Source organism: Chiloscyllium plagiosum, chromosome 22, assembly GCF_004010195.1.
Source record: "Chiloscyllium plagiosum isolate BGI_BamShark_2017 chromosome 22, ASM401019v2, whole genome shotgun sequence".
Classification (NCBI taxonomy): Eukaryota; Metazoa; Chordata; class Chondrichthyes; order Orectolobiformes; family Hemiscylliidae; genus Chiloscyllium; species Chiloscyllium plagiosum.
This window is the reverse complement of record NC_057731.1, coordinates 50,276,525-50,348,613: the sequence shown is the minus strand read 5'-3', so window position 1 is coordinate 50,348,613 and position 72,089 is coordinate 50,276,525. Positions and strand designations below refer to the sequence as shown.

The 72,089-nt window shown below is 41.2% G+C and overlaps 1 protein-coding gene across 6 annotated transcripts; it reads left to right on the top strand.

The window, feature by feature from the left end:
• The first annotated feature begins 32,249 nt into the window (after positions 1-32,249).
• Positions 32,250-44,051, top strand: nkx2.3 (NK2 homeobox 3). Of its 6 annotated transcripts, XM_043713027.1 has the most exons (5): positions 32,250-32,551; positions 34,606-34,761; positions 35,545-35,650; positions 38,465-41,142; positions 42,365-44,051. In XM_043713027.1, the coding sequence occupies exons 4-5, from the start codon at positions 40,809-40,811 to the stop codon at positions 42,997-42,999; spliced, it is 969 nt and encodes a 322-aa protein (XP_043568962.1). In that variant the 5' UTR covers positions 32,250-32,551; positions 34,606-34,761; positions 35,545-35,650; positions 38,465-40,808; the 3' UTR covers positions 43,000-44,051. The 6 variants fall into 6 exon arrangements, with proteins under 6 accessions (XP_043568962.1, XP_043568961.1, XP_043568963.1 ...); XM_043713026.1 differs by lacking the exon at positions 34,606-34,761; XM_043713028.1 differs by lacking the exon at positions 34,606-34,761 and having other exon boundaries at positions 35,545-37,551.
• The last annotated feature ends 28,038 nt before the right edge of the window (positions 44,052-72,089 follow it).

Genomic DNA, 72,089 nt, shown 5'->3' with positions numbered 1-72,089 from the left:
ACTCTGAAAATTACCTATCTATTCCTATTCTCTGTATCATGTCTGTAAACCAATTTTCAGACCAGTATATACCAGACCAGTATATTACCACTAGTCCCACATTCTTCAATTTTGTATTACCTTATTTGGGAATTTGTCAAAATGTTTTCTGAAAATTCAAATACATCACATCTGGTGGTTCTCCTCCATCTATTCTACTAGTTATGCCCTCAAACACTCCAGTAGTTTTATCAAATATGATTTTATCAAAGATTGATTCGAGTAGACTCCAGCATTTTTCCTACAACTGATGTTGACCTAACTAGTCTGTAATTCCTGGTGCTCTCTCTCCCTCTTTTCTTTAAACAGTGGGGTTATATTTAATACCATCCAATCTGCGAGAGCTGGTCCAGATTCTACAGAGTTTTGGAAGATGAAAAGCAATGGAACAGAATCATTCTCTGATTCTGTGAATGAAACTTTAATCTTCAGTTGGTTCCAGTCTATACTCTATTTAATAATGCAGGAATAAGCCCAGACATAATGAAGACAGTCTCCATGGCAGCATGTAATTGAACCTCCTTAAACAGATGATAATGTAAATAGGCTATTTCAGAGTAGAGTGTAGTCAACAAGAGGACAGTGAACAATATTGTTCATAAGGCACTGCAGCAGCTCAAATGCCACACAACAGAGCAAATACTTGATTTTCTAACAGTGATATGAAAAGAGAACCTCGTGCTTAAAGTACAGAAACTCATTATGATTAAAAAGATCAAATTGGAATATGTGATTAGGTGATGTCAGGTTTGGATTTAAAAACTGGAATTTCAACACAGTAACGATGAGCAAGACTGAAGGTTAGAAGTTCTCAAAATATTAAGGGGAATTGAGAAGTAGACAGAGCTGAATTATCTCCAATGGTTAGGGAATCCAACATAACATTTACTGCCAAACCTTTCAAGAGCAAAATTAGGAGATGCATTCTACCAAAAAGCGTAGCAGAAGTTTGGAACTCTCTTTTGCAAATGGCACTTGCTGCTAGATCAGTTCCTTGGTTTAAGCCTGAGAATTTTTTTTGTAGACAGAATGCCAAAGGTCTACTCTGGTTCCTATAACCCTAATAAGTAGAAGGGAAAGTTCATAGAGCATTCAAATTTGTTACATTAATGAAAAAGAGAACAAGAAAGGTTGTGTGAGGAAACAAACCTTAAAGTGGGAATGAAAAGTGGCACCTATCAGTTAAAAATGTTTTCTTGTCTCAGGTTCTGGAGGATTACTTCAGATGCAGGATTAGTGATTGAGTGTTTGATATGTCTGTTCTTTTCACAGCTTCAAGAGTAGCAAAAGTGAAAGAAAGTAGACATGGATAAGGTAATTAAAATATTTGGAGGAGACATGAGAAAAGATAGTTTAAGATTTTCAGCAGATGAAAAAGGACCAAGGCCATGACTACTGAAGTTAAGAGCTGGTGGAAATTTGTTAGACAAAAGACACAGAGAGCCACTTATTTGAAGAAATAAGGTCAAAGAGTGTGAAGCAGCTTAATATATAGTGGTACTTAACTGCTATCATTAACCTACCTAACACATCACATCTTTGGAGCTGAAAATCCACACAAGTTCAACTGGTCTATCAATCACTCTGCAGAGCTTCTAGGAAAAAATATTACTTTTTTCATTTTGTTTCATTCTTCCCAGACTTCTGCTGGAGTTTTAAGAGGATAGTATAGAATGTCAGCCTCTGCATAGATTAACAACCATTTGAATTTCCACAGAGACTGTAGCATAGTAAAATTTCCCAAAGAGCTCCACAGTGTCAGAAAACAGGAGGGTCATAAAGCAAACTTTGGCATTGTATTACATAAGGAGATATAATAGAAAGCGATCAAGAGATTCATCGGAGATGTGAATTTTGAGAAGCACTTTAAGTGAAGAAAGAGAAAAATAGAGGCATGGAGATTTAAAGAGGGGATTCTGGAATGTGAGGTCTAGATAATTCAAAGATAACAAGAATATGATTGTTAAGGATATCAACACCCACAGAATAAAGGAAAACACAAGGGGTGTGTGTGTGTGTGTGGCTCAGTGGTTAACACTGCTGCCTCACAGCGCCAGGGACTCAGGTTCAATTCTAGTCCTCGGGCAACTGTCTGTGTGGAGTTTGCACGTTCTCCCCGTGTCTGTATGGGTTTCCTCCAGGTGCTCCAGTTTCCTTCCACAATCCAAAAATGTGCAGGTCAGGTGAAGTGGCCATACTAAATTGCCCATAGTGTTTGGTGTATTAGTCAGGGTAAATGTGGGGAATGGGTCTGGGTGGATTACTCTTCGGAGGGTTGGCGTGGATTTGTTGGGCCAAAGGGCCTGTTTTCACACTGTAGGGAATCTAATAAAATCTAATCTAATATTTCCAAAACTTCTATAACTGTACCCAGTGAAATTGACAGCCAAAATTAAATCCACAAAATAAAACTTATGGACCAAGTTACATTTTAAAAACTGAGATGCAGAAGTAGCCACTGCAGCTGCAGGGGAGGTAATTAATAAAGTGCAAATGTTTGTGTTAAAGTAAAATAGGAAAGAATTGTTTCCTCTGGCAGGAGGGTTGGCAATCAGAGGATTGAAATTTTGGATAATTGGCAAAACAAAGAGAGGAAATATGAGAAAACTTTTTACATAGCATGTCATGATCAAGAAAGGGCAGCCTGACAGGATGGTGGAGGTAGATTAATTCAATAAGGAATTGGATTTCCACATGGAGAGGAAAATGTTGCAGTGTTATGATGTAGGAGTAGGGGAGAGAAGTCATGAGTCAACTACCTTCATTCTTTCTTCGTCCTGCAGAATTCTATGAACTTAACGTAGTTCACACACAGCAGGAATACATGCCGATTGGACTTTTTCTTGTGGATTCCACCTGATATGACATTTGGAAACACATTTGGAATGAAAGAAGGTGCAACCAGTGACAGACCTTTTAATTGTATTTTCCTGTTTATTTCCAAATAATATATTAACTTTAGTGAAAGTTATTACACTTACACCAAAATAAAAATGAATATGTATAGTTCCAAATCATTAAAGTAAACTGTATTTTTATTGCACTCTGTCTCCAATGACTACTTCTGCATCTCAGTTTTTAAAATGTAATTTGGTCCATAAGTTTTATTTTGTGGATTTAATTTTGGGTGTCAATTACAAACACATTTGGAAGGATGTTATGAACAGTATTTTCATTGATCTGTCTGTGAGAAAAATTACATTAAAAATTTATTTCACTCATTCTTATTTCACTCACCCACTCATCCAACTCGTGGAAGAGGTGGTGGTCTGTTAATCTCGAGGCCTAGATATTATTCTGAGGTCCTGGGTTCAAATCCCACCACAGCAGATGGTGGAATTTGAATTCAAGGGAAAGCAATGTAATGATGACCATGAGCCACTGTCAGGAAAAGCCCATCTGGTTCACTAATGTCCTTTAGGGAAAGAAACTGCCATCTTACCTGGTCTGGCATACATGTGACTCCAGACCCACAGCAATGTGGTTGAATCTCAGCAGATCTCTGGGCAATTCGGGCTAGGCAATAAATGCTGACCTAGCCAGCAGTGCTCTCACAAGTGAATTGTTAAAATTCCTAAAGCACTTCAGAACTATTAAATTGCTTTTGAAGTCATGAAAGATGCTATATAAATGCAAGATTTACTTTCTATGAGACTTATCCTTAATATCAGTGAGAAAATATCTGGGAAACAAATTTGATGTGAGTTGACTGAAAGAGACTTAATATATACCTATGGAAAACAGTACTACTGGAGGAAAGCTAAATAAGAATATTATTTGAAATTAAAGTATACCTTATGATCCTGTAGAAAATCTTAAAGCAGTATGCTAATTTTAACACATTTATATTAAACACTCTACTGGTGTTCTATTCTAACAAACCAGTTGGAAATCAATGAGATGGGTGGAGGGCAACACTAATTTTGCACCCTCTCAATATTATTCCCCTTTGAAGTCAGTGGGATCCAATTTTGAACAGTTTGTAAACTAGCATTAGAACCAATCCCATCGGTTTCCCATCACGCAAGTTAGATTAAAACTATTTCCATTACGTGTTGCTGTCTGACTTACAGTAATACTTGGAACTTGCAAGCTAAAGATGTTTTTCCATGCCCTTTTGAGAACAAAAGATATTACCTGCAGATTTGACATGTTTGTGTTTTCCAGAGCTGGGTTAACTGTGTTTTTCTCATGCACTCTGGGCTGGGTGAAGGTATTACTGGGTTTTGTAAAAGGCCTGAATGTATCAGCATAAAATAAATTTCTCACTGCCTTCCTCTCCTGTCAGTGCTGCTAGGACTCAGGGGCGACAGAAAGGTTATTAATGGTCTTTAACTCTAAGCAAAAGAGAAAAAAAATGAACAGTGTGCCCTCCGTTCAGCAGGAAAGGGACATTTGTTTATGTGATTAAAAGCTGATAAATTCTTACTGTACCAATGCTGTCAGGCTGAGCACACTTTGGATAAAATAGCAAAAGAGTGGGATTATACATAAGGCTTACACACTGCAGGCAAGAATAATATTTGGCTAAAAAATATATTTTAAGTACTGTAACTTGAAAATAATATTATGACAATTTATTTTAATTTTCTGAACACTTGAGAAATAAATTTGCAGCAATAAATGATTCTTGATTGATATAACATAGGATAAGGAACTCATTATTTGCTACAATTTGTGTTAACGTTGCAAATGCATGCTTATATCCTGTAAAAGAGCAAGCCATAAAATATTTCACATATCTGTGCATAATATAATAAAAATACACATTCCTTTCCTTAAGGCTTCAAGCTTAGTGATGAATTCATTATATCGTACTTTTAGACAAGCTAATGACATGTAAAAATTGAGTCTTTTGACCATACAGGGAAATTTCTGGTAACACAAATCATCAAAGTCGGAGTATGTCAAGGCTCTTAATTTGACTTCATAGGAACCTATTTAAATGCTTACTTAGCAACAGGAATATGGCATTGTGATCTTAACATCCCTTGACATGCAAAAATTTGTTCCTATTACTTAAACCCCCACTATCACCATCCTGGGGGTTTCAATTGATCAGAAACTGAACTAGATTAACCATTTCAATACTGTGGCTACCAGAGCAGTTTAGGGGCTAGGAATTGTGAGGCGTGTAACTCAGCTCTTGTCTCCCCAAAATTTGTCTGAAACTTTGGGTAGGTGCAGTTTCAACAACGCTCAAGAACCTTGACACCATCCAGGACAAAGCAACTCACTTGCTTAGTAACCCATCTATAAACTTCAATGTTCACTCACTCACTCCACCACTGACTCACAGTTGCACCAGGATGCAATGCAGCAACTCACCAAGGATTTTTCACTCACCTGGGACTTTGATCACCGAAAAGGTCAAGGACAGTAGAGGCAAGCCACACACCAGCCTGACTCGGAACTATATCGCTGTTGGACTCCCTCATCCGAGGAAAAAAACCTTTGCTATTCACCCTATACACATCCTTCATGATTTGATAAACACTTCAAAGGCCACCCCTCAGCTTTTGAGGCTCTGGGGGAAAAGTCCCAACAGATTAAGCCTCTCCCGAAAGCTACAAGAGTAGTTTAGATTTTATTGCAATGAAAGCTTGTTGTTAATAGCAGAATAATTAAATGCATAAAATTCAGCTAATTTCAATTGTTAAGAAAGTTATATCATAAATATTGATTTAGTTTTGATTGAAGAATGAAGTTCAAAAGCATTAAGACACAAACATGTCTAAAGAAGATGATCTTTGTTTATATCATTGAATAAATTCTCATAATATGGTTATGTCTGCTATGTTACTCAATTTTGACTTTTTTGATCTTGCTAACTTCTTTGTAATTCATTCATAATATGTGAGCGTCCCTGGTTATGTAGGCATTTATTGACCATCTCTAATTGTCCTTAACTAGCTGGTCGTGAGCTGACTTCTTGAACTAGTGAAGTCCATGGGAATATAGGAGTAGGTGAGATTCAAACTCCTCAAAATTGTTCCATCATTTAATCGTGGTTGGTGTGTAACTCAACCCTATTTTCCTGCCATTGCAACGTATCACTTAATAATCTTACTTAACGAAAATCTATGGATTTCACTTGTGAAAAACTTAATAAACCCAAATCATGCATAGCTTTCGCAGCAAGAAAATGAAATTACCCTTCCATCAAGATAATGGACAGAGGAATTCATCTGTGAATAATGACACTGGTGATTTTTAGGCTATAATATTTAAAATATTCAACTGGATGTTGGAGAAATAATTAGAATAAATCACTGGCTGTGAAGGTTGAGGGTGGTGAATTTTTTGCTGTTTTTATTGCTATTTTTAAAAGAAAGGAAATGTCACATTGTTAATGCATGGCAGGACAGCAATTGTAGAATAATGGTGTTTATATTAGCATCATTTGTTTTAATGACGAGCCGCTCTGTAGCATCTATAAGAGTGTCTGCAGCCAGTCGAAGATATACATTATAAGTCAAACAGACCTGGTGCCTCTTTTCCCATAACCTGCATTTACAAACCTACTTACTAAGATAAGTAACCAGAATTATATTAATAAATATTTTTCCACTTTATCCATCACTATCCATAATAACAGTTACTAGAGCTGCCAACTGGGGTGAATTGGTTTGACATTATCATTCTCATTCAGTTTTACAGTTGTATTTTGTATGAAGTTGTTTCATATTCAATTTGTTCCACTCATTTTTGAACATTAAGTCTTGTGTGAATTTATTGGCCCCTGCAGAATAATTTGAAACTTTCTTTTGATTGTGATTATTTTTCAATCTTGACTTTTTAATCTTTTGAAATTTCCATTTCTCATGCAAATAGGAAAACTCTGATGAACATCAAAATGGAACTAAAGGGAAGAATTGCAAATGCTGAAAATCTGAGACATAACAAACAGGAATTACTAGAAATATGCATCACATTGTCTGTAAAAAGTAAAGACATACTAACATTTAGAGCATTCTTCATTAGACCCAGACACTAAATGATGAATGAAATGCTTTTATATCAGAGGCTTTTATATCACTTTTAGTAGACTTTGGTTAAAGAAATGTCGAAAACGTCTTCCTATGTGTCAAGTAGTTGATAAGGTTTCTATCATCAGATTGCCTTGAGTTAACTTATAATCCTATTATTAATATGATGGTACGTGTATGGAATGAGCTGGCAGAGGAAGTGGTGGAATTGCAACATTTAAGAGGCATTTGGATGGGTATATGAATAGGAAATGGTTGGAGGGATATGGGCCAGGTGCTGGCAGGTGAGACTAGATTGGGTTGGGATATCTGGTCGGCATGGACAGGTTGGACTGAAGGGTCTGTTTCCATGCTATACATCTCTATGACTCCATGACTCTATGATGATATACAAATAAACTAAAAATGTTTTTTGGGTAGTTGACACTAACTTTTTGAAAAGTAGGAGGAGAATTTATAAGAGTCTGCCAATACCCACAAAGACTATCAGGAATGTGGTGAAATATTTAGAGGAGACCTAGGAGAGATAATATTTGCTGGGGCTCTCATCAGTATATTTATATGGACAGGGATTCCTGGAGTATGTGTCATTTATTGCAGGTAGTGTTTCAATATTTGTACGAGTCCCTTGGAGTGTTCCAACAATTGCAAAGGGTTCCAGGGGCATGTCAACGTCTACAGTGGAACCGCAAGAATTTGTTAATATTAATAGGGATTCCCCGAAGTTATGTCAATATTCACAGGGGTCATTGGATTTGTGTCAGCATTCACTGGGATTCCTCGAGATGTGACTTTGTTCCCCAGGGAGTCTCTGAGAATGTGGCAATATTTTACTCACTTTGAGAGTGAGTCAATAGTCACATAGATACCCCACGAGTATGGTAACCCTGGAAGGGAGTCTCCAGGTGTGTGTCAATTTAAACAGAGGGCCCCTGAGAGTGTGTTAGTATTTACACAGGATCCCAAGAGTGTGTCAGTATTTGCAGAACATCCCTGAGGCAGAAACAAATTGAAAATTGTTACTTGGTGGGAGGAAACACAACAAGAGTTGAGGGATTGAAGACAGAGACTCGCAAACTCAGCTGATTGCGAAAAGTGAACATGTATTACAAATCCGTAACACTCTTTATAATGATATGTCACCCCTGTCACCAATGTACCTCAAAAGGACTTCTTTCCTGACCTCTCATTATGTCTAGTTGCAGTCCATGTACCCAGAACTGGGGTGGGGGAGGCCTGCCCCACATAGGAGTCCATTTGCCCTGGAGGTCTAGTTGGATAACTTCAGGGATGTTTTTCTCCAGAAGATACAGGAATGATGAGCATGCCCTTGCCAGTTGCAAGTGTATTGCCCTCAGCTTACCACAGAGGAGAGGACATCAAAAAGTGTGGTGCTGGAAAAGCACAGCTGGTCAGGCAGCACCTGAAGAGCAGGACTGATGACGTTTCGAGCATAAGTCTTCATCGGGAGTGTGGGGTGGCCCAAGGGGCCTGAGAGATAAATGTGAGTGGGGTGGGGCTAGGGGTAAGGTAGCTGGAAATTCAATAGGTGGATGAATGTGAGGGGTGATCAGGATAGGTCGGAGCAGGGGGTGGACGGGATAGGTGGGAAGCAAGGTAGGACAGTTCAAGAGGGCAGTGCCAAGTTGGAGGGTTGGATCAGGGATAAGGTGGGGGGAGGGGAGATCAGGAAACTGGTGAAATTAACATTGATCCCGTGTGGTTGGAAGTTCCCAAGGCAGAAGATAAGGCATTCTTCCTCCAGGAGTCGGGTAGCTAGAATTTGGCAGTGCAGGTGGTCCAGGACTTACATGTCTTTGGTGGAGTGGGAGGGGGAGTTGAAGTGTTCAGCAACAATGCAGTGGGGTTGTTTAGTGTTTGTGTCCCAGAGATGTTCTCTAAAACGTTCCACAAATTGGCGTCCTGTCTTGACAATTTAGAGGAACCATGTCGAGAGCAATGGAAACAGTGGATGACATGTGTGGAGGCGCAGGAAAATCTCTGTAAGATTTGGAAGAATCCTTTGAGGCCTTGGATGGAGGTGAGGGAGGAGGTGTGGGTGCAGATTTTATGTCTCTTGCGGTGCCAAGGGAAGATGGTGGGAGTGCAGGGTGGGTTGGTGGGGGGTTTGGACCTAACAAGGGAGTTGTGGATGGAACGGTCTCTGCGAAATGCAGATAGGAGTGGGGAGAGAAATATATCTCTGGTGGTGGGGTCTGTTTGCAGGTGACGGAAATGGTGGAGGATGATGTGTTGTATAATCAGAGGAGAGGGTGGTAAGCAGAATGGAGGCCCACCACCTCTGGAGTGTCCTGAGAAAAGATTCCTAGGAGAACTGTCTGTGGGTCATCCTCTGGCCATTAGTATTGAGGTCCAATAGATAGAGTAGTGCAGCCCCATGTGCGTATCCAAAAGACCCTGTGGCATTAAAGTAACAGGCAGCCTGTCCTTGGAGGCAGCTAGACACTTCCATGATAGAGGCATCACGGCGCAAATGGCATTATTACTGTTACACATCCTTTGCATCAGCAGTGATCCCAGCAAACCTGCCTGCTGCTCCTGTGTCTGTTTATGTCTGTCCCTGACTGCAACACCTGCGGAGTCTTCTCCTGCCTGGGGATGAGCAGGTGCCTAGTTTTCAACAGTCCTCCAAGTGCCAGCGAACTGGGCTTTTCCCTTCTCAACTAGCTGGAGAGACAGAGCAGTGAAGTGCTCACCAGAAGATCCTCCCCCAGTAATCAAGGGAAATAAAACCCACTGAGGTGTCGATATCAGAGCTAATGGAAACGCAGGAGGCAGCCTTGCCAGTGTTTCCTCTGAGGCATCTTTTTCAGGGTTGAAGGAGATGATCTCTCATGGTTTGGACTTCTTTATCTCAGCCCTCATGGAGATTATGCTGGTAACCGCAAAACATAAAAGGGGCAGAAGTTGTGGTATGTTAAGAATAGCTGGGTACTAAGGATAATGGACACTTAGTTGGCAGCAGGAACATAGATGAAGGGCTTTTGCCCAAAATGTCAACTCTCCTGCTCCTCGGATGCGACCTGACCTGCTGTGCTTTCCTAGCACCACACTCTCGACTCTAATCTCCAGCATCTACAGTCCTCACTTTCATTAAGCAGGAACATAGATGTTTCAGCACCTCCACAGGAGTGACCCCCGCCTTCTCCAGCAAGGACCAAGATTCCCTCCTTGTAGAGGATCAGCAGCTTTATAGTGAGCAGCCTCACCACATTTCTGGGCTGTTTTCTCCTGAAACAAGAGAAGGGAGGCCTGGAGTGAGATGCATGGTCCTTGATCAGCCAGGAGGTGGGCGGAGAAATGGCAAATGGAGTTTAATATAGATAAGTGTGAGGTGTTGCATTTTGGAAAGTCAAATCAAGGTAGGAGTTTCATGGTGAATGGTAGGACTTAAGGAGTGTAGTGGAACAGAGGGACCTTGGAGTTCAGGTGCATAGTGGAGTCACAGGTAGACAAGGCAGTGAAGAAGGCTTTGGGCACACTGGCCTTCATCAGTCAGGACATTGAGTATGGAAGTTGGGAAGTTGTGTTGCAGTTGTACAGGACATTGGTGAGGCTGCACTTGGAGTATTGTGTTCAGTTTTGGTCATCTTGCTATAGGAAGGATGTTAATAAACTGGAAAGAGTGCAGAAGAAATTTACAAGGATGTTGCCAGGATTCTAGGATCTGAGTTATATGGACAGGTTGGACAAGCCAGGACTTTTTTCTTTAGAGCATAGGAGTCTGAGGGGTGATCTTATAGAAGTATATAAGATCATGAGAGGCATGGATAGGGGAAATCTACTCAATCTTTTTTCAATCATTGGGGAATCCAGGACTAGAGGGCATCAATTTAAGGTTAGAGGGGAAAGAATAAAAGGGGAGCTGAAGGGCAACTTTATTACACAGAGGGTGGTACGCATATGGAATGAGCTGCCAGTAGAAGTTGTTGAGGCGGGTACTATAGCAATATTTAAAAGGCATTGGGAAAATACATGGATAGGAAAGGTTTAGATGGATATGGGCCAAGTGTAGGGAAATGGGGTTAGCGTGGATGGACATTTTTGTCAGCATGGAGTCTAGTGTGTGATTTAGCTGTTAGTGCTGTGCAGGTGAGGGAAAGGTCACAAGATATCAAGATTGAGTAAGAGAGTGACAAGTAAACTGTGCAGAGGACATTCAGGATTAGCAGTGTGCAGATTGGCCTGGGTGAGATTGAGTGAATGAGGTGAAATGTTGTATATATCAGTGAGAAATACAGCATGACCTTTGGTGGGGGTTCAATGCAGCAGCAGAATTAGAGTGGTGATGAGGTTGCAGAAAGAAGATGGTGGCTCTTGCCTTAGCAGACTAGAGACGATCATTGAGCTTCCTGCTGCACAGCTGGCCATTTCTCTGGACTGTCCATACTGCATTTACCTGAGTGGTGACCTCCATCTAAGCTAGCAGGATCTGGTGTTGTGGTCTCCTATATCAACCCTAGGGGACAAAGTTAAAAAAAATCACACAACACCAAGTTACAGTCTAACAAGTTTATTTAGAAGTACAAGCTTTTGGAACATTGCACCTTCACTAGACAGCTAGTAGGGCACGACTATAGGACACAGAATTTATAATAAAAGTTCAAAATGTCATACAACTGATGCAATGTATTGAACAAACCTAGATTGCTCCGAGGAGAAACGGACTCTACCTCCTCTACACTAATCCATCCAACAGCTTTCTAATCCCTATCCATAAAACAAGGCACCAATTTTCCTTTATCTACCTTGTCCAGGAGAAATAAAATCAATCACATGGGAAAGCTCCAGACTGTCAATACTTGACTGAGTACACACTGCATTTTAAATAGGTAAACTGTTTCATTAAAAAAATCTTAGGTAGCAATAAATGAGACCCTGAAGCTCTGAGAATAGTTGTATTTTTAGAACAACACTGCAGAAAAATGTGACTGTGGGTTTTTCTTTTAAACTACAAATCCACTAGCAAAACGTCAATCTTAATTTAACCACATAGCTATAGCTGCTTCCATATGGATGATCTGCTTTGTTAGTGCTCTGTCTCTACTTTTTGTCATTTACATAAATGATTTGGATGCGAGCATAAGACGTACAGTTAGTAAGTTTGCAGATTACACCAAAATTGGAGATGTCATGGACAGCGAAGAGGGTTACCTCAGATTACAACAGGATCTGGAACAGATGGGCCAATGGGCTGAGAAGTGGCAGATGGAGTTTAATTCAGATAAATGCGAGGTGCTGCATTTTGGGAAAGCAAATCTTAGCAGGACTTATACACTTAATAGTAAGGTCCTAGGGAGTGTTGCTGAACAAAGAGACCTTGGAGTGCAGGTTCATAGCTCCTTGAAAGTGGAGTCGCAGATAGATAGGATAGTGAAGAAGGCATTTGGTATGCTTTCCTTTATTGGTCAGAGTATTGAGTACAGGAGTTGAGAGGTCATGTTGCGGCTGTACAGGACATTGATTAGGCCACTTTTGGAATATTGCGTGCAATTCTGATCTCCTTCCTAACGGAAAGATGTTGTGAAACTTGAAAGGGTTCAGAAAAGATTTACATGGATGTTGCCAGGGTTGGAGGATTTGAGCTGCAGGGAGAGGTTGAACAGGCGGGGGCTGTTTTCCCTGGAGCGTCAGAGGCTGAGGGGTGACCTAATAGAGGTTTACAAAATTATGAGGGGCATGGATAGGGTAAATAGACAAAGTCTTTTCCCTGGGGTCGGGGAGTCCAGAACTAGAGGACATAGGTTTAGCGTGAGAGGGGCTAATGGTAAAGTTCTTGGCAGGGTAGATGAACAGAGAGATCTCGTTGTCCAGGTGCATAAATTCCTGAAAGTTGCCACCCATGTTGATAGGATTGTTAAGAAGGCATATGGTGTGTTGGCATTTATTGTAGGGGGATTGGGTTTCAGAGACACAAGGTCGTGCTTCAGGTGCGCAAGACACTGGTAAGGCCGCACCTGGAGTATTTTGTACAGTTCTGGTCACTGCATTATAGGAAGGATGTGGAAGCTTTGGAAAGTGTGCAGAGGAGATTTACTAGGATGTTGCCTAGTATGGAACAAAGGTCTTATAAGGAAAGGCTGAGGAAACTGAGACTGTTTTTGTTGGAGAGAAGAAGGTTGAAAGGTGACTTAATCGAGATGTATAAGATAATCAGAGGGTTAGATAGGGTGGACAGTGAGAATCTTTTTCCTTGGATGGTGAAGGCTAACACGAGGGGACATAGCTTTAAATTGAGGGCTGAAAGATTTAGAACAGGTATCAAGGGTAGTTTCTTTACTCAGGGAGAAATAGGGGCATGGAACGGCCTGCCTGCAACAGTAGCAGACTCACCAACGTTAAGGGCATTTAAGTGGGCATTAAACATATATATGGATAATAATGGAATGGTGCAGGTTAGATGGGCATCAGATTAATTTCACAGTTCGGTACAACATTGAGGGCTGAAGGGCCTGTACTGCGCTGTAACATTCTAGTTTCTATGTTCTATGTTCTAGAAGATATTCGCACACACTGTCTGACATTCTCCCTACTGCTTGAATAAGGGAATAAGGCAGCATTTTAGATACAACCCACAATGTGTTCCAGTAATTTGTTTTAAAAACTGCAAAATCTTCTCTCACACTTTCTTTACTTTAGTGAGCACATTTCCTCAATTTTTAATCCACAGTCTAAGAAGTAACAGTGTTCATTATGCCTTTCATTGCATTGTACAAAATCTAGGTTTAGTACATGTTAGGACAACAGCAGCAAGATTTTGGATGACGTCAAGTTTATGCAAAGTAGAAGGTGCAATGTTGACTGAAATGTATTGGAATAGTCGAGTCTCGGAATAAGAAGGGCACAGTTAGGGTTACAGCAGATCAGCTGAGGAGCAGAATGATGCTGTCGAGATGAACGCTGGTGGTGATAAGTATGACATGGATTGATGATGGCTGAAGCTCACCAAGGGGTCAAGAAAGACACAATATTCTTAAGCAATCTGGATCAGCCTCAAACACTTGCCAGGGAGATGATGGAGATGATACTTTGGGAAGAATTTATGGCAGGTTCCAAAGACAAAGCTTCAGACTTCCCAATATTTAATTAGTGCAAATTTATGCTCGTACAGCATTGCAGGCAATGTAACAATTTAGAGAATTTTTTTATGATATGGAGATGCCGGTTTTGGACGGGGGTGTAGAAAGTTAAAAATCACACAACGCCACCTGATGAAGGAGCGGCCCTCCGAAAGCTAGTGCTTCCAATTAAACCTGGTGTTGTATGATTTTTAACTTTCTTTTTTTTAAAGTGTTTTGTCTTTTCATGAGATTTTTTTTACATCTTGGAACAACCTTTTTCAGAGATACTATTACGCACCTCCAGTGCAGGTAAGACTTGAACCCCGACCTGCTTGGCTCAGAGGTATTACTATGCCCCAGGAGCTGTTTTACATCAAATTGCAATACCAGAAATTCCCTCCCCCACCGTCCCCCAGTAATTATGAGAGTAAGAGTCTCACACAACCTGCAGCGGTCTTGACAAAATGCAGACATACTGGGTGCAATTCCTTTAATGCATCAGAGAAGCTTGGAGATAATGCAAAGTGCTATCAGATAGTTAATCTGTTTGTTTGTTTTACCTATAATTATCATGTGTCAGTTGCAGAGGCCACTGTTTGTTGTGGTGTCAAATGGAAGCCGTAACTTGGCGACCAATATAGCAATCCCTTCATTTGTTGAGCTCAGCTTTGAGGTCATGGATTTCCTTATGTAAAATATTATTGTTTTAAAATCGAGAAGGATGAGAAAGGAGAGAGAGAAAAGTTGAAGCATTTATTGTGTAAACTCCAAGTAGGATTTCTGAATTTCTTGACTTATCTTTATTGTAGTTATGATTTGGAGATGCTGGTGTTGGGCTGGGGTGTACAAAGTTAAAAATCACACAACACCAGGTTATAGTCCTACAGGTTTAATTGGAAGCACTAGCTTTCGAAGCGCCGCTTCTTCATCAGATCATCCACAACCATCTAATGAAGGAGCGGCACTCCGAAAGCTAGTGCTTCCAATTAAACCTGTTGGACTATAACCTGGTGTTGTGTGATTTTTAACTTTATTGTAGTTAGTCTCTGTAAATATTCCCAGACCAGTTGGATGAATTGCCTAATCAGACAGGTGAGTGGTAGAACATTGGTAATGTTACCCAGTTGACTGTTTTCAGCCAATTTCTCCACAGATTTGTTTTCTGAAGATGGATTCTTTGTTTTCCATCATATGTTATTACGTGTCTGTGTGAAGGCTGGTGGAGGTATGGGGGTGAGAGGGTGCGTGGGGTGAAGAAAGAAAGTTAGCAACCAAACGAAATCATTCTGGGGAATTACCGGGGAAATTATACAGTGCATTTCCACTAGTTTTTCTGACTTAAAACTCATTGGACTGAGTCAAGGTTTTCTTTTTAAAAAAGCAGGTGAAATGTCACACTCCACTACATAAGATTCTCAACAAGGTTGAAAGAAAAACAATCATATGTGAATAAACAGAGAAGTAATGAGCAAGTTAGTTAGAAATATAAAATGGATAACAAGAGTTTCTACAGGCATTTAAAAAGAAAGGAGTAAGTGAAGTGAATGTTGGTTCCCTAGAGCGTGCAAGTGGGGAATTTATGGTAGATAATAATAGACAATGAAAATAAACAATCATTTTTCTACTGTCTTCATGATAGATGATTCAAAATATGTTTCATTAATAGCTGTAAACCAGAAGTCTGATGGGAGAGATGAACTTAGTGAAATTACAAACACCAGGGAAGTGGTACCAAGGAATCTGGTGGAGCTGTGGCCTGACAAGTCTCTAGATCCAAGTGAACTTGTTCCTAGGCTCTTAAAAGAAGTTGCTAATGAGGTAGTAGTTTAGTATTAATTTTCCAAATATCCCCAGATTCAACAAAGGCCCCATTGGACACAAAAGTTGTAAAATATAATCCCCCTACTTAAGGAGAGAAAGTAGAAACCAGGAAACTGCAGAGCAATTGCTTTGTAGAGAAGGTACGAAAATTGATCTTTAAAGAGACTGTAACTGCACATTTAGAAAGCTCAAGGTCATCAAGAAGAGTCAGCATAGTTTTGTCAGAGAAATCATGTTTATCCAATTTATTGGAGTTTTTTGAAGAAATAACATTTGCTGTGGGTAATGGGGAGCCTGTAGACTTGCTTTACTTAAATCAGAGATAACAATAAAGATAGGTAAAAACAATAAAGATGTTATGCCTCAGTGATACAGGACATTGATGAGACCACATCTCAACTGCTGTGTCCAGGATAAATATTGATCTCCAGTTTTTAGGAAGGGTGTACATGCATTCATTGGTTCAGAGTAGATTTAGTAAATTGCTACCTGGACTGGGTATCTGATAAGGATTGATTGACAATCTGGGCTTGTATCCTTTGAAGTTTAGAAAACAGAGGACAACTTGATTAAAGTGTCTAAGTTCCTGAATGGTCTTGACAAGGTGGACATAGAAATGATACTTTATCTTGTGGGTCAGCCCAAAACGAAGGGGCATGTTTGTAAAATTAAGGACCAACCTTTCATGACAAAGATGAAGAGATTTTTTTCTCTTAGAGTATTATGTAACTTTGGAATTTTCAGTCTCAACAGGTAATGGATATGGAGTCATTGTATATTTTTAAGAAATAGGTGGACAGATTCTTAGGCAGGGGAATCAAGCGTCGGCAGGGGAGACGGGAATGTGGAATTTGGAATATACACAGAACATACACCATTATTGTGTAATGGAGTGGACGAGATGGGCTGAATGACCTACTTCGATTTCATATGTTTGTAACGATTTGGATAATTGCTGAGTCTAGGATTTGGCTTCAATGTCTGTAGATGATAGAGGGATAGAAAGTGGGAAATTATGAGTCCCACAGTTATCGTGGGAGACAGTGTACTGAGTGTTTACTTCAACAATGTAGGGAGAAGGAAGGGCAAAAGGTTATTTGAAACACAAACAGCAGAATTAATAGAAAACGGAAGCTATTGTAAAACAACAAAGAGCGCGAAAGATAAAGAAAGAACTGCCGTTACTATAGCGCCTCTCAGGACTTCCGGCGGGCCCAAATCATTTTGCACATGATGCAGTGACCGGCGGTTGTAATGCAGGGAAATTCGGACAGAGCGAGATCTCACAAATAGCAACGAGGGAAATGATTAGATTATCTGTTTCGGCGATGTTGGTTAAGGGATATATTGTGAAGGGACAGCTGGGAGAATTCTCCGCTCAGCTCCATTTTATTTCGACAGAAGCATTCCTCATTGACCTTTGACATTATTAAAGGGAGAAAAAAACACTCGTACAAACGCCTCTCCGTATTATTCTAAAATGTGTGAGAATGTAGAACCGAGTCTGATAATTGCCCTTCCGGCGAGTTCTCGCTGAGACATGCTCCAATGTTGAGCGCTCTGCCTTGGTCTCTGTTGCGGCATTTTAGCATCATCCTGACCTTTTTATCTTAGGAGAGAGGACCGTATGAGCTTCCAAATAACGCATTTGTCAATGTTTCCTGTGCATGCACCCACTCCCACCCCCAGTCGAGCATGGAAAGTTTACGGGCTTTGCCAGACAAACTCCAGACGAGGAACAATTTTATTTGGAATACATCTAGACAACAAGCCAAATTTCCACAGGCGATCAGAATAACATACAGACGCTTTCCCAATATATTCCACCCGTTGCCGAGTTTTAACGCAAGCACTTACCTGAATGGCAGATGTCAGCTCTTCAGTTGTAAGTTCTTGAACTTGAATCGAAAATCTGAGTTCGAGTTCCATTTCATATGCTGCCAGACCTGTTGAACTTTTTCAGCAATTTCTCTTCGTGTTCCCATTTCATGTGTGTCTAACTAAGCGTAATCTGTGTCGTACCACGTGGTTGCTACAAAGCACTGGAACCTGGTGACATTGATTTACAAGAAGCATGATTCCTTCAGTAAGGTAATAGTCATAGTTCACGCACACACATCACCCACAAACAGACTGGGATACATCTGTCCATTTCCATAGAGGTGCATTCACCGAGACATGTAGTCACACGGGTGCACATACACATTCAGTCACGTAAGTCCGTCTGCACAAAATAAAATGTTCACACGTAGACGGGGAGTCACCCAGACAAAATAACGGATATTCCCACACACAGACACAAAAGGATGTCCCCGCACAATATAAAGAAAGAAACACGACCTCAAAGTTCCTGGCTACATCTTGCAGGTATTTCCTAATCGCATAAATAAAGGACTACTGATGCTGGAGCTCTGAAGCAGACAAAACACGGAGATTGCTGGAGAAACTCAACAGGTCTGGCAACATCTGTGCTGAGAAAACAGAGTTGTAGTTTCGACTCTTCTTCACCATTTTCGAACCAACCTCTTCAAAGACGTTGCTACATGCTTCAGGAGATTTGAACTCGGGCCTCCTACCTGACAGGTAGGGACGTTGCATCTAATGTGGACAGCAAGATCGCACAACGAGGCCCAGGAGCATCTGCGTTTATGAAGTTGTGTGGGTCGTAGTGAAGTTTTGTTCGTGAATTGAGGGCAGCAATGGCAACAATACACTACGTCAGAGGGCAAGACTGAAGACACATACAACCTGACCTGACAAGGATAATAACATCTATTTCCCTAAAGCGAAGTAGCTGTACTTGACCACAAACTAACAACCGTGTGGTTATTCTAACTGATAGGGACGTGCTGGTATTGGATTGGGATGGACAAAGTTAATGATCACACAGCACCAGGTTATAGTCCAATACGTTTATTTGGACGCACTAGCTTTCCGAGCGCTTCTCCTTCATCAGGTAGTTGTGGATGTGTTATGGCCCTATTCCCCAGCTACCTGATGAAGGAGCAGAGCTCTGAAAGTTGGTACTTCCAAACAAATCTGTTGAACTATAACCTGGTGTTGTGTGATTTTTAGTTTTAACTAATATCAGACTTGTTGGTGGATTTTAAACCGATTGGAAGCGACATTGCTAGAATCTGAATTCAGATCATTGGGATTATTAATCGAGTATTAGAAATGTAAACTCGCCATTGTCCCACAGGACTCTCTTCTCATGCGTGAGAGGTGACTGGTGGTGGTTTAACCTGAGGATCACCGTGCCTCAGGTGAGGGAGAGGTTGAGAAGGAGAGTCCCATATGGTAATCTCGGGCAATGCGGGAGTAAAATATCCAACATCACCACTACGTCTTAAGGGCCTTGGCAGAAGTTCAGTGAGGAGCTGGTGGCTAATGCAATAAAACAAAAGTCCCGATTAAAACTCTTGAACCATGCATTTCACCAGAATTCCGTATCCACTTCCAGCGTCCCCTGCTGGGATTCCCCAGATATCTCTGACAAACGCGAATGGACATCTGAAAATGCTTTAGAAACCAATCCTGATGCATGTGGTCATTTGATAGCGAATATAAAGTTAAGGCTATCTCAGGTTACCTGGTAGCGGTACAAGGCGTTTGTGGGACAGTGGTAGTGCCCTTACCTCTCCGGTAGGAGGCTCAGTTCGAATCTCTTGAAGTTTGTAATAACCCCTCTCAACACCCTGGTTTGAAAATGACCTGAAGTAGAGTCTCTGGACTTCCAGAAGACGTTCAACATGGCGCCTCACCAAAGATTAGGTGATAAGAGCCCATGGTGTTGGAGGCAGTATGGTGGTATAGAGAGAGAATTGTCTCATGGACAGGAAAATCAATGTGGGAATAAGGGTTTTTTCAGGTTTGCGAACTGTGACCAGTGGGGTTCCACATGGATCAGTGTTGGGACCACAACTCTTTACAGTATATATTAATGGCTTTGAACAAAGAAGCGAATGTGCTGTAGTCACGTGAAACGCAGAAAGCTAGCACACAGGTACAGCAGGTAATCAGGAAGGTTAAGAGAATCTTGGCCCTTTTTTCAAGGGTGTTGGAATATAAGAGCAGGGAAGTATTACAGTAACTGTACAAGGTGATGGCAAGCCCCTATCTGGAGTATTGTGAAACGTTTTGGCTCCCAAAGTGATGAAAAGATGTTATAGTCATAGAGTCATCGTAAAGATGTACAGGTCGGAAATAGACACTTCGGTCCGACTCGTCCATGCTGACCAGATATCCTAAATTAATCTAGTCTCATTTGCCAGCACTTGGTCCATATCACTCGAAACCCTTCTTATCCATATACCCATCCAGATGCCTTTTAAATGTTGTAATTGTACCAGTCTCCACTACTTCCTCTGGCAGCTCATTCCATACACGCACCACCCTCTGTGTGAAGACATTGATCCTTAGTTCCCTTTTAAATCATTTCCTTCTCAGCCTAAACCTATGCCCTCTAGTTCCGGACTCCCCCATCCCAGGGATAAGATCTTGTCTATTTACCCTATCCATACCCCTCGTGATGTCATAAACCTCTATAAGGTCACCCCCTCAGCGTCTGACGCTCCAGGGAAAACAGCCCCAGCCTAATCAGTCTCTCCCTGTACCTCAAACCCTTAACCCTGGCAACATCCTTATGAATCTTTTCTGAACCCTTTCAAGTTTCACAACATCCTTTCTATAGTTCAGAAAAGTTTCACAAAGATGATCTCTGATATGGAGGATTTATCTTATGATGAAAGGTTAATTAGGTTGGGACTCTACTCCCTGCTGTGAGGCACTATGTAGCTTACATAGCATGTTGTAAACAAAATCGCAGTATGCGCTGCAGCAAGAATATGCTGCGAGTTTTTTTATGCAGTAGTACCCAATAGCATAACATTCTGTGAAACAGATATAATAACAGAAACATCGATACTTAACGCATTTCTGCTGAGAAGATTTTTTTTAATATGGCCTTTTTGTAGACGGTTAATAACATCAAAGTCATAGAAGTCCACAGCACGTGAAAACGCCGTTTGGCCCACAGTGTCTAAGCTAGTCAAAAATATTTAACTATTCCAAAGCCTTTTCCAGCACTTGGCCCATAGCCTTGTATACCTTGCTATCACAAGTGTACATCTAAATACCGCCCTCACTCACATTCTTCTACCCTCTGCGTGTAAAAATCTTTGCTCACGTCACCTCCAAACCTTCATCCTCTACCTTAATCATCGATCTATCCAATAAGGGGTAAAGTTTCTTCCTGTCTATCCTGCTTACGCCTCTCATCATTTTATAAGTCTAAATCAATTAGAAGTTGGTCAAGAAATAGAAAGATGCATATATCAGGTATAGACAGCGAGGGTCGAGTGAATTCCAAGAAGAGTATGATGTCAGTAAAAGTATACTTAAGATGGAAAGCAGGAGGGCAAAAGGGGGACATGAAATAGCTTGGCAAATAGCATTAGGGAGAATCCAAAGAGACTCTAATAAGGGCAAAAAAATAAGTAGGGAGAGAATAGGATCCCTTAAAGATTTACTTAGTCATATATGTGTGAATCGACAATAGTTAGCTGAGATAGTAAACGAATATTTTGTGTCAGTTTCTACAACGGAAAGGACTTGAAAGAAATGGAACTTGGGGAAATAAACATTGATGTCTTGAAAATAGTTCAAGTTATCGAAGAGGAGCTGCTGGAGGTCTTAAAAACATATAAAGGTAAATGAATCCCCAGGATCTGATAAGGTGTTTCCCAGACCTTTGCAAGAAGCTAGGGAAGAGATTACTGGGACGCCTGCTGAGATATTTGTATGATTGATAGCCATGGGTGAGGTGCCAGAAGGCTGATGGATAGCTAATATGGTGCCATTATTTCAGAAAGGCTGTAAGGAAAAATCAGGCAACTGTACACCAATAAGCCTTCTGTCAATGGTACGTCGTTGGAGGGGATTCTGAGCAACAAGATTTACACGCATGTGATCAGGGATAGTCAGTAAGACTCTGTGTGTGGGAAATCATGTCTCACTAACTTGACTGAGTTTTTTTTAAAGATGTGACAATGAAGATTGACGACCGTAGAGTAATAGAAGTTGTCTATTTTGACTTCAGCGAAGTGTTAGACAAGGCTCCACGTGGTAGGCTGGTTAGTAAGGTTAAATCACATGGAATCCAGAGAGAGCTAGCCAATTAGATACAAAATTGGCTTGAAGGTAGGAGACAGAGGGTGGAGGTGGAGGGTTGTTTTTTGGACTGGAAGCCTGTGACCAATGGTATAGCTCTAGGATAGGTGCTGGGTCCACTGCTTTTTCTCATTTATGTAAATGATTTGGATGTGAATAGAGGAGGTATGGATTGTAAGTTTGCTAAATGAAATGTGTAGTGGACAGTGAAGATAATCTCAGACTGTAATGGGACCATGATCACATGGACCAATGGGTCGAGGAGTGGCAAATGGAGTTTAATTTAGATAATGTGAAGTGTTGCATTTTGATAAGACAAACCATGGCAGGCTTTAAACAATTAATGGTAGGGCCCTGGGGAGTGTTGCCAAACAAAGAGACCGAGAGGGGCAGGCGCATAGTTCTTTGAAAATGGGGTTGCAGGTAGTCAGGTTGGTAAAGAAGGCATTTAGCACGCTTGCCTTCATTTGCCATGACATCAAGTATAGGTATTGGAATTTCATGTTGCACCAGTATAGGACACCGGTGAGACCATTTTTGGAATAAAGCATACAATTCTCGTCGGCCTTCTATACGAAGGATGTTGCTAAACTTGGGAGAGTGTATAAAAGATTTACAAGGATGTTGCCGCTTCCAGAGGGTTTGAGTTATTGGGAGAGGCTGGAAAGGCTGACGTTTTGTCCGTGGAGCGTCAAAGACTGAGGGGTGACCTTATAGATGTTTTAAATTCATGAAAGGCATAGATAAGGAGAATAGCCATGGTCTTTTTCTTAGGGAGTCCAAAACCATAGAACATAAACTTAAGGTGAGAGGGGATAGATTTAAAAAGGACCTGCAGGGTAACTTTTTCCTCGCAAAGGGTGATGTGTGTATGGAATGAGCTGCCAGAGGAAGTGATGGACACTGGTGCAATTACAACATTTAAAATGCATCTGGATGGGTGCATGAATAGGAAGGGTATAGAGGGCCAAATGGGACTAGGTCAGATTGGGATGACTGTTCGGCGCGGATGAGTTGAACCGAAGGGTCTGTTTCCGTGCTGTCTGAACTCTATGACTGTAACTCTAAGTTAAATGCAATTGGTAAGGGAAGATTGCTATTTGAAGATTGTTTATAAATTTCAGGCTTCAGTCAGTAAAATTCAACTAAAAGACTGTTTTTACATTCATTTTATATTTGATCTGGAATATCATAGAATTGGAACTAATTGCTGAAAATATGTTTCCATTCGCAGGCCTGGTAAATTCTGATCGCTACTTTACTGTAGGGAGCATTCCGAACAAAGAAGGACAATCAGTGACATCGTCAAACAATCTCCTATTGCCCAACCTGACCACATCCTGGCAGCGGTTTAGAATCTAAATGTCAACTGCAAGTAAGTAAGCCTACGATCCATTTAGGGATGAGACAAGTTTTCAAGAAAAGCAGGAGATAGAAACAAAGAGTATTAACATGTTAACTGTCAAGACGCCTATGCTAAGAAGTGCCAAGTGTCCGGGCTGTGCGTGTGAGTTTACAAATAATCATAGCGATAAGAATATGGGTACTGATCAGTAGTTAAGTTTGACGAACATTGAGATTATACAAGGATGCGATGAAAGTTGCATTATGTACGGTAGCAATTTTAGAAATGCTTTTAAGATAGCAATTACATTCATTCATAATAGAAGGTCCGCATTTATCACAGCTGTACGAAATACCTTCACACAAAAAAACAAGGTAGTATGGGAGATCATTTTGTCCATTGAACCTGGTGTATATCTTAAATTTCCAATGTCTTTATTCCTCTCAGCACACATCTGAACTTTCCTTCTACCAAATAAATTTTAAATCTGTTCTGGATTCTACTTCCGCTGTTGTTGCTAACCGAGACATCCCATAACCTTAAAACCTCCTGTGGAGAGAATATTCATTCTCTTCCGGACCGTGGTAACGATGTTAATACTTTATCCTTACGTTGTCTACTCGCAGACCAATGCTGAAACCCGTCTCCTCACTTTAAATATTCAGCTTCCTGTTGGTCGTTTCAAAATGGACTGGACAGATACTAATCTCTTTGCATTGAGTGAGCAGTCAGCTATGTATCCCGTTTGTCCAGATTTGCATTTCACCAAGATTACCGTCTTTTTAATGTGTGTCTGCGGGTTTCACTGAGCTCTAGTCACTGCTTTGTCTGGTCTCTGACATGTGCTACTACCGTATTACTCCAAAGCCCCAGGCTCTTGAATTCCATTAAATGTAATTTATTCCAAGAGAGTTTTTTGGCTCTGGATTGTTGGAACCATGTCTGCGACAATGATATTCTAACCACGGTTCGGGAGGGAACTGAACATAAGCAAATTTCCCTTTTAGATCCAAATCGGATTAAATATTAACTTGATCCTCTTGAATTTAAGCTTTTATTTCGATCATTCCCTCAATGCATCCCGAAACACTTTAATTCGTTTAGTTTTCCACTTCCAGACTTTTAATCTATCGCATCCACCGTTGTTCTTCGCCCTCAACCTCCCCTCCCTAAAATGTCCAATTATTTGAACGTCAAACAAGACGTGTACAAAGATCAGAACGGATCAGTAGAATTTATCCAAACCCAGCTTCCACAGTCTGCAGTTTTGGTGTAAGGCTTCCATGTTAACTCTTGTTTCACATTCCACGATTTGGAAGAGCGGTGTTGGACTGCGGTGAACAAAGTTAAAAATCACACAACACCAGGTTAGAGTCTTAACAGGTTTATTTGGAGGCACTAGCTTTCGAATCGCTGCATCTTCATGACTTTTAACTTCACTTTCCACGATTGCTACCTGACTTGTTCAGTTTTTCTAACACTTCTTGTTCCAAAAATTAGCCCTCAGCAACATCTTCTGTCTGAAACAACGTGTACGGTTTCTGATTTAAATGTCTAAGATTTATAAGAGTCTACAAGTTTCTAAATAAACTCATCGTTATTTCCATCACTAATTTCTGAACTCTAAAAATAAGTACATCTATTCGTCACCATTACTTTTAAGTCTTTCCAAATTCGCTTTGAAACTTTCTTATTAGATGTTGTGTTCTCATTACACTATGGAAACAAATAATATATTAAGTGACTTTGACAAAGTTAACTAACCCTTGAAATTCTTCTCAACCCGTCTGCAGCCTTTGCCGTGGTTGACCCCACCATCGTCCTCCAACCCTTGTTTTCTGCTGTCCAGCTTAGTGGGATTTGTCTGTTTGCAGCTGAATTGACACCTGCAATGAATCTCTTCCCAATGCATACCATAATGGTTAGTATGGTTGGGCTTTTGTGGTGCAGTGGCAGTATCTCCACCCCTGAGCCAGGTGACCTAGATTCAAGTCCCACCTTCTCCAGAGGTGTGTCATAAGGTCCCTGAACAGCTTAATTAGAAAACATATCCCATAATGGTTAATGTACTAGAGTTCTTGTGGTGCAATGGTACTGTCCCTACCTCTGGTGTGGGAAGTCTGGATTTAGGTCTCACGTTCTCTCGAGGTGTGTTATAATCAGGTTGGTTAGTAAATATCTGTCAGGGTAGTCAATGTCCTCAAGGGTGAACCCTTAGTCTTGCCCAATTTCTTAACTACATGCTGTACCTAGTTGACCTGATCCAGAGTAACAGTTGCCACGTGTTTTCTGCAGACACCCAATCCGATTTCACTATGATCCCTCTCAACCCTCCGCTGTCTCAGGGTTGCCTGACTGCTTTCTCAACATTCAATACTGATGAGCAGAAGCTTCCTCCAATTAAACACTGGGACAAGCGACTGATCCCAGGGCTGAAGCTCCATTCTTGAGTTTCCACCTTCGTTTTTCTCCTTGCCACGGCCTATGGTGCAACCAGATTGCTCACAATCTTAGTTTCATATTTGCCCTTTGGATGAGCCTCTGGAACATCACCTGACCCTCCCGTTACCCAAGCCCTTTTGCTGCTAAAACACTCATTTATGTCTTTGTTACATTTAGACAATGACGATTCCAATGCATTTTTGGTCAGTTTTGTGTTCAACTTTCCAATACCTTGAGATCACCGGAGACTCAGCAGTCTATGCCCTGTTGACTCATCACCCCTGTGCTCACTGGCTTATAATGGCTGATATTTAAGGGAACTCGGATTTTAAAAATCGCGTGCTCCATGATAGCCTCCCTTCCTATTTCTATGACGCTCACAGCCCGTCAACACATGGAGGCATCTACACTCCTGTAAGTCTGGTCTCTTGATATATTTCCTAGTCAAGCTGTTCAGTGATGTTATTAGACATCTCTGGAACAGGTGGGAATTAAATCCAGGCCTCCAGGCTCAGAGATAGGGACACTATGACTGCACCACCAAAAACCCTGATGTCTGGCCTCTTGTGCATCTCCGGTTTAATAATTGTGCTATTGGTGGCCATGCTTTCAGTTGGTTGGTTTATGTTCTGGAATTCCTTCCCTAAACCTCTCCACTGCTCTACCTCGTGTTCATCCATGAAGGCTATCCTGGAAACTAACATTTTGACCACCTGCCTTCATATCATCAGATCTAACTGGGTGTTAATGTTGTGCTTGCTAATGTTCTTGAGAAGCTGCTTGAAAATTTAAAAAATACCGTTAAAGGCACCATATAAATAAAAGCTGGTGTTGTTTTATGATATGTCAATCGGTCGTATCCAGGACCATGCAAATGTAAGCCCATAATGTGCTTTATGTAAATAATGAACGCACTTAATATAGCCACCTATCACAGAGAAAATCCAGTAAGGCCTTCACATAACCAATGAGAGTGGTAACTGGTCTCCAAACAAATCATATCGTGAAATGTGCTGTCATCATATAGATTTGCAAGTATGTTGCCAGGGTTGGAGGGGTGGAGCTACAGGGAGAGGCTAAATAGGCTGGGGCTGTTTTCCCTGGAGTGTTGGGGGTTGACCTTATAGAGGTTTATAAAATCACATGAATAGGGTAAATGGGCAAGGTGGGGTGGGGGAGTACATAACTAGAGGGCATAGTTTAGGGTGAGAGGGGAAAGTTATAAAAGAGACCTAAGGGACAACATTTTCACGCAAAGGGTGGTGAGTGTATGGAATGAATTGCCAGAGGAAGTGGTGGAGGCTGGTACAATTGCAACACTTAAAAGGCATCTGGATGGGTATATGAATAGAAATTGTTTAGAGGGATATGGGTCAAGTGCTGGCAAATGGGATTAGATTAATTTAGGATACCTGGTTGGCATGGACGAGTTGGAACGAAGGGTCTGTTTTCGTGCTGCACATCACAATGACTCGATATATTTCGCTATGAGATAGTCTTACAATGTCCGGGATAAAGTAAGTAAGTTTAAAGTTTTCTTTTAAAAAATCTAAGGTGTAAAATACTGTGGCAGGCGAGTTGGGAGCAGCTTGCAAATATCCCACGAACATGCGCAAAAAGGCCATCCGCTCCCCTTCTCCGAGGGTCTTCCAGAAGCGAATGGAGTACAAAATCCAGAAGCAAACGACTCTTCGCACTCGGTCCTGGAAAGTGTTTGTTACTCAGGTTATTCACTGGTCCCTATCACCTTGCATACGTTTATGTATCCCACACAGCTCATGATAAAAACTTAGATACAAAATTAGAAATTGCTGGAATAACTCAGCATGTGTGGAGAGAAAGCAAGAGTTAAGGTTTCAGGTCCAGTGACCCATCTTCAGAACAGCTAGAATCAATTACATCGAAACACACGAGGATGAACAATGTAGTAGCCAATATGACTTGCTTCGCGGGGAATCTTATCGTCTTGCTCCTGAACATCGCGACATTCTAATACGGACGAGACGCTGGAACGTTCCCATTAAAGGATCCTTTTAAGATTTCTCTGGCAATATCAACTCCCCCCACCGCACCCCCACCCCCATACCGAAAACGTACTGTTGCTACTTCAAGCGAATGATTGCTACACAGCAATTGGGTAAAGAAAAGTGATTGGGAGAGTAAAATGATGAACAAGCATTGGCTACGAATGCAGTGGAGCAAGATTACCAAGTCGGACTTTGGGGGGTTTCTGGTTTCTCTCGGGCGAGCTTACAGGCGCAAGTCCCTCTATGCACAATACGGTGATTTCCTGAAAACGTTTTTGTTTGTGGTTTGTGCGCTCGGGAATCATCGGCCATCCCATAGCTGCACTAGAGAAGAGAGCATTGGCCCTCCCACTAGTTACTATCTCCTTTCCGTGACGCTGCCCTGGCATTTTTTCAAGTACAACTGACTGAATATCTGTTCACATTATTGACAGCACAGCCATCCCATTATATGATGCTTTGATTGAATTAATTGACCTCAGAAAGGAAGAAGGAGGACATGCCCCCATCTCAATCTATAGAACTGAGGTTAAGAGGGTGGAGGGCGTCGCATTCCTCAGACTGAGGATAACCGACAACCTGTGCTGGACTTCCCAGGTAGATGCGATGGTGAAGAAGGTACAACAACTCTTCCTCGGATGGCTCACGAAATTTGGCATGTCCATAAGGACCCTCGCCAACTTCTACAGATGCATCATTGAGAGCATACTATCCGGGTGCATAATGGCCTGTACTGCAACTGCTCTGCCCAGGACTGTAAGGAACTACAGAAGGTGGTGTGCACAGCCCAGACCATCACAGAAGCCAACATTCCATTCATGGGCTCCATTTACACGGCTCGCTGCGTGGAAAAGCTGCCAACATCATCAAAGACTCAACGCAACCCGGTAATAATCTCCTACAACCTCTTGCGTAAGGCAAAAGATACAGAAGCTTGAACAATTTCTTCCCCACTGTTAATAGACTGATGAATGGACTCTTTAGCCTCAAATAATGTTGATTTTACTATTGTTGATCTCGCCGGGCACACTCCCTGTTGCAATGTAAACTGTATGCCTTTGCCTAAGTCTTTTTGATCTGTACATCCTTGCTTGCTATGATCTGCCTGTACTGCTGGTAAACGAAGCTTTTCACTGTACTTCGGTACAGGTGACAATAAATAATTCGATCAATCATTTAAACACGATTTTTAATGGCGCTTCAAAAAATTCCACATTGACTTTACAAGTGAAAGTTAAAATAGGCCCCTATAGTAACCAAATATTTGAGTGTTGTATATATTTTTTTAAAAACTGTGCATATTCCAGCTGTTAATAGATCTTCAAACGTAATTTGATGAATGTTGTCACAGAGTTGTTACCATGAGTTCACCTTGACAGAGGCGAGTTAAACCATCAGAGATTTGGATAGTTCCTGTCTATCCACTTCTTCAGATCAGTCTCTATGTGACCCTTGCAATCATATATACTCCTCTTTTAGGTTCAAACAGAACACGCAGCAGAAATTTAACATTCGCTGAAATTAGAGCAAAGTTATCAAGTCCAATTGCTCATTTGTAACATCTCATCGCGATTTTACCCCCCAGAATATACGCCCCAATCGTTACCTTGTTCTAAACATTGTTAAGATTATAGTGGTGCTGGATAAACACAGCAGGTCAGGCAGCATCCGAGGAGCAGGAAAATCGACGTTTCGGGCAAAAGCCCTTCATTCCCGATGAAGAGCTTTTGCCCGAAACGTCGATTTTCCTGCTCCTCGGATGCTGCCTGATATGCTGTGCATTTCCAGCATCTCTCTAATCTTGACTCTGATCTCCAGCATCTGCAGTCCTCACTTTCGCCTAATCATTGTCATACAAACTGGACCTGAACTGTATTGCTCTCCGTTTTGTTTTTTTTTTAACAAGCATTTGAGTTCCTTCGTAATTTGCCAGTCCACTTTATATTTACATTTTATTGGCCCACTTTAATTGAAAAAGAGAAAAAAAAGATATACTTTAAAGGTGGAGCGGCTCCGGGCGTTTGATTTGAAAGAGAGTAGGGCTGTGTAAAGGAGCACCGTAAGGTAGAGGGCGAAAACTGACAGTTGTGTCCCCTACATTGTCAGTAAGCACGGCGCACAGACAATAAAACTTTCGGTTTGTTAAGATTTCGAAGCTGAAGAGTATCCTTTGTCCCTGCGAAGCTAAGTTTTAGCTGTTGACTCCTTGAGCTTTAAATCACCATCTCTAGTTTCCAGAAGACTTCGAAATCCAGGGACTTTCTCCAGAATAATACCGAAAAGAACCAGAATACTGAGGAAAAAAAAGAAACAATGTATTTAATCGAAAGAGTAAAAGGTAAATATGGACACAAATTCAGCATGCGATTCCTCAGACTCAGTAAACTGGGTTTTATTACTTTTCATTGCTACATGGACTAAACATGCGAAGTCCCACCATAAATTCTCTGGACTAACTATTGTCTTCGACAGCATGAATGCTTCGAGTTGTGTATCAAGATAATACGTATGTTTTTCTTTTAAAATGACATATTTATGTTAACCTTGTTCAGGGCTCAGCAATAGGGTGAATGATACTGTTGCTGTCTGATTTACAGCACTGCGCCACATAGAAATACCAACTATGGATCTTTGTTAATATGTATTAATGAGTTCCAAAGATACCTCCCGCCGGGCTGCACCCTTCCTAAAGATGCATCTGAGTGTAGATGCGCTGATCTGGGATGACAGAAAACCAGCGCCTGTTTTTGAAATTTGATTTATTCATTTTAAAATGCTGCTTCTCTCGAAATTTTGAAGCTGGACAAAGAAAATGTGAACTGCTGAGGGAACATCCAGTATTTGAATAAATGATTTCTCTGGTTAACCTGGAGTGTGGCATGTAGTGAGTTTGAGAGGTGTATCATATTGGGACACTTTATAGTCAGTGAAACATGAACAATTATATGTTTCTGTGTTTAATAAGGTTTCTTTAAAGAAAAGACATTTCCTTTGTTAGGAAGTAGCTGCCCATTTGGATCTGAACGTCTTATTTGTTCAGCGCCATAAATACAACTTGCTTGTAACGTCTCTTGTTATATAGCTCGGACAGATCCTGGTAGAGTAACTTCATATCCGACTGGTTTTTGTTTTGGTTGTTGTAATGGTGGGCGAATAAAAGAAAAGATTAATGGACGTGAGTCCACTTAAAAACAATCGTCTCGTGAACAAATAGTGTCTCTCTAAACCATCCCCTCGGTTTGATTTATAGCGATCCTGCAGGTTACATGCCATCGGTTTTGTTTTGGCACATATTTCCAAAACCAAATTTCGGAGCCCATATGCCCAATCTTAAATCCATCGCGACAAGTGCTTCCGGCGTTTTTTTTTAAAGCAGCTGGTATTCGATTGTTTAAACCAATGTAGGCACTAATCACAATGCCGCTGTCCTCCTGCATACAAAACGCTCCATACATAAAAAAGCGCGACATGTTTACTGCGTGCAATCTGCTTAAATCTCGATAAACACCGTGATATAAATACAAGATATTGTTCTATTATACCGTTTAAATGCCGTTTGAACTTGCACAAACTTCTTCAAAATGAATGTGAGTCTCTTTGTTGTTGTTTAAAAAAATACAAAGTTAAAAATCACACAACACCAGGTTATAGTCCAACAGGTTAAATTGGAAGCACACTAGCTTTCGGAGCGTCGCTCCTTCATCTGATTTAACTTTGTACACCCCAGTCCAACACTGGCACCTCCAAATCACAAAAACATACAGTCACTGTCAGACGGTTGTTGTGAAACGCTGTACTATTCGGAATGGATGCGGGAAAATTCGGCGGTTAATCATATTTTCATCCTCCTGTCATTTTACTTTAGTTCATGGTCGTTAGCCTTCGGGAAAAAAAAACTCGCGTATAGAAGTAGAAAATCGGGTGAAATGTTTTAAGAATAAGCGTGACACCACAGTAGAGAGACTGAACGTTCCGACACACTCTATTAATAAATAATATATTATCCGTGTACGTATTATAACAGATAGCTGTTTTAAATGTGTCCTTACCTGCTGATACATTTGCGTGTATCGCTGCACTCCCCACCATTCTAAATCGGAACATTGTCTTATTGGTGTGTGTGTGGGGGGGGGGGGGGGTCTGGTGTTGGGAGTGGGGGTCGGAGGGGGGGATTTCTTTAGTTTCCCTTCCCTGTTTATCTTAGGATGTATTAAGTTGTGGTCCGCCAGCGGGGTATTGCATCATGGAAAAAAAATGGCTTGAGTCTCGATTTCTCCATTTAAAGACAAAAGCTGGGTGTCTGTACTAACAGTCTGGAGTGGGAGTGCTGGAAAGAGAGTGGAAGCTTTAATCTAAACAAGATATTGTTGATGGCGAGCGGATGGGGATTATCAAGCTGTCTTCTGCCGGAGTCTCAGTAGCATCCAAGCATTTGGCACTGGCGCCGGGCTGTGTGACAGGTGTAGCGTTTCTCTTTGTTTTGCTGCTCTCCTCTCTGAGCCAGGTAAAGCATGCATACATGTAAATGCCGTAGGGATGGCTGAAAAGACGAGGAATCTACCTTGTTCTGATGAAGAGACGATTTGCCACAACCCTCAGCATTGGAAGAGAAATCAAATAGAAACGCAGTTAACGGTATCTTGAGCCTTACTATTTTATTCACATTTTTTAAGATAACGCGTCTATTGTTTAGCTGCTGGATTATATACACACAAAAAAGTATATTGTAAAATTGGGAAATAGCATCCGTTAGCATTCAGAATGAACGTTTTATTTAACAAGTGTGGGTGCCTAGAATGAGTCAAGGCGAAATGCAGTTAATTTATCTGAATATATTCCCCTATATTATAAGATTCTTGTGCGAATACTGATACTGAGTGGGCATGAGGCAACTAGATTAAAGGTAAAAAATAATGGAATTACGAACTACTTGAAATTGTATAGTTTCTCGTCACTTCTTTTTAGAAATGTTTCACATCTGAAAGTGACTTTCCTTGTGTCAGATCATCATAAAATGTAATTCTGACTAACTTTAGTACATCGGACTCTGCGAGACGAGTGCACATCTACAAGTATATACAATAAATATAACCTTAAAAACGAGATTCTTTCTCCATGTATGAACCCTGACGCCCTTAAGGTGGACACATGGAGCTAGGTCCAGAGAAACATTGCTATAGCGAGGGTTACTTGGTGAGCTTGCTATTTACAAACACGCAGAGATGAAGGTTAATGACTTTTTTTTTGAAAGAGAGGGAGTGAGAATCGCCGTCTCGATTTGGGGAGAGGTTGTGAGGAGTGGGGGAAGGGGAGGAGGCTGCAGACGAACAGGGAGCGACCTAAGTGCCTTGAGTTGCTACACATCCAAACAAAAGGCGCACGGGCAGAATTCGGAAGTTTACGAAAACGGAATAAGAGCCTTTCCCTCGCGGTTTAGAACTTGACAGCCAGTTATATTCGCGTGACAACGAGAAACGCAGTCATTTTCTCAGCAAAAACCGCCCTGTGATTTATGACTCTTTGACGATTACGAGGCAAGGCCAACACTTGTTTATACAGCCAGAAAAGAGGATGGGGTGGGGGGTGGGGGTGGGGGATGGGGAGAAAAAGTAAAATCTATTAAAGGCCCCGGATGCTCAAGTATCCGTAGGATAAACAACCAGTATTTTAAACATCTTCAGTCATGCTGTTTGGACAGATGAGTTGAAGGGGAATAGGGCTGGCAAGTTTATGGAAAGGGATTGCCTTCCATGGGCTTTCAGAGAGAGAGAGAGATCCCTTTAACGCCGCAAAGATTGAATCAGCCAATTTGCTATTTACTGTCCCGCTGTTCCTTACACACCTGGGCGCAAATTGCAAAGACGATACTTAGTACGTCCTGCCAGTTTTAGTCGCCGTGGGACCTTTCTCTACTGTACAAATGGTTGCATTTTCTGCATCCTTCCTCGCTTAGCATCCTACCAGGGAGTCTGATAATAGAAAGACAGGAAAAGAATGAAACTATTTAGCGCTTAAATTTAATCGTGGTTGATCTGTAAGTAGACTCCATAGCCTCCTGATCCTTAACGCTTTGGTCAATGCAAATGATCAATCACATTTATTTGAATTAACAATGTGTTGGGGGTGGTTTAAGCCTCTACCACACTGTGCCGGTAGCATTTTTAAAACATTTTTCTCCTCAAAGGCCAGGCACCAATTTCAGACAACGCCCGTTAATCATGAGCTTCTAACAAACATCGGAGATTCAAATGGAAGTTATTAGTCACTGTGTTTGAAGATCTGGAGTCAAAGCCCAGATGGAAATGTTTCAACCTGAACCCATCAGTCCATATCGTTGCCCTTGAATCTTCGGGTGGACAAATGTATATCACTGTAGCATTTAAATGCACCAGAAACAGAGCGCGCGTTGCTATTAAGTCTGCAGGAAGCTGGAGAATTTGTGCAAAGTGCAGTAGAATTAAAGTAGGCCTCCGGAAGCCCATTACCGTGGTTCCAGTAAACACACCAAAGTTGCCTTTTCTCTGACGGCTATTCCTCCACTAACCTATTAAGGACGGGTATAAATTTAGCAGGCTGCCTGGGCGCACTTGGCGATTGTGTTATCTGCAGCTCTCGCTATCTTTTAGTTTTGAAAGGGATGTTTAAAGGTCGCTTAACTGCTTCTCTCTTTAACTCCCGTCCCTCTCCAGTATCTGGAGGGTCTCGGTAATCTCCGACCATTCGACAGTTGCTGCAGAGCGGAAAGTCAGCGCCCCGATAGTGTCAGATCATATCGGCCGACACCGCCGGCGCTGTTTGCTGTCGGAATTTTAATTGGGAAAGATGGGTGCCTTTCACTTGATAAGGTATTAATAAACCAGAGATGATAGACCTTTAAAGACAAGTACAGACAATAGAGATTGTACAATAATGATACACTCTTAGCAGTTTGCTCTCCTGTTTGGTGAATTGCAAAACAGCAATAATTTATTTTGGGGAAAGGGTTATATACATGGCACATTATAATAATAATTTTGAATGAACTCAAATATCACATTCAAATATTGGATAATTTTTGTTTCGAACTTTGCGTTAAAATTTGACGTCCATTTTGGCAGCAACCTGATTAATTGTTAATTCTAACGGAGAAACAGAGACAGAACGATACAAGTTATTGCGTGTGAACATTGCTACTACACACGAAGAATTATATCGGACAAATTTTGTTTGCATCAGTAGAACGAATGGATGCAAAATATTTGGTATGCTTAAATTTGAAATGCGTGGTTAAATTAGTTAATCTGATAACAACATGTCAGCAAATTAACATACTAGTTTCAAATTAATGCCGGAATTTTATATTTAAAATGCTTCGGAAATGGAAATAATCATCAGGTGAGTTCGTGCAGTCAAAAAAGCGGTGTTGTAAAAATATAGTTGTGTGTTGCAAAGGAGCGTTAACCTCCTGTATATGTAAATACGGATGAGTTGCAGGCTTCATTGAGAAATAATAGAAGTTCACTGAAACAGCACACAGCGATGGGCTGAATGGTCGATTGCTTCTTCATCTGTAACGATTGGTTCTCTCTATTTCATCCTCTGTTTACATCTCTGACAAAATTTGAAATGATATTAATTTCTTCTTGTAGCTCTGGAGCAGATTCCAACGTACTCAGAATCAAAACTCGCCTTTATTTCCAAAACAGTGGATGTTCGATAGACGTCGGGAAATGACTCCTGTACCAAATTACAAAAGTAATGTTTTAAATGTGTTTATAACTTGCACGTCTGACAGCGAAACTGCCAACCGTCATTTTAATAATTCAATTACCTGCCAATTTAAAGGGAGATCTGCGAAAGAGATATAGGTTGTTGAAATATAATTTTCCCTCTGAAATTAATAGGAAACTGCAGCCATCCCTCTTCAGAAAGTCATGATTAAATCATATTTCTTGTTTGTTATGAGAGTTTAACTAGGTTCGCTTCGTTCAAATGATTGCTTTCAATTCTCTCCTTTGTAAGTAAGTGATCGAAGAACCATGTAACAACATAAATTTCCCTCTGATGTCCTGCCACGTGCTCTGTTATGGTTTTACAAGTAGGCGATGCAAAATTGTATGACGAATGAAACATTTTTTCATCACTTCTTTAAACGATATGCCTAAAAATGCAGCGATGAACATCCGCTAGATATCCTTTCCTCTTCAATTTCAAGCCCATCAGTTTAATTTCACTTTGTTGAGTATTAACTAAAGCTTTAGGAGGTAAATTGAGTGAACAAAACTTCACTCGTGCGTTATCGATATTCAACTGGGAGGGACCGCGAGGCAAGTTCACTCTTGCTTTTCTGGGAATGTGCCCAAAACATGAAGTTCTAAGCTCCTGGTTCTGTTTAAGCGCCGGGAGCTGGGGAAGCAGAGGCACAACGTGAGACCATGTCCGTTCACTGTCACTTCTGAAGAATTCTGGATTGGAAACGTTAATTTCGTTTCTCTCTACGCAAATGCTGCCAGACCTGCTGAGCTTACCCTGTAAATTATGTTTTTGTTTCACTCTCTGTGCCTGGCGAGTTTGCAGTCGGCGCAAGGCAGACGATGCAATTCACATCTCATTTTAAAAACAAATCACAAGTGAAAGCAGTTAGAGCAAAAACCGACAATGCGGAGGCGATGAATAACGGAATTGGCCTAAAAAGAATTCATGATGTGGATTTAATTATTGGCGAAATGAAAATTAATGAGTGAATTATTGATTCAATCATATCTTTAATCAAATTTCCCCATTTTTTGTTCCTTGAAATATCCAGTTCTATAATCTCTCGTTTCTCCCGATTGCAAAAAAATTCCAATTGCGTTGTCTGAGATCCGCAAGACTTTTAAGAATCGCTAATAGCAGGAATGCATCAATTCTCAGATTTTCCCTCCAGATTTAACACAGTATTGCAGGTTTCAGTTGAGAAGTAATTAGTTACGTTGTGTTAATTGGCCTAAAGAGAAACCCCTTGACCAAATTAATTTCACTGAGCGCCAGTTTAGTGAAATCATTCATTTCGGAGGTAACAACGTAACGCGTTCGTTTTCGCACCAAAGGTATGAATCAGATTTCATACATCTCGTTTCGGCCATGAAGCGAACAGATAATTTGTTTTAAAACAGCAGTTCAATAAATTCGCATTTAAATATTATTTACAAAATCGAAAAACCAGGAATTGGGTAATGAGCCCTCGAATCGCCAGCTACATCTGATTTCAACTCACTTGAAACTTAAAGGAAAGTGAGATGCGGAGGCCCCAAATGTAAACTGAAGAGAGAAAAATATAGGGGCGCTTGGAGATTTGCTTCGGAGTTTAGGTGAGGCGTGGACAATTCAACAATTTAAATTTAGATGAGTTTATTTGCTCAACAGACCAGCATGATCCCCCTCCCCCAGAATAAATTCAGCTTCTGTTTTATTTTAATTTAGATATTCATGTCGTTTCTTGCGTCTTCATAGATGAAAGTTAAATGTAATGAGAGGGAGAGCAATGCAATTGTAACCAGCCCGTAACACAATTACTTCGTGATTGATATTTCGTATGTTTACGCGACCGGCACTGTTCAAAACTAGAAGTTCCTGCAGAGATAACGCTAATCTCGAGTTTTCAAGAGCTGTAGAATGTAAGCAGTTCTATGAAGCTTGATGGTGGTTGTTATGAATGAAGTGGAAAGAGCGTGTTATATAATTGGTGTTTTAAGTGACACTTCCTTTCTTTTATTTGATAAACAAGACTTTTACTGATCTGTGATATCGCTGTAACTGCACTTACCTAATGACGAAGTTCCCCAAATATTTGTTTTTTTTGTAAATCTTTACCAATCTCAGTTAAACCACCTTTGTCAGTGTTAAATCCCCTCCCGCCCCAGAACTGAAGATAGAAAATGCCTGTAACTCACAGGTGGGGCAATAAAAGACTTCTCGCCAGCATACCTCCGATATCAGTGGACTCTCTCCCAATGTTATACAATCGTATAACAAAACTGCAATTTCCAACGTACTCTTCATGTATCCATTTCCCTACAGCATCTAGAAAGTGTTGTGAGCACCCTGTACAGCTGCATTCGACATTTCATCGATACCTCCTACATTCCAATAAATTAAACGGCAGATTGGATTCCTTTCGTGGTGCAGCAAGCAGGAGGAAATACCGAGAGGAGGAAAATTAAAATTGAAGGGGACTAATTTTCCCAAGTTAATTGCGCAAGTTCTTTTATTCTGACAAAGTGCGCGTGTCACTTTTCACAGAGTGAAGCGTTTTGCTAAATTGCCCATTTTGCCGGGGGAGGATTTAATTGCACATAAAATTCTATATACAGGATCCTTGTATTACTGTCTCTTGTATCAATGACCAATTTATCGCCGTCCATTGTATCGCTGTCGATGTATTGCTGTCCATTTTATTACTGCCCACTCGCACTCTATAACGTTCTGAACTACTTAACTCACAAGAGGCCTAATGATCAAGACTAGGCCTATAGGGCGTAAGTGTGTTTACAGAAATGATCAACTCATATACTTCTTGCTTATTTCTAGATTCGATGAAGGATTTTTAAATTTACAAAAAGATCTACACTGACCAACAATGAGGAAAATAACATTGCCTCTGTTCAATTCTATTGCATGGTTTTTGATATAGTACAATGTTGATATGTGTAGATTCAGAGCAAAATGGGGGTTCTATATTGTTATAGTGTCATCTGCAAGCACTTGCTACATTATTATGCTTCATAATGATAGTTTTTATTATTATAATGCATTCTGAAGATACATTATCATTGAAGAAACCATAATCTCTTAACTGGAGGAGTGGAGTAATATGTGACCTCAAGAGAATAAACGGTAGAAAACCAAACAGATTTTTTTACATCTTCGATCTTTTCTCTATATAAAAAATAATCACACACGTCTCTGAGATTATCTTACTGTATTCACAGCTAACAATTATTTCGCACTACACTCAATTGCTGGCCTGTAAATTTTAGCTGGTATATGTGCAGTTAGTACACCAGATAATTGTAGGAATAAGGATGAATTAAAGGATTTCAAAAATGCAATTGCGACTATCGCCAAGTATAGGGACACATCTATGCCGACATTGGGTGTGCTAAAGTATATAAGTTGGATTTCTTTTAAAATTTAAGTTCCTTTTTTTTAAAAAAAAACTGCAGCCAACATCACATAACGTCAATCGTATTCAAAGACGAAAAACATTTCTGCGTTATGAAGGACTCGAAACGTTGTGTCTTTCTCCACAGATGCTGCTAGATCTACTGAGTTTCTCCAGCGATTGCCGTTGTTATGTAGAAACGAGGTGTGCTCCAAATTTATTATGATTTATATTCCCTTTTCTTTAAAAAGAAACATGGCCAACATCTCGCAATACTAATCAAACAAAGCAATGGATTAAAAAAAAGGTATCGAAGCAAATACTTAAAAAATTGGAATGCTATCTGCATTGATTTATCCTTCATGTCAATCATATTAAAGCAAAACTGAAAAACAATATTATTTGGAATTTCTTTATACATCAATTCAACCCTCGCAACAATCTAGAGCCTTAAAAAACCTTTTTTCTGCATTAAGAAACAGGAGTAGGTCATTCAGCCGCTCAATCCTGTTCTGCTCTTCGATGAGATTTTGGCTGCTCTCTGGCCTAACTCCATATACCTGCCTTTGGCTCGTATCCGGTTAACAAAATAATGTCTATCTCAGATCCGTATACATCACATTGATCATATCAAAGCAAAGACTAAAAGTTAATAAATTGGAATTCGTTTTTGCATTAATTCATCCCTCACACTAATCGTATCAAAGCAACGACTAAAAGTTCTGAAGGGTTACTGGACTCGAAACGTTAACTCTGCTTTCTCTCCACAGATGCTGCCAGATCTGCTGATTTTCTTCAGCAATTTATTTTTTTTATTCAGACCTTCAGCACCCACAGTTCTTTGTTTTGGAATTGCTTTCTTTTTTTATAAATTGGAATATTATCTGCATTAATCCATCTTTCATATCAATCGTTTTAAAGCAAAGACTGAAAAACAATATCTCACCCCTCACATCATTCGTAACAACGCAGATCTAAAACAGAGTTTCTTTCTGCATTAATTTACCGCTCATATTGATCGTATCACCTCAAGGTCTAAAGAAAATACATAATTTGGAATTACTTTCTTTATTAATTCACCCTTCGAAACAGTCATACCAAAGGAAAGGCTAAAGATTTGGTTTTGGGTGGCCTTATGCGTTAGTTCACCTCTCACATCAATCGTATCAAAACAAAGTCTACAAATATCTATAATTCTGAATTTCTTTCTGCCCTAATTGCGCCTCTGACTCAGACACAGAGCAGCTTCAGTTTCGGGCGGACACGCGCCCACCTCCTGTGGCCAAGGGCACGCGCCCACCTCCAATGGCCAGGGGCTCGCGACCGCGCGCCGGCGGCGGCACGTGACACGCGGCCAGCCAATGGATGCTTTCCCCATTCCTGCTCCGCCCATCTCACCGGCCTTATTTGAATCTCGGGTGCCTGGGAGCCAATGACGCGTGTGGGGCCCGCCCCGAGCTCCTCCGTTGTGACGTCACCCGCATCCCCCTGGGGTGGCCGAGCAGCAACAAAACTGCACTCGGAGTCTCGGCAGTTTGCAAGCTATTGGTTGCAGCAAAAAGAAATCCCACCTAATCCACTTTAGTTGCATGTCAGTTTTACAAGAGAGGGAGGGAAAAATAATCGTGCAATTAAAGGGAGCTTGAATTCTTTTTTTCGGTTGCAATTTAGGTGGGGGAAGGAAAGCCTGCTGGATTTTCTCTTTCTTTTCTTGGCAAAAGAGAGATTAAACTGGCGGGTTTATAACTAATTCCCCACGCATCTTGCTCGATGATGCTTCCAAGCCCGGTCACGTCGACGCCATTCTCGGTCAAAGATATTCTGAATCTGGAGCAACAATCGCGCCAGCAAGTGGCCCATCACTTGCAGCAGGATTTATCGTCTCAGTTCCAGCCGCCGCCGCCGCCGCCTTCGTGCATGCACGCCGCCGGGGAGGCCTCCAGCTTTTCGGATGGGGAGGAGAAAATTCCCTTTTTGAACTCTCTGTCAGTACAAGACAGTCAGGGGGACCCGAGCCTTTCCCCAGAGCTTTACGTTCACGCAGGACTGAGAAGCCCGTGTGAAACCAAATTAGATGAGGAGATCCTACGAGATGAGGTCAAGAGTAAGTACCTAATAGTCTAGATTTTATTAAGAGATGAGCCGGAGGTAAAATATCGCAAAAATCTGCTGCGTTGAAATGTAACTATGTTAAATTCTTAAAATGTTTTGCAAAGCCGGCGTTGTTCGTTGTTTCGGTCATATTTTTGAAATTGAAACAAAAACAGAAATTCCTGGAGAATCTTTTGTATTGATTTCGCGAACGTCTTATTCAGGTCTTATTCAGCTCCTTAACATTGCACCCTCGGATAATTCCTATAAAGCGAAAGGAACGCTACAGCATTGAAAAATACCTTTAAAATTAATTTTCGACGGATCCGGGGATAAAGTGAGTTCTCCAGGTCCCGAAAGATTTGTTTTCAATGTGCAATTTAATACTGTAGAATGAAGGGTTCTTCTACCAAAAACACGGGAACCACATTTTAATTCACAAACCTAAGTATAGTTACCCAGTCCCTGAACATTTTGAACAATTATCCCCGGGTCTCTAAATCAATTATTCCGCTGTAAATTGTTCTCATTCCCTTTACTGTAATCCCAATGTTTAGGTTGTTTTGCAGTCTGCAGTGTGTTCGTACTTCTTTGTTAATATGATTGAACTGTTCTAAAGAACTCCACAACCATGTATCCTATTTAAGGCCTCCGGATAAGGTGAGTACTGACAACCTGAGCAAAAGAGTTGCTAATCAAGGTGGATAAAGAAATATTTAAATCATATTGTGCTTGGTCTGTGCTTCCCTGGTTTCATGCATCTCAAACAAGTCCTGTTAAAAATTATTTTGCCGAATTCGTTCGTAAAACCGGGGCATTTTAATAGGATTATTTTAAAAATTGACAAATTTTTAAGACAAGACAGATCTTGAAACCAGGTACTGATTGGTGCAAATGTTGAAAGTCTCTGTGAATTTACACACATAGCGCTTCTATTTATTTTTTCAGTAAATCAGCGCCTCATATTATTGTGGGATTAAACAGCACGATAAAATACATGATATTTCTCCTTTAATTTAAATATAATTTAATAGAAGAATTGGGCTGCAAGAGGCTAAATTTGCAAATATTGTTACAATTGCCTCTGCCCGGTTTACTATCAACTCGAAAGAAGCATTCACACCAATGCACCGGATATCATTAATTGCTCAGAGTTATTCACATTTCGGTTATGGCTGGAAATTGCCCGCCTTGTTGCAAACTGTGTCACTAATGGATCGGCATTGTTTCTGCAGAAAGCTATTCCCTAAAGAAGTGCTCAGAGAGCGAGAACGTTAAAGCAGAGGATGGTGAACGGCCGAAACAAAAGCAGAGAAGGAAACCCCGTGTGCTTTTCTCACAGGCCCAGGTGTTTGAACTGGAGAGGAGGTTTAAGCAGCAGAGATACCTGTCTGCTCCTGAGAGAGAGCACCTGGCCAACACTCTTAAACTGACCTCCACCCAGGTCAAGATCTGGTTCCAGAACAGGCGCTACAAGTGCAAACGACAACGCCAGGACAAATCTTTGGAGATCGCGGGCCACCATCACCCACCCCCGCCCAGACGGGTGGCGGTGCCCGTGCTGGTGCGGGACGGCAAGCCGTGCATAGCAGGATCCCAGAGTTACACCAGCCCTTACAGCGTCGGCGCAAACGCTTACGCCTACAACGGCTACCCTGGCTCTTACGGCAGCTACGGCGGCGCCCCGGCCTACAACGCTAACTATAGCTGCACCTACACAAGCATCCCGTCGCTGCCGCCTTCCACGGCGTCCAACGCCTTCATGAACGTGGACCTCAGTAACGTGAACGGCGCTGTACAGACGCAGTCTCACCCAGGATCCTCTGTGCCCGCATGCCAAGGGACTCTGCAGGGCATCCGCGCCTGGTAAAGTACCATGAGAGACCAGAACTGTTGGCTGCCTTCACTTGCTCTGAACTATTTTTTAACTGTAGGTCATTTGAAAAATCAAGGAAAGCTTATTTTGAAGGAAAAAAAACACTATTATGATTCCCTTCCAAGACAATCCCGATTCATTTCAGATCCCTTTGAATGCTCTCCGACAAATATTGCCCTATGTTTTGTACATTCTCTGTTAAGCCATGTGATTTCACACCCTGTCGTTCGATTTATAGTGTCCGACTGGGAATGGAGCACAGATCACCCTCCGGATTCTGCTGTTCAGAATTGTGTAGTTCGACAGTAATCCCTCAAAAGAGCCATTATGAAGAGCAGCAGAGAGAGAGAGAGAAAAGGGAGAAAAGAGACACCGTCATATTTCGAATGTAGGTATGGGATTTTTTTAACAGAAGCGGAAAGGAGTGTTTCACATATTTCAGGAATCCTCATAATTCTAAGAGAAAGACGGTTGGAGAAAAGACTATACATAATTAATACAATACAAGCTCAGAAAAACGTCGGAGATACCAGCGGATTAGACTGCTTCTGATAGTAGTCACTTTCTCTCTCTCTGCCCCTCTCTCCTCCCAGACCCGTTGACTAACTTTCTCTGTATTCTATAGCCGATTTCCAGCATCCACAGCATGTTGCATTTTCGTTCTGCTACAAACGTTCTTTTGACTCATTCTGGGAGACGGGGCTCATGTTTCTAAGGGTAGCAATTCCTCCCCCTCCCGAGCTGCCTTGAGAAGGCGGTGGCCTAGTCTTTATGAACTGAAGCCGTTTGACTAAAATAAGCCACTTCAGAGGGCAGCTAAGAGTCAATGCTGCTATGGGAGTTGAGTCAACTTGTGACCAGGTAAAGTGCAACACAAAACTATATAAATATATTTTAACGAATCTTCATGGGTCAGTTTTGCTGAAACCAGTCCCTTTTTTTTAAGGAATGCTATTATTTCTACATGCTGTAAACTAAGTTCAAATTTTCAAACCACAGTGAGGTGGGGTGGCGGTATTATTAATGTAACTGCCAAGCTACCCCTCCCCAATATTAGTATTAGTTCGAACTGACCCTTCCACCGTGGAATTCCGTTTTTGAAATCCCACTTGGAAAATCAGGGATTTGCCTCAAACATCTTCCATCTGAAATCTACGTTTAATTTAAATATTTGACAGCACTGCTAAAGCAAAGATTCCACTAGCTGTGAGCTAGAACTCTTTTTTTAGGCGGGGCAGGAAATAAACAAACATAAATAGAACTTTGGCCAAAAAAATCTCTCATGTACATACCGAGTAATCCTCAGAAGCTCTTACTCTAATTTGTACCATAATGGCGAGTGTTAACATTTCAGTGGCGTGTATAAAGTTATGTATATAGCAAAGCTTATTGTTCGTGAAGGATTCCCCCTCCCCCGTCCCCAGCTTGTATAATACTCTGCTATTCAAAAAAAACTGCTGAAATACACTAAGTGGAGCTAACAAAAAAAAAGAATAAATGTTGAGGTGCAATATGTTCATAATTGAGTCCCTCGTGTACTTGTCCCTGGTTTACTTGTTTGGAATACTCTGCTATTAAAAAAAAACTGCTGAAATACACTAAGTGGAGCTAACAAAAAAAAGAATAAATGTTGAGGTGCAATATGTTCATAATTGAGTCCCTCGTGTACTTGTCCCTGGTTTACTTGTTTGGAATGTATTATTTTCGATGGGTACCTGTATTAGCATAATTACATTTCAGTGATTGCTGAGATATTAGCAAAATACTATCACTCTTTAAAGAAAATGCGTTTTGATTAATAATGCATTTTTGAATATAGGTGTATTAGATAACTATTAGAACATCAAACTTTCCCAGTCAAAACGTAACTCAACTTGAAACATTTGTGTCTAAAATACTGGGGGTGGAGAAAAAAAAGTAACTGTCAAGTTATTCCGAATTACAATGCATGGAGTTGCAGGTTATTAGAGGCCATGCTGTTCGGATGTGTTGAATTTTAATCGTTTTGAAGCCCTCATGAAATGAGACGTCAGGTTAGGAATAAAATGTGTTTCTCCAGGCCAAAAGCCGTTGCCTCAAATTTCTGAACAAATAGCAGCAAATAGCAGTAACATCAAACATGTTCCAGTGACGTTAAGTGTCAGTTTTGATTGGAAGGTGAGAATGAACGTTTGGAGTAATAAAAAGAGTAATTTTGTTTCAGAAAGCGAGAGAGAGAGAGAGAGAGAAATCACCCCACGAAACGTAATTCTATCTATATATATAACACAGTAATGAAATTATTCAAACGCTGTGTTAAACCGCCCAAAAAGCTGCTTTTGTGAGACCGTGTCCTTTGCTCAATTGCCTCGTACAGAGAGGTGGAAAGGCCAGCGCCTGCCACACTCGACATGAATTGTTCATGTGCCAAGCGCCGTGAAAGAGAAAGTTATTATATAGAAAAAACCTTTTGAGAGGTGTGATTAGAAGCACTAAGTACATTGAAAGAATGTCCGAGTTAGGCTCCGTGGTACCTACAATGGCTTTCATAAGTTTCGGGAACAAAAGATGGGGTGTCGGAGGTTTCGCACGTAGAGACAAAACCCTAAAGACCCAAGATTGACATTTGTAAATATGCCCCCATTTAATAGGCTGATTAATAGAACCAAGCCCAAATTCTGTTTGCTTTTTTCTCGCCCCAATCCCGCCTCTCCATCTTAACGTTTTGTTTTGTCCGTGGTGAAAGGCGCTTGATTAGGGACAGGGAGGGAGAACTTGCAGTCTGAAGGGCCAGCGAACATAGGATTCAGCAGGAGGCAGCCTGGCCGAAGTAGGCTTATTATTCTTGCAAATTTAGCAACCTGTGCTGGCATATTTCACATGGTTGTAAGTTTTTTTTGAAGCACAGTTACATTAGAGGGAGGCAGAGAAGTGAGAGGGACCAACCACTACAATAGGTGAATAATGTTTACAGAGTATGATAAATTGACACTGTGCATAAATACAGCAGTCTTTATTTTTATTCAACCCATTGTGCAAGGCTTGCGTTATTGAATCCAACCTCTGAGGGAGGGGAGAGAATTCCTGTTGTCTCAGATTCTATCGCGTGCAGTTAATGAAATAAAATTGAAGGCGATAGTAAGGAAGTGGGGACTTGTTATATCCTCGTAAACCGCTTGTAATGCCTCACAGACATGGCTCTTAAATCACAACTATCCAGGGCTTTGCAACGCGGTAAAGTTGCTGGTACTTACAAATCCCGTCAAGATAAACTGTTTTTTTTAGATTGAAGATGGTATCCGCAGAATTATGTTAGGAAATGATCTAGGTTTTATATATTTGATTTAAAAGCTCATGTTCCTAATAAAATTAGTCCTTTAAAAAAAATCGCAGTAGGTTTCAAGCGCGCAGAGGCGATTTATTTTCCCACGGGAAGTTATGCAACAGACAGAATTTGTGAATGTAAGTCTCTTTCTTAGAGACACCCTCGCGCACAGGGTACACATTCTGCGCTCTTACACAACGAGCGGTATCGCACACACTGCAATAGACAAATGCAGAAATATAGTAACGTCCTCCATTACTGTCACGCATTCACATGAAAATGGAAGTTTGTAAGTGCACTCATTCGTATACCTGTACACGTGATGATTATAGGCACAGGCACATGTATACACATAAATAATGCACGCAAGTAAACATACACATATACATTGAAATAGGAGAAGGAGCAGGCCATTCAGCCCTTCGAATCCGTCCGACCATTCAGTATGACATTGGCTGATCCTCTATTTCAATGCCATATTCCTGCGCTCTCCCCATCCCACTTGACACCTTTATCCTCTAGAAAGCAGTCTAGCTCGTGCTTGAATGCATGCAGTGATGTGACCTCCACAGCCTTCTGTGGTACAGGGCACCACAGGAACCCCGCCGTCAGACTGAAGAAATGATTCCAGATCACGGTCCAAAGTGGTCTACCCCATAATCGGTGTCCAGTGGAAACCTCATCCCTGCATCCAGTCTGTCAGCCTGTTAGAGTGTTATATGTTTCTATGAAATCCCCTCTCGTTCTTCCAAACTCCAGTGAATACAGGCCCAATCGACCCAAACTCTCTTCATAGCACAAATTTCCATCCCCAGGAACCAATCAGGTCACTGTATTGCCTCAATGGCAAGGATATCTTATGGCAAAGTAAAAGTTACACGCGGGAAATACAGTCGATGGTACGCAAATACAGCCTGAAATCTGCTTCTCAAAACACAAGTTAAATCTGACAGCCCAATGCTAAGATTGGAGTAAGATGAGCGTTCAAGCTCATTAGTCTCCCTATGTTTCTTAATGGTTCTTATTGTAGATCTATTTACAGCACATGGACTGCAGCAGTTCAAGAAGGAAGCTCACCACCACCTTCTCAAGGGCAACTATGGACGGGGCAATAAATGCTCGGCCAACCAATAACATTTCAACACCCTGCACCTCGCTCTGAACTGTTTTGTACGACTGGGAGTAAAAACCTCTCTAGTTGCTAGGCAGAGCCGCTGAACTAAATTCTTGTGAAATATTCCAATCTGGGGAGGATTACCTTGACAATCCCATTTCCGATGGAATCTGGGAAAATGTCTAAGGGTTCAGCTTTTAAGATTTACCTGGGTGTTTGGGTTGTGACTACAGACAGGCGACTGTGGCCTCTTCAAACTGTTGGCGATTACCATCATATTGGAGTCACTCCCGCCGCACACATTCAACATAAACATGATGGCAGTGCGAGTTAGTCTGCTCTTCCGGCCCGTTTTGAAAGGCTGTCCCGTATTTCTGTAATTCGGGTCCCCTTATCTTGTTGTTAATGTGTTTGCAGTCGGTTTGTTTACAGAGGACACTTCGACCGATAATCCTTCAGAGATAAGGCGGCTGTATTGCTTGTGATTGTGGGCGAGCGAGTCTAATGGACAGATAATTAGCAGCAAACAAAGGGAAGGGTTTTCAACCGTGTGTACCCAGCGGACAAGGCCACTTTCCCGGCTGCTCCACTACCGGTGGAACTTACCTGTGGCACCGAGGGGGAGGGAGAAAGACTCGGCGATGAATCAAAGCAAATACAAGCGGCGACAGAGTGGCGTTGTCCGCGGACCCACTTTAGCAATGGAGCTGATGAGTGTTTGTAATAGGGGTTTCAGATTCGTATCAGCTCAGATTGAACTAACGCCGTGCAATGCAATCTTTCACTTCTGTTGCAAAATAAGAATTATCCACCGCTTGAATACCCATGGCTAGCAAGATGTTAAAATCAACTAGGCACATCCGTCGACTTTGTGAAGGGACCAGATTAGAGTATCATATTCTATGTGGTAACATTATTAAATGTAGGAAGATCAGTGAAATACCAGGGTGGTTATCTACCATGTCAAACATTTCTGTGTCTGTTTCTTTTACGTTGAGATCTGCTTAATTAACTTATTAATTGTCTGTTTAATTAACCACATGCAAAGCGAACCACTGCATTCTAACTGCTTCAAAGTATGTAGCAATCCCACTTTGCTACATACCCGGCCCCAAAAACCAACCACCCCCCATGCACACATCCACACATGCACCCACCTACCCACACACACACTCGCACACCCACCCACCCATATATACACACACAAACCCATATATACACACACACATACACACCCATACTCACACACACATCCACGCACACACATACCCCCCACACACATACCCCACACACCCACACACACAGACACACACACACGCACACACTTCAGTCTCCAATAGGGATCGGTTCCGGGCAAAAATAGGTCTCTGGGAGTTGGGTAAGAGAGAAAAAAGACAGCGTCACTTCAATTAAATAATGCCACAATTCATATCGAGACTGTAAGATTCTGTTGTATATTTTAAAGTAGGCAAAATGTTGGAACTGGGCAACCCCAGGGAAATATTATCGTTCATCATTGAGATCGAATCTATCGTATGGATTAATGCTTTCAGATTCACATTTTGCCTTCAGAGATTAACCCATAGCCATTTCGACGGAGGTGAAGCAGCGGTTTAGAAGAGCGCTAAATATCAACGGGCTCGGACGTTGCAACTGATTCCACTGGCAAGCGCTTAACTTGAGGATAATTGGCCAAAGAATGAGAGGGAGAGATGGGCATAGAGGGAGAGATGGGCATTTTATTTTGCAGAGTGGGCTGTTGTCATCTGGAATGCACTTTGCAGGGAGTCGATTTCTAAAGGGAACTGGAGGAACCCTTGTAAAGAGCATATTCCCGGAGCCGGGGGAAAGAGAAGGGAAACGGGACTAATTGGCCAGCTCAATCAAACAGCCAGTTTAGCCCCGATGGGCTGAATAGCCGCCTTAGGTCACTGAGCGGTTCTGTGGTTCTGTATAATTATGGACAGAGAGAAACAGGGAAACGATTGTCGAGGTAAGCGGAAGGATGTGACATGCAGCCACCAACACAGCCCAACGCCTTTGAGGACGGCACAGTAACTGTGCATTGAGACAAGAACAGCAGAATGCACCGTCGGCTATAAACACCCCCTGAACCCCCTTTTCTGACGGGATGCACAGCACTGTTAGAAACCTTTCAGAGCGCATACACTAGACATTCGAACACGAGCAAGATGAGAATATGACTGAGCGGTGTCTTGATCGAAATCACTTATGGCATCTTTTCTAGCACTAACGTTTCACAAAGAAGAGCAGCCTTATTTGGGATTGCAATTTGAACGGATTGGCCAGACTGAGATAATATACTTTTATTAAAGCAAATTTACTTGTATGTTAAAAATAAAGGAAGTTGCTTGTAAATACTCCTGCATATCACCAGTATTGATGCACCCCTAACCAGCAATGCTCCCCCATCCCCCTTTACAATATCGTTCAGTATTTCTTTGCATATCGCATCAGCCTCAATCTCCAACAACCAATAAAAATGTGTCCCAGAGTGCTGACCAGTGCAAACATCAGTCATATTGTGCCACTCAATCATTGCTTCCTCATTTCTCTGTCGTTTGTTCTTCGTTTTTCAACCTTGCTCTCGGTTTCGCCATCTCATCCGGGTGTCGCGATAAGAACAGAAATTTAGATGGAGTACAGCAGCATCATTCATCATTGACACCTAATCTTCTCCTGGAGCATTCCAGTACACACTGGCCCAGTAGACAGCAGTGTGTCCGCATGGAAACAGCACAAACCGGTGACATGTAGCAGATATAGGCAAAATACCCTCTTCATAACACCTGAAAAACAATTAAATAGGCAGCTCACTGAGCCTTCCTCTACCGTGAGCCTAAAATATGATGTCACGCAAATCTCACTTCGTTTGGCCAATTAAAAAAAAATCAGAAATGACCAGACGTTTCCTGCCATGCCTACTCTCACTCGCACACACGTACAAAAACATAGTATCCATATTCACACAGAAATACGGACTTAACTGCATTGCTATCGATCACCCCGTGTATATGTGATTACACATGCTCTTATTTATACGCATAGCTGCATTTGTATATGTGTTTGTGGGCGTGTGCAAATATACATGTGTCTAGGTGAGTGCATGTTTGTATATGCGTGCATGTACACGTGCTTCTGTGGACTTATGTAAGTGTGTATATATGTTAATGTGTATTTACGCGTGCATATCTTGTCTATCATACATGTCTTAATGGTATGTGTGAGCGTGCATAAGTATGTGTATATGCATCTGCGTTGAATTTGTCAATGTATGCGCATATATGTATGCGAACCTGTATGTAAATGTCTGTAAATATGACGGTAGAGTATATGTATAAATATACTCTATGCATATGTCTATATACATGGATATGCACATGTGCATGTGAAATTTTGAGTGCATATTTGGGTGTTTGTATATATGTTTGTGTATGTTTGCCCATGTGTGAGCCTGTGTGTATATGTGTGTGTGGATGTTTGCCCATGTGTGAGCCTGCATGTATGTATGTGTGTGTGTGGATGCTTTCCCATGAGTGAACCTGTGTGTGTATGTGTGTGTGTGGATGTTTTCCCATGTGTGAGCCTGTGTGTGTATGTGTGTGTGGGTGGGTGTTTTCCCATGTGTGAACCTGTGTGTGTGGATGTTTACCCATGTGTGAGCCTGTGTATATGTGTGTGGATGTTTTCCCATGTGTGAACCTGTGTGTGTATGTGTGTGTGAATGTTTTCCCATGTGTGAACCTGTGTGTGTGTGTGGATGTTTTCCCATGTGTGAACCTGTGTGTGTATGTGTGTGTGAATGTTTTCCCATGTGTGAACCTGTGTGTGTGTGTGGATGTTTTCCCATGTGTGAACCTGTGTGTGTATGTGTGTGTGAATGTTTTCCCATGTGTGAACCTGTGTGTGTGTGTGGATGTTTTCCCATGTGTGAACCTGTGTGTGTATGTGTGTGTGGATATGAGAAAAAAGACAGCGTCACTTCAATTAAATAATGCCACAATTCATATCGAGACTGTAAGATTCTGTTGTATATTTTAAAGTAGGCAAAATGTTGGAACTGGGCAACCCCAGGGAAATATTATCGTTCATCATTGAGATCGAATCTATCGTATGGATTAATGCTTTCAGATTCACATTTTGCCTTCAGAGATTAACCCATAGCCATTTCGACGGAGGTGAAGCAGCGGTTTAGAAGAGCGCTAAATATCAACGGGCTCGGACGTTGCAACTGATTCCACTGGCAAGCGCTTAACTTGAGGATAATTGGCCAAAGAATGAGAGGGAGAGATGGGCATAGAGGGAGAGATGGGCATTTTATTTTGCAGAGTGGGCTGTTGTCATCTGGAATGCACTTTGCAGGGAGTCGATTTCTAAAGGGAACTGGAGGAACCCTTGTAAAGAGCATATTCCCGGAGCCGGGGGAAAGAGAAGGGAAACGGGACTAATTGGCCAGCTCAATCAAACAGCCAGTTTAGCCCCGATGGGCTGAATAGCCGCCTTAGGTCACTGAGCGGTTCTGTGGTTCTGTATAATTATGGACAGAGAGAAACAGGGAAACGATTGTCGAGGTAAGCGGAAGGATGTGACATGCAGCCACCAACACAGCCCAACGCCTTTGAGGACGGCACAGTAACTGTGCATTGAGACAAGAACAGCAGAATGCACCGTCGGCTATAAACACCCCCTGAACCCCCTTTTCTGACGGGATGCACAGCACTGTTAGAAACCTTTCAGAGCGCATACACTAGACATTCGAACACGAGCAAGATGAGAATATGACTGAGCGGTGTCTTGATCGAAATCTCTTATGGCATATTTTCTAGCACTAACGTTTCACAAAGAAGAGCAGCCTTATTTGGGATTGCAATTTGAACGGATTGGCCAGACTGAGATAATATACTTTTATTAAAGCAAATTTACTTGTATGTTAAAAATAAAGGAAGTTGCTTGTAAATACTCCTGCATATCACCAGTATTGATGCACCCCTAACCAGCAATGCTCCCCCATCCCCCTTTACAATATCGTTCAGTATTTCTTTGCATATCGCATCAGCCTCAATCTCCAACAACCAATAAAAATGTGTCCCAGAGTGCTGACCAGTGCAAACATCAGTCATATTGTGCCACTCAATCATTGCTTCCTCATTTCTCTGTCGTTTGTTCTTCGTTTTTCAACCTTGCTCTCGGTTTCGCCATCTCATCCGGGTGTCGCGATAAGAACAGAAATTTAGATGGAGTACAGCAGCATCATTCATCATTGATACCTAATCTTCTCCTGGAGCATTCCAGTACACACTGGCCCAGTAGACAGCAGTGTGTCCGCATGGAAACAGCACAAACCGGTGACATGTAGCAGATATAGGCAAAATATCCTCTTCATAACACCTGAAAAACAATTAAATAGGCAGCTCACTGAGCCTTCCTCTACCGTGAGCCTAAAATATGATGTCACGCAAATCTCACTTCGTTTGGCCAATTAAAAAAAAATCAGAAATGACCAGACGTTTCCTGCCATGCCTACTCTCACTCGCACACACGTACAAAAACATAGTATCCATATTCACACAGAAATACGGACTTAACTGCATTGCTATCGATCACCCCGTGTATATGTGATTACACATGCTCTTATTTATACGCATAGCTGCATTTGTATATGTGTTTGTGGGCGTGTGCAAATATACATGTGTCTAGGTGAGTGCATGTTTGTATATGCGTGCATGTACACGTGCTTCTGTGGACTTATGTAAGTGTGTGTATATGTTAATGTGTATTTACGCGTGCATATCTTGTCTATCATACATGTCTTAATGGTATGTGTGAGCGTGCATAAGTATGTGTATATGCATCTGCGTTGAATTTGTCAATGTATGCGCATATATGTATGCGAACCTGTATGTAAATGTCTGTAAATATGACGGTAGAGTATATGTATAAATATACTCTATGCATATGTCTATATACATGGATATGCACATGTGCATGTGAAATTTTGAGTGCATATTTGGGTGTTTGTATATATGTTTGTGTATGTTTGCCCATGTGTGAGCCTGTGTGTATATGTGTGTGTGGATGTTTGCCCATGTGTGAGCCTGCATGTATGTATGTGTCTACATATGTGTGAGCCTGTGTGTATGTGTGTGTGTGGATGTTTTCCCATGTGTGAACCTGTGTGTGTATGTGTGTGTGTGTGGATGTTTTCCCATGTGTGAACCTGTGTGTGTATGTGTGTGTCTGGGGGAGGGTAGGGGGTGTTTTCCCATGTGTGAACCTGTGTGTGTATAGGTGAGTGCGCGTGTGTTGAGAGTGGAGGTTCATCAGGTTCAAGAACAGTTTTCTTCCTGTTATCAGACTTCTGACTGGACCTCGCAAATTTTAATCTAGCGCTCAACATGCTTTTTGTACACCTTCTCTGCAGCCATAACATTGTATTTGTTGCCCTGTTCTATCACCCTAATGCACGCCTGATCTGCCTGTACTGCACGCAAAACAGAACTTTTCACTGTACTTAGGTACACGTGACAATAATAAATGAAATCAAAACCAAATAGAAAGGTTTTGTCTTGCTCTATTGCAGTCTCTTATATCTCTCCGTGAATGGATCATAGTAGGCCCTAACTCTGGGTCATATTTCAGAGCATAGCCCTCACCTTTTATACCACTGTATGGAAGATGATACAGTAGACATTTTTGCATGCTCTCCACAGCTGCACACAAAAATCACACCACCAAATTATAGTTTTCCTTTCACTCGCGGTAAATTATCAAACAATTCCTAATCATTTCTTTGTTATCGAGATGCACTGAACTGTAATCAGTAATTAGGTCTGTCTGCAAACTGTTATGGGCTGTCGATGACAGCGAAAGATGGAAATTTTCCAGCGTTAGAGGGGAGGCTGGAAAATGTCAGTTGCCATGGTAATAAAACTGACCCCGCAAACACACCCCCACACACACGCAGAAAAAAAACAGCTGTAAAACATATTGTCTCAATGGTTCTCAGAAAGAGCAAAAACAATTAGAGGGATACGACAAGTCCAAATTCTGGATGTAGCTATAACCCTCCCTCTCCCTCTCCTTCTCTCACACTCCGATTAGTGTGTGTGTGTGTGTGTGTGTGTTGGGAGTGGGGGGTGGGGAGGGGGAAACTGTGGGGAAGGGGGGAGGGGGGAAATCATGTTTACATTCTTAGCACATTTGATCAGATCAGCCCCGTTTCCCAACGTCCCGACCCGTTTCTGGGCCATTGTCACGCCCCAGCGAAACCTTTTTTGTTCATCGCTGTCTAGGGTCACCGGGTCAGTGAGGGCTGGCGGTCCGGTTCCAGCCCAGCTAACTGCGTTCCTGTGGCAAGGGAGCGAGCCACTGACCTTCAGTTACATTGCCAGGTTGAGCTGCTGTTTGCGTTCTGGGTAATGTGGCGGTTCTGTGCTGACATAATCCCACTGCTTGCAGCTGCAAACACGAAACGCCTGTTGACCAGGGCCCAGAAAACCGATCTGTCAGAAATCTCATCCACTCAGTTATTAGCTTCTCCCTCGTTCTGTGATTAATCACCCTCTGTATCTTCTCTATGTCATCTATCTCCGCCTGTTTTTCTGTCTCTCTCCTGTCTATTGTTCTCTACTCATTTCCAATCCCTTGTCTTTCTGAAACACAAATGGAGAAGCTCAGCGGTTTTGGCAGCAACTGTGGAGAGAAAGCAGGGGTAACGTTTCCAAAGGTATTCTGGACCCGAAATGTTAACTCTGTTTCTCTCCCTCCACAGGTGTTGCCAGACCTGCTGAGTTCCTCCAGCAGTTTCTGTTTTTATTTCAGATTCCCAGAAACCGCAGTTCTTTGGTTTTTATTTCTTTGTTTTAATTGACGGTCCCTCTAGCCAGATCATTGGATGCGTACAGTTCTCACCCTCTCCCACACCTCCCCAACTCCGCCGCCTCTCTGGGCAATTTTCGTGTGAGTATATTTAGAGTTTTGCATTTGTCTTTCTCCTGTATCTGGCCGTCCCAATGCGCCTGTCTGTTTCTGTATGCATTGAGTACCTCTTTAATGTTACAAGTCTGTCCCTCACTCCTGTCTTTGAAAGACGTCCTTTCTCCCCATCTCTGCTGCTTTCTCCCAAACCTCCTCAAATTCCGAATTTTAAGACTGTTTTTTCATGTTGAATTTAGAATTTAAAAAGTTGCAACGAATTATCGTTTCCTTCCTTTCATTTTAAACTTGAAAATGAGAAGGTGTCTGTCCTTTTAGGATTTGGCTCGACCACCACCACTTTAGATAAGATTTGTATCTTTTGTTTAATTGTGCAACATTAAATATGTTCTCAGTTATGCAAGCCTGGGGTGAAGGTGTGGGGCAGCTGAAAGTACATTTAATCCAACCACTGTCAAAACTTGATCCATCTTTTAAAAAAAATGTACTCCATGTGCCTTTCCAACAAGAAACTTAGCAGATTTCAAAGGTTTGGTTATGAGTTTGTCATTTTGTAAATCTTCTCTGAACTTTCTGTCCTGCAAAATCTCGAAAGACGACTTAATGTTTGGTTAACGTGCACTTCAAAGAGGGATGAATTCACTCGGAAAATGATGAGGAATAAATCGTTTTACATCAAACCGAACGGCAGTTCATCATCTGCAAACGTTCAAATCCTATGGATTCATTTTAGAAATAAGTTATTCTCTTTCCTCTGGTCATACAAATGCGTCACATATAATTTGCAATCATTTTGCTTAGCCTTACTTTAAAAAAAACCCGAAACCTGATTAATAAATCTATATTTAAAAATGCAAGCAATTCACCAGATCATGATCACTTTAGTCTAGATTAGAATGGTGCTGGAAAAGCACAGCAGGTCAGGCAGCATCCGAGGCGCAGGATGCTGCCTGACCTGCTGTGTTTTTCCAGCACCACTCTAATCTAGACTCGGGTTTCCAGCATCTGCAATCCTTGTTTTTACCATTCCTTTAGATCCACTCAGTCGCTGTTCCTTGTAATACCGCTAGATGGCGGTCTTTCCTAATATATGGAGTAAACGATAAACGCATGTTCGTTACATGCGAATGTAATAAAGCACTCTATCTTAATAAAGGATACCACATTAAAACGTACATACCACAAATACATCTTCAAGTAGTTCGCTTCTAAATAAAGGTTCATTGCAGCTATCGCAACGCTGGGTCAAAAGATTGTGGGGTTGGAGTCCCATTCCAGAGATTGAAGACCCTCAGGGAGGTTGACACGCCTTTTGCTGCACTGTCTTTCAGAGGAGAAAGTAAAGTGGGGCCCGGCCTTCTCAGGTAGACATGAAAAGATCCCATAGGAATCTTCAAAGGATGGTAGGCTGACCAGCATTCATTCTACCTCCACCACCCCCAATCCCCAGGCAAAACCATCAAAACTAACAACACAAACGCGAAAGATTGTGGATTCTGGAAATCTGAAATTTAAAATAAACAAAGGTAGAAAATGCTCAGCAGTGCAGATAGGTTCTGTCCGGTCAACGCTCCCCGATAGTGAGGTAGAGGCAGGCTCAATCGAGAAATATTGGAAAGGGAATTAGACAGATATCTGAAAATGGACCATAAGCAAACAATGCTGGAAAAGCTCAGCAGATTTCGCTTTTAAAGCTAAGGTAGACACTTCTTTTTTAGAAAAATAAAGAAATTAAGGGATATGTGAAAACGCAGGTAAGTGGAGCTGAGTTCACGAAAAGATCAGCCATGATCTTATTGAATGGTGGAGCAGGCTGGGAAGGGCCGAACGGCCTACTCCTGCTCCTAGTGCTTATGTTTTTACGTGTCCTCTTTTGCAGTAGTTCTGAAGAAGTCTCTTTAGGAAGAAACGTAAACTCCGCTTTCTCTCCACTTACGCTGCCAGACCTGCTGAGTTTTTCCAGCAATTTCAGCTTTTGTTTCTGATTTCCAGCATCCGCAGGTTTTGAAATGTGAAATGTGCAGGGTTACAGCTAAGAAGGCGAGGGATTGGCACAAGGTGAATTGTTCTTTGGGAGTATCAAGTAGACAAGATGGACCGAAAGGCTTCCATGTACACCATAATAGATCTGCGACCCAGTGATTTATCTGATGAGGTTTATGGGAAAATGTTGTAAAATGTTGCTTTTGATTGCATTAACCACTACATTTCAAAAGATGTCTAATTGAGTATGGGATTTGTTATATAAATATCAATTTATTTCCTTTATCTGTCAAGAATTAAGGAAGAATGTTCTGCCTAACATGTTACCAACCTGGAATTGTTTCCCAGTTGCGGGCACTCAACTTGTCAAACGCCTTTTTGTAAAATACAATCACAATCCCTTAAACTATATCGTCCTAATACCAGCCTCTTGAGAAACACTTTACTCGCTCTTTTTTTCACATATCCTGCCAAGATTTTCCGCCTTTATGTTGTTTAGTCAGGCCTAATTTGTAAAAAAAAATACGCGTAGATGACTCAAACATTTCACAGAAGTGTACATGAGCATTCCAAGGTTGGATGAGCCAGAATTAATCCAAATTCAAATTAGCTCTCGACCATTCTTAATGTAGTGATAGCCTTCCTGCCGACGTTTTTAAGGAACCAAGGAACCAAGTTGCAAACAATCAGCTTCCCCTGACCGTAACAGCCAGAACCCAGGGGCTACCACAACAACTGAGGCCGCCTTTCAAACCCCAGCCCAGTCTTGTGTTCGCCTGTTATCCCAGCAGGTATGGAGACCTGTCTGGATCTGCACCAGGATTGAGTATTCACTGACATGGCCGGCAGCACAGAGGGAGCCTGCTGTCTACTTAGCGCCTGCCATAAAGGACGTCCCAACTGCTTTGTATGAAGCACACTCGTTGTCTTAGAGCAGGAAACCCAGCAGCCAATTTGCGCACAGTAAGATCCCACATACAGCAACGCGAAAATGACCTGATCATCTGTTCAATGATCATGGCTGAGGGATAAAAAAAAACTATGGTGATTTGCAATGGGCAGGAGCGGACAAATGTCCCTGTGTAGCTCCGATCCCGGGTAGGCAAGTTGGACTTTGATTGGACAATCACTGGAAGCAGCCCTCTTCGGCAGTGCAGCACCGCCTTAGTACAGCATCATGGTGTCTATCTCGTGCTGCCGTCACCTCTTTGCCGTGTTCCTATGAAGCCTGCAGCACTGATCTCTTTCTGTCATTTCTTTTTAACAGTGTCTTTTTAAAAGAAACATAATTGATAACCATTGGTCCAAAGTTTTAAAATAATTGGGGAAAGAGGTTAAATTAAATTGCAATAAAAACGTGGACACCAAGATTGGACTTTTAAATCCTTTTCATCGTTCGACGAATCCCTCCTTTGGGAATCATGTTGTGCCATAGAGGGAGTGCAAGGAAGGTTCACTGGACTCGTTCGTAAAATAATGAGGTGTAGGAGGAGATGGGGGGCCGGTCGGCCCATGTCATTCAATGAGATCATGGTTGATCTGATAACCTTCCACTCCACTTTCTTGTCTTCATTCATCTTGATTCCCTTACTGATTAAAAATCTATCTCAACCTTGGATATACTTAATGACCCAACCTCAATGGCCCTCTGTACTAAAGCATCTGCAGATTCACTACTGTCTGAGAGAAGAGGTTTCCCCTTATTTCTGTCTTAAATGGCTGACCACTCATTCTGAAGAATAAGCCTTTGGTCCTAAACTCTCCCTCAGGGGAAGCAACCTTCCTGCATCTACCATGCCAAGTCACACTAGAATCTCATATGTTTCAATGAGGTCTCGTTCTCATTCATCTAAACTCCAGTGAGTACAAACTCAATCTCCTTAGCCTCTTCACATACCCGGGATCAACCTCATGAGTATTTTGTAGATTGTCACCAATGCCAGTATATCCTCAATTAGATAAGGGCCCAAAACACTTCCAGCTGTGATCTGACTAATACCTGCTATCGCTTTAACAAGACTTCCCTATTTTGGTATTCCACTTACTTTGAAATAAAAGCCAACCATCAATTTGTCTTTTCTATTGCCTAGGCAAAAGTGGGTACTGCAGATGCTAGAAACCAGAATCTAGATTAGAGTGGTGCTGGAAAAGCACAGCAGGTCAGACAGCATCCAAAGAGCCTGATAGTACATTCACTTTTTCCATCCAAGTCATTAAAATATATTGTAAATAACTGTGGCCCCAGCATTGATCCTGGTGGCACTCCACTTGTGGAAAACCAGAAAAACCTGCACTCACACCTCCCCCCTCACCTCAGTCCAAGGCCCCAAAGGATTCTCCTACATCTGACAGATGCACCTGATGTGGTCTCCTCTACACTGGGGAGACAGGAACGTGCAGATCACTGGGACACCACACTAACCAACCCCATTAGCCTATGGCTGAACACTGTAACTCCCTGTCCCACTCCGCCAAGGTCATGCAGGCTTAGGGCCTCCTCCATCACCAAACCCTCACCACCTAACACCAGGAGGATGAATGCCTCATCTTTCACCTTGGGACCCTCCAACCACACAGGATTAATGTGGATTTCACTGGTTTCCCTACTTGCTCTCACCTCACCTTATCCCAGTCCCAACCTTCCAACTTGGCACCAATCTCCTGAACAGTCCTACCTTCCATCTTCCTTCCAACCTGTCTGCTCCACCCTCCTCTCTGACTATCACCTTCACTCCCAGCCCCACCCCCTCCCATTTATGTCTCAGCCCTCTTGGTTACTACTCTCATTCCTGATGAAGGACTTATGCCAAAACATTGAGTCTCCCGCTCCTTGGATGCTGCATCGCCAGCTGTGCTTTTCCAGCACCATTCTCTTTGACTCTGGTCTTCAGCATCTGCAGTCCTCACTTTTTCCTGCCATCCTAAAAATGCCCCCTTTCCCCCAACTCTCAGCCTTCTATGAGGTGGTTACCCCAGAAGATTGGAATTGCATTAGCATATACTAATATGCCACCTCCAACTCTATGGCCTGTTTTCCTGTTAAGTCATCATTGTCAGCAATCACATGTTACTGAGAATGACTGCCCAGCTAGAAAATTCCATGTCACCGGTCATGTGTTCTGTGTGTCTTTGCATGGCCAATATTCTTGTGTGTGGTACTTCATCAATTGCTTTCTAGGAATCTTTTGGTTCTTCTTTATGTATCCACCTTGCTACCTTCTCAAATAATGAACTCTAATAAATTTGCCAGGCATGATTTCCCCCTTCATGAAGCCATGCTGTTTCTGCTTGATCATATTTTGTATTGCTAAATGCTCTGCTATTACCATCTTTATACCAGACACTAACACCTTCTGAAAACCAGATGTTAAATGAACTGACTTTTTGTCTTCCTTTTTGAATAACAGTCTTACATTTAGCTTTCTATTCCTTTGGGACTTTTCCAGAATATAAGGATTCTTGAAAGATCACTACCAGTGCATCCCCTATTGTTGTAGCTACTTTCTTTAATATCCTAGGATGCATCCCATCAGGTCCAGGGAAAATAAGAACAAAAGTAAGCCATCCAGCCCCTTCAAACTTATTCCACCATTTAATAGGATCATGGCTGATCTGACATTCCTCATGTCCATTTTCCTGTCCTTTCCCTACAACCATTAACTCTCCCACTGATCAAAAATCTACCTCAGTCTTAAATATACACAAACATTCTGCCCCCATAGCTCTCGGTGGCCAAGAGTTCCAAAGACTGACAAACATCTGAGAGAAGAAATTCCTCCTTATCTCAGTCTTAAATTAGTACCCATTTATTCTGGGAATATGCCCTCTCTTCCTGGAGTCTCCAATGAGGAGAACAATCCTTGCAGCATTTACCCTGTCAAGCCCCTTAAGAATCCTACATGTTTCAAGAAGATCACCTCTTGTTCTTCTAAAAATGATGTAAAGAATTAAGGAGTAGTGTGGTAAAAGGAATTGATATGTTTGATTAGCTGCAATCATATTATACAACAGAGCAGGCTCAATGGGCAGTTCCTAAGAAGAAGGTATAACCTGGGAAGGTTCGAAGCTTCAGAAAGTTTAAAGCTTGATAGAGCACAAGTTGAATAGGAAGCCTTGCTGTTTCATTTAATATCAATAAAAGTACAAGGAGTTGGAAGAGTGGGAAGATGAAGTGCAGTTTGGTTGCAGGGCCAATAAATTGCTTGGACTTCTGATCAGTTGATGAAAAGTAGATCTGAATCAGGGATAAAGACAGGCATTTTATTTCTATAATAGGCAGTATAGTGATCCGTATAACTTCATTATGGATGAACAAGTTTATACAGTAGTATTTCATCTTGCCAGTTCATTGATAAGTGGATATTGTGTACATTTACCCTACAGCCATTTTAATAATGACATACTTCGCATACTTACTGTGCATCAATAATATTTAACTAGAGTGTCTCTGTGAAGTCCTTTATAACTAAACTAGTAGCATTGTGATGCAAGGTATGCAGAATATGCATTCCAAAATTGATGAATTGTATCAAATAGCTTATCCCTTTGGCTGTTCAAAACAAAAGGTGATGACTGCACCTGACTAACTTGTGCTTGCAAAGCTCACTGCGCAGTTCTTAATATTAGACGTGTTTCCACAATTTCTGGACAATATTTGCTTGAATGTATGAATAATCACTTTGCAAACCAATTTAGCATTATCAGCCAGGCTTGCAATATGGTTCACTTTTGTGTACTGAAGTATATATATTAATGTACAGAGCCAGTTCTTTGCAGTGAGACAGAAAGAAAAACAAACATGTACAGACATTGCACCTGTTTCAACTCAACAAAATAACTGGCTACAGTTTAGTTCACAGGGTCAATGCCTTGACTAATCAGAATTACCATTTCTTTTTTAAAACCTAAACAAAGTTTTACAGTTAACTGTCAACCATCATTAATTGGTGCATTCTCTATGGCAACATCCCTAAATAGAATTCACTTGCTAGACAATCACTAATCGCTTCTCTTACAGTATTTGGCATTTCTTGTGAATTGTCCTGTTAAGTGCAAGACAAAAATATATCTTTTTTCAGCATTGATTATCTGGTAGTTTGTGATACTTACATCAATTCAACATATGCCAGGTACAAGTCTGACATTTACCAGCAGCAATCCCGCTGTGCAGAATATTTAAAACAAGTATCAGACTGGGGATTGCAAGTCAAATTTCTCCCTGTACTAAAGAAGCAAGTACATACAATTGGATCAATGACAATGTCCATAAGGGAACATAATGAAAAAGACTGAACAAGTTTCTGCCGGTAGGTAGATAGATAGATAGACAAACAGATGGACGGATGGATAGATAGATAGATGGATAGATAGATAGATAGATAGATAGATAGATAGATAGATAGATAGATAGATAGAAGGACGGATGGATGGATGGACGGATAGACAGATAGATAGATAGATAGATAGATAGATAGATAGATAGATAGATAGATAGATAGATAGATAGATACTTTCTGTTGCTTTTATTTCTGTCGATTATTCCTCAACCGATTGAATGTTAGGAAGATGTGACTTCACCTTGAGTTGTCAACGCGATGTGAAACCTAATCAAACCGATCCAGCTTCCTGCATCAGAAAGGAACAGTCCACGCCAGCAACACTGTGAACATACCTATGAACATATTTTGTTGCCAGGACAGAGGATCGTGACTCAACGTAGTTGCAAGTGCAGCTTCCTTTCCTACTTTGCACTCCCTACAGGGAGTCTCTCTCAGGAGAACAACACTAGCTTGAAGTCTTGGACAGAAAAATGTAAATACTACAGCTCGTGGTGACCTTGATCCATGTGTCAATCCCTTTGGTTTGAAGTTGGAATCGATCTGCATCGCCCCGGGTGTGTTGGGAACAGCGGTTGCTGAGCGAAGGATAAGGCTTACCTTGGAACTACAGCTATCTCGGTTATTTGCTGTTCCCTCTCTGAATTTTCACTATTAAAGTGAAATACTCTCTATTTTTAATATAATTCCTCCGGGTCCCTACTTAACAACCTCCGTATACTTTTACCATTCTCAATTATAAATGTAACGTCCCTACACTCCGCCCTGTCCACACAGACACACACACATGCAACTCTGTCCCCGTACACAATACAAACCCGCAAACAATCACGCAAACAACTCCCTCACATACACTCATTATCACACTGTCACCCACAAACTCACCCAGGTACTCACTAAAAAAAACTCAAATCAAAAACTTGCAGAGACAGCGTGTCTGTACACATACGCACTTGCAAACAACTGACACACAGTCGCCTTCTCTCGAACATATACATCAGTCGGCTACTTATCCACACAACGACTATAAGGGGAAAATTATGCCAATTGGGTCAAAAAGACTATATATATATAATCTATATTGCAAGATTTGTCTCCCTCATAGCCCTACACACGGATGAAAAAAACACCATTTCGACTGGGACAACACATCTATCCTGGGACAGGCTAAGCAAAGACATGCCAGAGAATTCCTAGAGGCCTGGCACTCCAACCACAATGCCATAAACAAACACATAGATCTAGATACCATCTATCAACCCCTCAGAAAACGAACAGGAAACGACATCACCACAAATCCCAGGAACCCCATCCAGGACAAACATATAAATAGAAAGCAGGAGACAACAGCTTCGCTTCACTTGGAGGTTGCCACTGATGGTGTTACCTAGCCAGGTAATGAAACATCTGGATATCAGCGAGCAAACCTACACCCCATATATATATCAACCTGTGTCTGAAATAGAAGCCCAGGCCATTGCTTCACATCAAGATTCACCATACAGTGACCACAATGTCATGATGTTAGAACGAGCAGTGCATTAAAATGACCCACCTATGATCAGTTCATAATCCCGCCTGTAGAGCACTAAAGGAACAGTGTTAGCACAATCAGCCTGTCAAACCAATCTCATGGATACTGTAAATTTGAAACAAAAACAGAATTTGCCGTAGAAACTGAACAGGTCTGGCAGCATCTGTGGACTGAAAGCAGAGTTATCACTGGAGTAGAGACATTAACTCTGCTTTCTCTCCACAGATGCTGCCAGACCTGTTGAGTTTCTCCAACAATTTCTGTTTTTGTTTCAGCCTCATGACTGATCATCTCAATGCCACCTACCTGCACCATCTCCATAACCCTTAATCTCATTAGCTATGTAGGTTTCTATTGAAACTGTTCTCTCCACTGGAGATCCCTGAGACATGCATTATTTTTTTAAAAACTTCTTTTTTAAATAAGGAACACTGTTCTAACCTAATGAACCATGTAAGGTCATTGCAGCTTATGCAGAACTGTGAACAGTGCACAAGTCTGGTTCTAAAGTCGCTGAGGAATATGGAAATAGCATGGGCAAATGCCACTAAGGTAGGTGATGAACCATGATCTAGAATGGCAGAGGAAGCTTGGAGGGCTGAATTACCTACTCCAGGTCCAATGTTCCTGTGGTCCTATTGTGAATACCACATTTTTTTTATTTGAAACTATCTGGAAAATGGAAGTTTGGGTTACTTTGTTGAAGTGTCATAGAATCATGGAGTCTTGGAGATCTACTGCACAAACTAAGGCCCTTCAGTCCATCACGTTCAAACAAGGATGACATTTTTTATTGCAATTCAAGGGAAATGTGCAACTCTGTAGTCACTTATTGGTTATGCAAGGACATTTTTTTCAGAAGCTAGATTTAATACATAAGCAGGTACTGGGAATCATTGGGGTTGAAAAAAGAGAAATTACTCAGCAATTGCTTTTGGATTGGCTTTAAGTGGCAAATTGCTTTAGAGGTGAACGGAGAAAGCAGCCTATCTCTCAGATGGCAAAAACTCTGCAAGCAAGGCAGGACTCTCTGCCTCTCTCTTCTGTCAGTGGAAAAGACTTAACACTCAAACATTCTGCAATGGGAAAACTGTTAAATCAAGCCAAGACCAGGGTCCAACTCGCCGATGACCAAATTGAAGATTGCCATGCTCAACAGCAACTTGATATCACCACCAAAATTCAAAACGTATTGTGAGAAAAGTCATCTAATTTCCCCTTGTGGTTTGAATTCTTGGTTCACAGAATTTGTTCACTTCTTCCTCAACCACAATGCTCTGGAAAAACTGTTTGTCTCATCTGTCCTGTCCATCCTATTGGTACTATTATCCTATAATGACTGCGTGCTTGCTTGAATTTAAAAGGCATAGCCTAACTTTGCACATTTTAAATTAATAATTGATTTTGCCAAGTGTTAGAGGATACGTTTGTGATAATAATAAGATCTGTGTTTGTTTTCTTGTTATTTGACAATAAGTACTGCAAATTTCTTTTTTCTTAGATAATGGTCACATTAACTATCTTGGTGATTAACTTGGTCGTATTTCACATTTACAATTACCCCTGAGTTAGTGAGGCTTCATTCCCATTACAGTTTTCTTATCATGATCATGACAGGAGTTTAGGGGTTCAGTGCAATCTTTGAATATGAACAATATTGAGATTAGATGTGGAATAAGTTTGATTGGTAAAGAATAAAATGACAGATACTAGGCTTCTCATATAGCAAAATAAGATGACATTGGAAGCAACAAAAACTGCCTGGCAGGTTGAGTAGATATTCCTGACTGATTTACAAGTTCTGACTAAAGTTAAGGCTGTTGAATTGGCAAAGGAGTCATAGGTGGAATGTCCTGTAAAAGCTAACAAGGCAGAGATAACTAAAATATCAGCACACCATTTGGGATGGGTGGAAATACAAGCAGAACTAAGTACATTAAGTGGTGAGTCAACTGAGTTAACAAAAATTCATTTGGCATTAAACCAATTTGAACACATGAAAGAATTAAACCAGTTTGCAGTGCAAAAGGAAATTGAAACAATTGAAAGGGAATTGGAACTGAAGAGATTCGGGGGTCCAGAAAAAAAAGAAAAAGAACTAGAGGAAAAGGAACAGGAAAAAGAATTAAGAGGCTGGAGCATGAAGTACAAAGGGAAAGAGAGGGGAAGAAAGAAAGAGACATAGAACAAGAAAAGAATAGTGGCTTAGAAAGCTGCAGTCAAAAAAGACAGCTCAGATGTAAAAAAATATTCTAATGCAGAAAACCTTAGTCTGAATCATAAAAGAAAATGTTTAAATTTATAAAGGTGCTGTCAAACACAATGGAAGAGGATGTTGAGTCATTCTTTATGTTTTTGAAATGGTAGCAAAATAAATGAAATGACTAAAGGAAAGCTGGACACTGCCCCCACAAAGCAGGTTGATTGGCAGGGCTCAATGAGATTCATGCATCACTGTCAGAGGGTGTTTCTTTGGATTATGATGCTTTAAAAACAGCTTGACTGGGTCCACATGAGTTCATTCATAAAGTATACAGCCAAAAGTCTCAAACTTAAGCAAATAGTATGGCAATACTTAGACTGAATTTACAAGGGCAAAGCAAAGTCTCATGGGTAAGCCACAGGGTGGCATGGCAACTCAGTGGCTAGCACTGCTGCCTCATAACACTAGGGAGCCAGTTCAATTCCATGCTCGGGTGACTGTGTGGAATTTGCACATTCTCTCTGTCACTGTGTGGGTTCCGTCCAGGTGCTCTGGTTTCCTCCCACAGTCCAGAAATGTGCAGGTTAGGTGGAATGGCCATACAAAGTTGCCCATAGTACCCAGGAATGTGCAGTCGAGGTAGGTTAAGCATGGGAAATGCAGGGTGCTGGATAGGCTAGTGGGTCTGGGTGGGCTTCTGTTTGGAGAATCAGTGTGGACTTGATGGGCTGCATGGCTTGCTTTCACATTGTAGGAATTCTATGAGTAGAGCTAATAGGAATAACTGTCACTTAGAAAGCTCTCAGAAACTATCACTTAGAAAGTTCAAAAACCCAATATATTTAATAATTAGAACCCATGCTGAAGATCACAGGATTGCAAAGTAAGATAGGCAGTAGGAATGGCTGACAACCATGAGCTGATCTAACTTTTGGGAAACTGAAGGCAGCCCTAATAAATGAACTAGTGTTGGCTGTCCCTGAATGCGTTAAACTATTAAAATGGCAATTGATACTAATGACCTGAAGGTAGTTCAAATATCTCTCTGTAAGATAATTAATCAGGAACAAGAAACCAATGGGGTATCTTTCTAAGAACTTAAACCAGTATCAGGATAAAAAATCTGCTGTGGAATAAATGACTCAGAGAATGTTACTGGCTTTGAAATTTTTGTTGATCGTGTCCATCATAATCACAAAGAAACACTTATACTAATTAGCCATCATCCCTTAGCTTTTGTTGAGAAAGTTAAAACTTCAAATATGAGATTGCTCCAATGGTGAATTCAACCTTAAAATGTAAAAATTGTTCATATTGCTGGAAAGAAAAATATAATTGCATAATTAAGCATGTTATGATTCTGGAGTAGGTAGAAAGAAGAAGAAATAGTGACAAGAAATTGCACAAACGTTTACATAAAGAGTGAATGAGGATGAATGAATATAATTTTGTGCATGTTTTGTTGTATATATGTTAACTTTACCTCATGGTGAAATGCATTTCAAATGGTGTTTCATCTCTCCAAGCATGCAGGAATGTAAGGATGACATATATTTTATGGAAATATAAATTGGAAAATTGAAGTTTGAACTGTTCTGTTTCAGAGATTGAATTAGTTATAATTTTATTGCAACTCAAAGGCAAAGTGTAACTCTTGGGAACTTATTGGTTACATAAGGGCTTGTTTTTTGTCACAAAGCTAGTCCCTTTTTATTTCTAAAAGCTGTTCCTTGGCTCAAGGAGACTCTGTCCTTGATATTTTTCGGAGGGGCAATAAACCAGGCCAGGCTCCAATCAGTCTGGTTTGATACAGAGATAAAAAGGATTTTGAGAAGGCCTTTTGTTTATATGCAAACAGATGAGACTTCGGGCCAAAGTGGTCTTTTATTTAGAAGTTACCTGTGTAATGAAAGGGGAGTGATCAGTTCTTTAGCTGGGCTGAACAGTTTTAGTTCAGTCTTGAACTGGGAAGTTCAACAGGGAGCTGTACGTAAACTCTGTCTCTCTTCTACCCTTCAACTTCAAATATTTATACTGGTTTTTAAAAGGAGTTTGATTATTGGGACTGTTATGTATATTCGGAACAGGATAATTAAGTCTTGTTGGATAGATTGAGTTCTGTACGGGTTCTTTATTCTGTTCTTTGTGTTTCATTGTGTAACTTTGTGAATAAAGTTTCGTCTGTTTTTAAAATCTAGTAGTCAATCTGGCTAACTTACTCCAGGTAATTTTCAATGTACACTTACTGAAACAAATTGCAAAGTTATGGTCTGGGACTGCCTGCTTAAGAATGTTTTGAGTGGCCTGGCCTAGTCAATAACAAATTGGGGGCTCTTTGCGGGATTTTAAAAATCCAGTGGTAGGTGCTAGTGTGTTTATTTTGGGTGTTGGTTTGGTTGGGCAGTCAAAGCTTGGGATAGTAACGGCTCTTTCAGTTGCCAAAAGCTTTCTGGATGTGGACGCGGTGACTTTGGAAATTTTGCAACAAGCGAATAAGGCCAAGTTGCAAGAATTAGCAGAGAAGCTGGAATTGGAACTGCCTGCTTGCTGGAGAAACCATCAGAATCTATAGAGATGGCAAAAATTCGATTGCAAATGAAGCAGCTTGAGTTAGAGGCTAGAGATAAGGAAAGGGCAGCAGAAATGAAGCAGTTTGAGTTACGATTAAAAGCAGAAGAGAGGAAAAAAGAGAGAGCTGCAGAACAGAGAGAAAAAGAGAGCAGCAGAACAGAGAGAAGGAGAAAGAGCTTTTGAACTTCAAAAACTGACACTTAAAAAGGAAAGTCAACATAAAAGGCTGCAGATAAAGGCTGAAGATAGGCTTAGTGAGGAAGAAAGTGAGGATGAGCAAGCCACTGGTAGTCAGAAACCCAATGAGAAACTGTTGAAGTATGTTCAAGCATTGCCTAAATTTGATGAGAAGGATGTGGAAGCCATTTTTATCTAATTTGAAAAGGTGGCTAAACAAATGCAGTGGCCAGTGGCAATGTGGTTTTTGTTGATCCAACTGAAAAGTATAGGTAGGGCTAGTGAGGTATTCACATCCTTATCAGAAAATGTATCTGGGCAGTATGACGAGGTGAAAAAAGTCATTTTAAGTGCATATGAGCTTGTACCAGAAGCCAACAGACAATGTTTCAGGAATCTAAGGAGGGACCCTGGTCAAACCTATATTGAGTTTGAAAGGATCAAGCATAGTAATTTCAATCGATGGAAAAGAGCTTTAAAAATCGAGCAAACCTATGAGGCCCTTAGAGAGGTAAACATTTTGGAGGAATTCAAAAACTCACTGCCTGAAATAGTGCAAACTCATGTGAAAGAGCAGAGACTTAAAACAGGAAGATTAGCAGCTGAAGTGGCTGATGATTATGAGCTGGTCCATAAAACTCGGTTTGGCTTCCAGAATCAATTTCAGTCCATGAGGGATAGAAATTGGAGGCAAAGAGAAATCCTCACGTGTAAAGGGAAGGTAGATCTCAGTGAAGATCATAAGGATAACTTACCACAGGATAAGAAAGAAACCCTTGAGGGGTACAAAGAAATTTAAAAGCTGTGGTGTTTTCATTGTAATAAAGCAGGCCACATAAAATCACAGTGTTGGTGGGCTAGGAGAAAGCCAGATGTATGAAAACCAGACAAGCCTGGGAATTTTGTTGGACTAGTAACAAAAAGCACAAGAGAAGTTAGATAACTGCCTCAGAGTGTACAAGATGATCAGAGGTTAATTAAGGAGGAAGGGCCAGATCTGCTTAAAACATATACATGCAAGTGTAGAGTTTATTCACGTAGGCCAGGAGTAATAGGTAAGGAGGTTACAATATTAAGGGACACAGCATCCTATCAGTCTGTAAAGCTGAAGGATGAGGAGATATGCACTCCTGAGAGACTATTGCCAGAGAAGGCACTGATAACAGGAATTTATGGTGAGACAAAAAGTGCTCAGTTATGTAAAGTGAGGCTTGAGAGTCCAGAGAAGAGTGGAGAATATGTGATAGGAGTACTGGATAAACCTGCAGCTGCAGGAATACAATTTGCCCTTGCAAATGATATCGCTGATTCACCAGTAGGAGTGCTGCCAACTCTAGTTGAAAAGCTAGTGGAGACGCAGGCAACTGGAGACATGGAGAATATTTATCCAGGAATTTTCCCTGATTGTGTGATCACACGATCACAGAGACACAAACTGAAGCAGGAGAGATCAAATGGCACAGATAAGAAAGCTGACATAGCATTTTCCGAAACTCTCTTTGATCAGAAAAGTGGAACAGAGAAGGAACAAATAGGTAAAGTTGCCTGTATTTTTAGCTCTGCTGAACTGATTGAATTACAGCAGAAAGATGAGAAGTTAAAAAGGTTATATGAAAAGGAATTTACTGAGAAAGAAAGTGAATGCATTCCTGTATGTTATTACTTAACAAGTGATGTCTTAATGAAGAAATGGAGACCATTACACATTCAAGCTGATGAGAAATGGGCAGAGATTCATCAAATTGTTTTACCAGTACAGTATTAGAAGCAGGTGCTGCGAATGGCGCATGAGCTACCACTTGGAGGTCATTTAGGGGTGAGGAAAACACAGGATAAAATACAAAGCTACTTCTACTAGCCTGGACTACACAAAGTAGTGATTGAATTTTGCCAGACATGTCATACATGCCAGCTAATCAGCAAACCACAGGCAGTAATAAAACCTGCACCTTTAATATCTATTCCAGCATTTGAAAAACCTTTCACAATAGTCTTGATTGATTACATAGGTCCTCTACCTCAAACAAAAAGTGGGAATAAGTATTGATTAACAATAATGGATGTGTCAACTAGATTTCTAGAGGCAATCCCATTTCGCAACATCACAGTTAAAAGGGTTACAGAAGAATTACTTAAATTTTTTACTAGACACAGACTGCCAATAGAGATCCAGTCAGATCAAGGATCAAACTTCACATCCAAACTATTCAAGGAGGTTATGGATAACTTGGAAATTAAGCAATTCAAATCTACTGTGTACAACCTGGAATCACAGGGAACACTAGAGACATGGCATCAAACACAAGGCCACATTGAGGGCTTATGGTCAGGAGTATCCAGATGATTACGATAAGGAAGTTCCATTTGTACTTCTTGCGATTAGAGATGCAGCGAATGAATCGATCAAATTCAGTCCATTTGAATTAAAGTTTGGGCATGAAGTAAGAGGACCATTAAAGTTGATTAAGGAGAAATTAATAAGTCAGAATTCAGAGACCACCCATTTGGACTATGTGTCAAACTTTAGAGAATGATTAAATAGAGCTGGAGAGTTGGCTAGACAACATTTAAAAATATCACAGCATACAATGAAACAAGAAACGGATAAGAAATCACAAATTTGCAATTTTGCAATGGGGGTAAGGTATTGATGTCACTTCCAGTAACAAGTGAGCTTTTAAAAGCAGGGTTTAGTGGACCGTATTAAATAGAGATGAAATTGAGTGGGGTGAACTACTTGATAAGGACTCCAGACAGGAAGAAATCTCACAGAGTGTGTCATGTGCATTTGCTCAAAAGGTATTTTGATAGGGAGGGAAAGCAAGAGGAGAAGGTGTTCATGATTACAGCACAGAAGGAAGAACCAAGTTCAGCAGATTGTGAAGTGGATATTCCTCAAATTAAAT

Excerpts from the sequence above, each read along its gene's own strand:
- nkx2.3 (XM_043713032.1), top strand. The coding sequence starts at position 40,809 with ATGATGCTTCCAAGCCCGGTCACGTCGACGCCATTCTCGGTCAAAGAT. Across the intron at positions 41,143-42,364 it reads CCTACGAGATGAGGTCAAGA|AAAGCTATTCCCTAAAGAAG; the intron begins GTAAGTACCTAA and ends TTGTTTCTGCAG.